The following is a 54,807-nucleotide window of genomic DNA, read 5'->3' on the forward strand; positions in this document are numbered from 1 at the left end:
CCTTGGTGTATTAGGGAACATGTATATATTACTGTCTTGGTTTGAAGAGACAGGTTTCTGCTAAGGAAGGCAGGAGCCTCCCCTGAAATGGAAAATGTAAACCCCCTCCCTCCAAATTATTATAATTTTGAATTAAAAGGCTCTCAGGTAAAGATATGGGAATAGGAATAACAGTTCTTCACTAGGAAAACTAAAACAAAAATTACAAATGTAATAGTACAAACAAAAAAAACCCCAAAAACCAGTGACAGAGTCAGAGCAGGCCCTGGCAGCCTGTGGGTCAGGGGGGTGGCAGCAGTCCCATCCCATGGTGGCTCAGCCCTCCTGCAGTGCCAGCTGTGCTTCTGCGGGAGCAGGGATCCTGCACAAGGGTGATGTGGCAGGCACATTCTTCTTTCTTTCAGGATTTTTTTCATAGAGAAGCACAGAGGAAAGAAAGAAAAAACAATTTCCATTTCTGCTCCTTGTTTTTCCCATGTGGAATGTGTTTGGAGAATTGTTTCCCTGGGGTGATTGCTTGGTTGGATTCTGGTGAGGATTGTTGGAGCTGATGGCCAATCCAACCCACCTGTGGCTGGACTCTCAGAGAGGGTCACGAGTTGTGAGTTAGGTATGGTAGTTAGAACAAGTAGGTTTGTAGTTTTAGTATCTCCTTTAAATAGTATATTAATGGATTATAGTATGGTTCATTCAGCCTTCTGAGCTGGAGTCAGACATCAGCATTGCTTCCCACTGGGTTCACCTGCATTTACAATAGGGTGGAGTTTTCCTCTGAAGCTCCAGGGCTGCTGGGGATGGGCCTGGGCTTCCTCTGGGAATGCAGTGGGGAAGAAAGCTGCTCCTCTGGGAATGCAGTGGGCAAAGGCTGCTGTGGTGTTCCCAAGGTCAGATTGTATCCAGGTAGGAATGCTTGGCTCCTCCTCTGGGCGGAGCATCTCCCCATGGATGATGGAATTTTCTCAGCCATGCAGGGACACTCACTGGCCATGAACAGCAGAGATCTCCTGGAGGGAGGATTGGCTGTGGGAGAGATGAAGAAAACTGCCCCATGAGCAGAAGATAAGTGCCCCAGCTGGTTCCAACACTGGCAGTAGAACACACACCCCCAGCCACATCTGGCACTGCACCCTAACACAGCTGGGTACTCTAAAGCTGCTTTTAGGCTGACATTCATGGTAACTGTTGTTTTAACTCCATCTCCATGTGCAAAACCTGGCAGGTCCATTTTGTGTTCACATCTCTTGCAGTGGAGCAGAAATTGTGAGCATTCAACTGCAAAAAGCCTCTTCATGTATCTGGTTTGAAGTGAGCACAAAGATAATACAAAACACTCAGATTCTCTTGTGTTCCTCTAATTTCAGTGCTCAGAGTCCCATAAATTATCTCTTGATGGGCCTTTAAGATTCTGCTTCAGTGGAATTTATTGGGCAATATCAAAAGCAAACAAGTGGAGAATGAAACCCAGCTTCCAATCTAAGGGTAGTGTTCCATGCTGAATTGTCCACAGAAACTGTAATTGCTTTCTAGCAGGAAGCAAAAGATGTTAAATCTCTTTTAGAAGTAGAAATTAGTCATGCACAGATCAAAATCTATTCATATGCAAAGACCACTCATCAATAAATTGCAGCTGCCTGAAAATAGCTGCGAGCCAGTGGAGAATATTCTGTGTATTTGTCAAGTTAATCACTTACACAAAATTGCATGTTGGATGACACTGATGAAGCTCATGATTTTCAAATATTTCCTTGGCCTACAGAGTGATTACTCAAAAAGTATTTCTTTAGAAAAAGAACTCATCAAGGATCTTTTTGACAAAATGCTTTTTCATTGAAAAACAAGATTCACACCCAGTTTTGCATGGAGAGTTCAAAGTTTTGCATGGAAACCAATTTATTTTGGTGAAGCTTTTGTAAGGGAAGGTCTCAGAGCTCTAATTTAATGTTTCTGGTTTAGATGAGGCGTCCCTTCATTCCAAATTATCACATAGTCTTGGCCAGTTGCTCTGAACAAAGAAGTTCCAGGATTTTTCTCCTATTTTTGTGTATTTGTACAAAGTAAATCAGTTCCATCAGGAAAGACTTAAAGGAAAAAAAAAAAAAAACCCCGAACAAAAAAAAAGCAAAGCAAAGCAAAACCAAACAAACCCCCCCAAAAAAAGAAAAAACACCAAACCCCCCCCAAAAAAACAACCAAAAAAACAACCAAAAAAAAAAAAAAAACAACAAAAGCAAACAAAAAAAAAAGGAAAAAAGAAAAAATTAAACCAGCCACCAGAGGTGTGGGGGCTGCCCTGAGCAGCTCTCCCAGAGCCCCCACACAAAGCCCAAAGCCAGGGACACGTGGCAAACTCCCAGCAGAACTGGAGGCTCCAGCTCAGCCTTTCTAGCGCAGTGTCACCACGTCCTGTGACTTCCTTGGCTCATGTGAGGATGGGCATGGCTCTTGTGAGGGTCTGAGAAGCTCCAGCTCCTCTGGGGATTTGAGCCCAGCTCAGGACAGGACAGGACCCCTGTGAATGCTGATTTCCTCTTGCTGCACACTGCAAGCAGCAGCAAGGCTGGGGCAGAAGAGAATAACCCAGAGTGAAATGTGGGGCACTGAAGGACTCTTGAATTTGACCTGAGAGTGGTGGTCATAATCTGAGATATCCCCTTATCTTCTGGTCACAGAGGGAGAACAACAAACAGGACTAAAGAGGGTTATCTATTTTTATTTTAGTGTGATCTCACAGCTCTGATTTGATGCTTTGGAAGCTCCAGGTGTACAAAACCAGATGATTCCTGTTTTTATTCCTTGCTACTTTACACTATTTCCCAACTGGTTCCCACTATCACTAACAAAGTCATTTCACCGTTCTTGGAAATCTCTTACTGCTTTTAACTTGATCTCAGAGCCAGGAAAACATTTAAGATCTGCTAATTTCAATTACTGCCTTGAGTGACTTGGCTAAGTAGTTTCTGGTGGAGCCACAATTTGAGCCCTTCACTGCTTTAAATCCAAAGCCTTTGTAGTTCTTGCTCATTATCATCTAAAATTTGCCATGATATTGTTGTGTATATTTTTATTGTGCATTCTGTCTTAAAACCACAATATTTCCTTATTAACACACAGCTCTATGAAGAGAATTAAGTGGCACAAAGCACCAGACTCCAATATTCAGGTAGTCTAGAAGGGAAACCTGGAACTGGTGGAGCTGGGTAATGAGAGTAACTTCATCAAGCAGGAGCTGTGACAGGCTCCAGCCACACGAGGCTGTTGCTGAACTCCTCACTGCTGTCATGATGTGGGAGAAATGCAGAATCAATTTTGGGGCTGATTTAAATTCAAGATCAGTTCTAAAAGATGGACCTGGCACGTCACGTGCCACAGCAGAGCCACTCTGTTGTTTTTTTCATAAAGGACATTTTAAAACTTTTTTTCCCCTTTTCTGGCCATATTCCATGCTGGAAGGAGAAATACTTCTCTCATGTGGTTAGAAATACCCACTTGGCCAATGATCTCATGCAGCAGGGCTATGGAATGATGTTCTCTGCTGCCATCAGTGATTAACACACTGCATCAGCCATTAATTATCTTTAACCAGCTCAGCACTCTGATCTTTTCCAGTATATTCTAATGGAAATCCCAAAAGTTGTTGTATTTTTTCTATTATATTTAACCAGTCACAGCTCAGCACTCTGGTCTTTTCCAGTGTATTCTAAATTATTTTTTTAATTATTTTTAACCAGTCACAGCTCAGCACTCTGGTCTTTTCCAGTGTATTCTAAATTATTTTTAAAATTATTTTTAACCAGTCACAGCTCAGCACTCTGGTCTTTTCCAATATATTCTAATGGAAGTATCAAAAGTGATTGTGTTTTCTTTCTGGCTCACTTAGAATTGGTTTAGGATTATATTTTTAATAAAGGCTCTTGGAAATACTTCAGATTTTGGAAAAGCTTGTCCTGGAGCAGGTTTCTGTGGGGTGCAGGCTGGCCAGGCTGAAATGCCCCCACTGCCCTGTGCTGCACCCTGATTTCCTGGGTACCTTTGTTTCCAGTGTAGGAGAGAAAATAAAAACTCCTTTGTTTTTGAGAAGCCATGGAGTGCCTTCCCGAGGGCAGGACCTCAGAGTGGGGCTGCTGGCCACTCCATATCCATTCTCTCCAGGAACAGCAGGAATCAAGAGGCTTTGTGGTGATGCATTTAATCAGAAATAAAGGTGTTCCCATCACTTCCATGCAGTGGTTTCTCTGTCCTGCCACAGGACACAGCTGCAGCATCAGGAGGGCACAGCTGAACTCCCTGACCTGGCCCACTGCCCTCTGTGCTGCTCTGTGCTTTTTCCTAGAGTTTGACTGAATATAAATTTTTCAGTTTAAAAAAAGCAAGGATTTATTCCACATTCACATGACATCACCCATGTGACTCCTTGGGGGGTTATTTTTGTAGCCTGTGGTGATATCACTGAGTTCCTAGAATCAGGCTGATAAATTTTAGCACTGAACATTTATTTAGTTGGGGAACTTCTGTATTTTTGTTTTAACTGCAGAGTTCCGTATTTTAGTTCTCTTTTAAGCCTGGTTTTCTGCAAACTGTCTGTTGGGTTGAGTGTGCTGTTCTCTCCAGAAAACCTGCAGGGGAAAATGTCATTTCTTTTTCCTTTCCCATCCTCCTCTCTTTTTATTTTCTTAATTTTATTTATTTGTGAGGAATCTGGGATGACAACCCTTTAAACTTGCTTCTTAAAAACATGTTGTACACTTTCATGGGGCTTTGTGTTGCCAAGCTCTATAGAAACAAAAACTTGGAGTTCAACATCTTTTCATATACTCTATCCACCTTTATTCCAGAATTAACACCCCAAATGTTTCTTTAGGATTTACCTGTCAAGGAGTTTCAAGTTTTTGTAGAATTTTTGTAAACACAGCACAGCTTTTTGACCCTTCCAATGAAACCATGTGGGTTTTCTGCTGTACTGTCAAAACAGTCCTAAATACTGATATGCCATACTGGTATTTTTTCTGTGTTGGAGAAACAGCTCTGTGTTTATCCTGCTTCATGAAACAAAGGTCAAGCATGACAAAATGTGCTCTCCAGGATTGTGGGAGGGAACAAGAGCATCACCAAAGCTGAGCCATAATTATTTGGAACATCCTAGGCTGTCCTGGCTTAGCAGATCCAGATTCCAACAGCTCTGGAACATTTGGAGAACTGATCTGCATCTAAATCTTGTGTCCTAAATACTTCTCAAATTAGGAGATGCACAAGTAATGTGTATTACTAATACATTACTTATTTTTCAAGAATACGTGATTGATTTTATCAGTCTCTGCATTTTGAAGTAACGGCTAAAAGGATAAAATTCTTGCAGGTTGTTCAAAGACTCAACACAATCTAGAGATTTTTATTTAAAAAATCTCTAAAAAACTAAAAGGATCTTTCCCTCCAAATCTAAACAGGATAAACAAAGAGCAAGATTAGCTGCCAAGAAGCAATTTGTCACAGTGTAAGTTGTTTCTAAATGACAATTTAAAAGCTCTTGGCTCTGGTATTTAAAATATAAAATCATAGCAAGCTGCACACAAATCCCAAATGGCAATTTAGAGAAATCATAAAAGAATTTCAAATGCCCAGAAATAGAAAATCAGCCTCCGATCCAGGAAAACCTTTCATGGATTGTGACAACACTGGAGGTCATAGGGAGAAAATAAAATTTTGTGTTTGCATGCAGCACCCTGCCTGATCCCTGACATTGGATTTGCCATGGTTTGATAGAGAATATCTACAAACACCCAGCACAGCCCCTGTTCTCTGAGTTTCTCCATTTCTTACTCAAATCTTCTCAGTCCTTATAGGATGAGGCATGTGAGAGGTGCTTGTGTTATGAAAATAACTTTTTTTTTCTCTCATCCTTTTCTCTCCCCAGCTGAAGAGTCCTAATGCCTTCAGTTGCTTCTCATGCTGATTTGTATCTCTCCAAATCCCTGGTGCTCTTTTCTGTTCCCCTGAATTTTGTTACATAGAAATGGCAGTGCAGGAACACCTTCATGCTGTGTTTGAAATGTGGGCACATCCTTCAATTCTGCAGTTTAAGTAAATCCTCTCTTCTGTTTTGTTGTCATCTCTCTCCCATCCTAAACTCCTGGCGTTGTTTCTTGTTTTAACCATTGCTGAGCACTCAGCTGGCATTCTTAGGCAGCTCTTCCCAGTAAATCCCACCTGTCTTTATCTGGCTGACAAGAGCTGAACCAGAACCCCTGACTGATAACACACACACAGAGTTTGATATAGGTTGTCTTTTCCCAGACTGTTGCTTTGCATCCACTTCCATAAGGTGCCGTCAACAATTTTGTCATCTAATATTGCACTTTTTCAATGTCTGTCTTTTAGTCTCAAGTATCTTGAAAATTTTGTTTATCAGCACACTTTCTTGCCTTACAACTCCTGTTGCTATTTTCTATAACGTTTTGAAGAAGTCACATGGGCTTTCTTCAAACCAGCTAATACCTGCGGCAGGTAAATTAATTACAATGTATGCGGAATTTAGAACAATAGATTAAAAAAATAATTAACGTCTTCAGCTCTGACTGCATCTAACGCTATTGCTGCTCATGTGAGTGTGATAAACAGCTGAGTAAGCAGGGCTGCCCTTTGAGATCGACTTTGCATATGCAAAAGCTGCTCTTTGTGGGATCGGTTTCCAGCTGCTCAGGCTGCAGGTTCCCAGCCAATAACTCGGCTCGTGGGCTGCTGCCAAATGGGGAGATTCCAGTCCCTGCACACCTCAGCCTGCCCTGGCCTTGCTCAAGGAGAGCTGGGCTGGTGTTAGTCAGGAAAAAGAAATAAAAAATAAAATCTGACTCAGTGTGCGTGCTGCTCCAGGGTGAGAGGGCTTCAAGGGGAAAAGGGGCTGTGCCTTTGGCACCCTTTGGATTTTACATCCTTGGCAAGTCTTCTTTTACAGAATGCTATCTTCGGTGTGTTCTTATTTTCTTGAAAGACTGCCCAGGTTTCTGCTGCAGCAGAACAATCCCATTTACTCAGGATATAATTACAGGTATGTGTACTGTTAATCTGCACCTCAGCCCTAAAGCACAGCACTGCTCCTACTTTTGATTCACAGAGGAAAAGATGAGGTTCAGAGAATTTAACCAAACCCTGATTTTCTCTTTTTTTGACCAAGTCTTGGCTTTCTCCCTGCTGCAGAGTGAAACTTGAGCCCTTGACAAAGCCATGAAGTGCTGGTCAGACCTGTGCCTTGCTGTAAGCACATCACCTGTGAGGAGGTTCCACTCATACTGCTCGTGCTTGTGCCTGGAAATGGAGCCAAAAAATTTAAAGTTCTGTAAGGGAACTCGAAGCCTGACTCAGTTAATCTGTCTGATCGTGTGAGTCCAGTAAGAACGTCTCACAGAACTTTTTTAGCCTAGTCCTGTGGGTCCCGTGCAGGGCAGCCCAGCCGGCAGTCCTGGTGGGAGCTCCTGGGTCCAGCAGCTCCTGCGGGCAGGTGAGGCAGCAGCTGGGGCACACACTGATCCCGGCTGCCTGATAACAGCAGGGATAGCAGCCAGCAAATCACAGCATCCAGTTCAGGGGAAGCTTCAAAACCCAGCAGCTGGGGCTGTTGGAAGGTAGATGTATGGCACAGCAGCAGCTGCTTCACTACGGAGTGAATTATGCTTCACACTGCCTTTCCTAATGACAGTGCTTAATTTGAAAATGCTAATGAAGAGCAGGGCTGTTATGCCTTGTAGTGAATAGTTGTGGTAAGAATGGTATTTATAGGGCTTACTGCTCTGAAAGTTTTCTGCTGCGTAAGTTGCTGTGAAAGGATAATTCCATATTCTTGCCTTCTGTGATAAAAGTTTTCTTGGAACTGCTGTTCCTTCAGTGAGGAACACGGTACTGAATGGAAAACTGCCAATTTTCATAAGAACAAAATTGTTAATTTCAGTAGCCTGCATAAAGGATTATTTACAATGCTGCTCAACTTCGGCTACCTAGGATTTTATATCCTTGTCAAGTCTTTTCCAAAATAGTATTTTCAATAATTCTTACTTTTTGAAAGCCTGCCCAGCTTTCTGCTGCAGCAGAACAATTCCAATTACTCTGGATTAGTGAATTCTACAATACCAGCTACTTCCAGAGCAAAAACTGCAAAGTAAAGGTAATTAGGACATTGTGGCTCCTTGCCAAATTCCAAAGCAGCCTTCCTTGGCAATTATCATCCCAGCTGTTTCATATGAGCTGCTCCACAGCAGTTCCACTTTCCTCTAGGAAGAAGGATTTTATAGAAAGGGAGTCTGAGCAATTCCTACCTCTTGCCTATTTTATTATTTCTTGTTCCATATCACTACACAGCAGTGGCATATTTTGTGTAAATTCTTTCCATTACTCACAAAGCCACACAAACAGCTCAGAGCTTTCCTCAGAGAATTCTTAACTTCCTGCAAAAACAAGAAACAAAAAGCTACCAGGAAAAGTAACCAAAGGCTTTTAATGACTTGAGTCTATTTCCTGTCCCTAAGAGAAACTAGGATTTTCCACCTGCTTAAGTCAAATACTCAAGTGAATTACATTATATTAAACTAAATAAATCCATGATATTTTATTGTGTCAGATAGGAGAATGGATCCTATTTCTTATCCTTACTCAAAGACTTCCAAGGATTGCTCCAGAAATGGCAATTCCTCTTGAGTATGTCTGCTTTATACAATCTCAATAATATACTTTGATAGCACTAAAAATATGAATTTGGGCATTTGGTTGTAATGGAAATATCCTGAACTCTCCTGAGCAGCAGAGGTGAATTTAAAAAATAATATATTTAATATATAAGAATGCATCTACTGTAAATTATATTTGAAATATTATTAAATTTGCATATAAATTATGCAATTTTTATTTTTAATAAAACTATGGCTATAACCATCAATATTTCTTTAAGAATAAGTGCAGTTGACTGTTATCAAAAGATAAATGAAGAGGGAGAGGGGGAAAAAAGAAGGCAAATAATTTTGCTTGCATTCTTGTCAGCCAAGAGCGTGATCCTACTTGAAAACTTGATACATCAAAATCCATTTATTGAGGAAATAATTTATTGCTTTGTACTGAACGTTTCACCCAAAAATTTAGTTTGAATAGGTAATTTTGAAGTCTGAAAGCTACAAGAAGTTAGATAATTTACCCAGAGAGTGCTGGGGCAAAGCATCTGAAGATTGCCTGCCCCAACATAAGATATTTTTAGTTCTGCTGTTCCTTATTTACAAGGATGAGGTTTTCACAAGAGGAGGAGAAAATCCACCTTGGTTTATTTTCAAAAGACAGCCTTGAAAGAGATGAATCTGTCAGGTGTGTCCTGGGGAGATGTCTCAGCACGGAACCTCCCAGATGGAAATAATGCCTCGGAGTTTCACCCTCCCTGCCTCAGGACAGCTTTGGCTTTCCTGCAACTCCAGAGCCAGCAGAGAGCCCCAGCGCCTGTGACCCTGCAGCAGCACTGCTCGGAATTCAGGTGATAGCATGGAATCCATGTAAGAACTGCCATGGGGGCATGCTGAAGTCATCAAACCCCAAGCAGGAATTATTAGTAAATACATTATTACATACTAGCAACAAACCACTGCTATTCCTTTCCATCATTCCACTTTGTATGTGATAAGTGGGGGAAAAAACCTCTTTTTTCATTTCCTGTCTAGAATTTAGTGTGTGAACATTGAAACAATTATTCCAAGTTACAAATACTTGCTGTATGAAAAGCAAAGGCTTTAGCTTGCTCTAGATTTTGCTTTTTGGGTATTTCTTTGGCCTCACTATCAAATCAAATGCATGTCTCAGCAATGATGTTCCAGCAGTTACTCAAGCCCTTGTGTCACTGTTGCATTTCTGTGGAGGGCAGAAGAAAGCCTTGCATAATTTGATGCAAAGCTTCTGTCTCCACCAGAAATAGGTTTGAAGGGGAGGAATGTCTGAATAAATGAATAAATGAATGTGAATACCTGTGAGTATTAGATGTGTCTCTCCAAAGTATTAAAAATACTCAGGTACAAGCAGGCATGTCCACACTCATTTCTGTGCAGTTGCTGAGAGATGGAACAAATCTCCTAACGCAGCACACTGGGCTCTGCTCTGAGCTCCAGCAGGAGACTTGTATGTTTGCATTCCTTTGGCCTGATGTCTTTGCTAATTACTGCTCAAGCAATTTACTTGTTTTGCTCATAGCATTGTTTTGGGTTTTTATTATCTTGCAAGAAGAAATTAAAAAAGAAGTTTTCTTCAAAAATAAGACCGAAGTCAACATCATCATTCATTTAATCAGAGTTGACTTTTCTATTGAAGCAGAAGTACATCCTGATATATATCATCAACCTGATTACCACCGGCCAGTCTAAGAAATGAATGTGCAACAGCAAAAAAGTCCTTAACAAATGAAACATCTGACAAAAACATCCCCCACCTTTACCATCAGACACCAAACGAGCCATGCACATATGGAAGGTTTTAAAAATTGCACAGCTACACAGGTGTGTCATGGTGGAGCTTCCCAGGGGGAATCTCCTGCTGCCTTGTGCTGTGACAGAGCAGTGCTGAGCCCTGTGCAGGATGTGTCCATCAGCCCAGAGTGAAATTTCCCCCCGTGCAGCTCTGGACTGCTCTGTGCTCTGGACAGGGCTGGTAAGAACTTCCCCTTGTACAGCCACCAACCCTCACCAGCTGCACAGCCAAAATCCTGCCCTGCTGGCACGTCTTCATGAGTGCTCTGCTGCTCAAGGTAGGTGCTTGCAACACGATTTTTAATTGTCCTGGCCCTCCAAGCACAAATTGCTCTGTAGGACATGGAGGACAAGAATCAAAGGCTGGCTACAACAGGGGGGTGTTGCCAAAAGTAACGCAGCCCTTTGATCACCTATCTTTGTTTATCCCAATGTTTGAGATGAACTTGAAAGACAATGGATAAATAGGCTGTAGCTGAAAGCCAGACAGCTTTTTTTTTCTTGTTTTATATTGCTTTTTGTACCAGAATCCAGTTAATGAGAGTTGCATTTCTCTCAGTGCAGGCATGCAGGCACATGGCTAAAATGGACTTTTGTCTTTGTGCTGCCTGCATGAACCTTTGAGTGATGCAGGTATTTATGACCTTATAGGCACATGTTAATTAGCTGTGTTATCTGGGAATAGCAGAGCTGCAGAGCAGTAGGATGGATTCACTGCCTGCACTGGGTTTCCTTGTCTCTGGAATCTGCCTTTGATGAAAGCCGAGAGTGACGTGAGCAGGGCAGGAGTGAGGCTTTCTGTACAAACACATCACAGTGAGAGCAGGCTTCTCACCAGAACTATAAAAAAACACCTGGGCTTTTTGATGAAGAAACAGAACAAAAATGATCAATGAAGAGATAAAGGAAGGTTTGTGTATTTTTCAGCTACAGTCTGATAGCAGCCTCCTATCCTACTCTGCCACTACTCATTCCTTACTCAGGATTCCTCGCAGGAAAATGAAATGTTGCTGTCATCCCCTGTGCTATTACAATGAGCAGCTGTGATTCTTCTGCTCGGAGAGAAACTACGTATTGAGCGGAGCTCAGTGGCCATGAGAAATTGTCAATGCACAGTTAATGTCACACTAAATCAGGTGATAAATCCTTTATGTAGCTCTCTATCAGGTGTAATTGCTCTGCTGAAGAAGAGTTTTCATTATATGTTCAGGCTGGCTTCTAAAAATGTTTGTCAGGAAAGAGCTATTTATGCTTTGTTATTTTTAAACTGTAGTACCTAGCTCTGAAGAGATTTTGTTGTGGTTAGACTTTTTCAGAAAGTCAAAATAAACCCAATAAACCAGTTTGGTTAGGTTTCAAAAATAGAATACACGTGTAAATCAAAGTGCTGTATTTATTGTCTCTGCAATAGGAATGACTGTTCAAATAGACACAAATTATAGCCTAGATTTTTAGTTTTTAAAAAATGTGTCCTCTTTTTGGAGCTCAAATAATGCTTATTCAGACTGAGGTTTTATTCCCTGTGCAGGTGACACTCATTGGTTTAACATCTCCACATTAAATTTATAAAACATTATTCTAAAATTATTTTCATGCTTTGATATTCTCAGTATCCAGTGCCACCCCAACTGGCCTGGTGCATTTGTCTTGTGCTCTTTGAAACTTTCTATGTTCTGAAAGGAGTTTTACCCAGGCTCTCAGTCCTTTCCAAAGTTATCTGAAATTTACCTGCTCTTCCTCCAACACATTTCCAGCTATGGGGAAAAACCAGTTATAGTCACCTGATAAAATAGATTTGTACCTGTCAGACACAACAGAGAGCACTTTGAAGCCACGTGCCTTTAGGGATATTTTCTATTTGCTTTTTTCTCAGTTATCTGTGCAAACAAATGGGCACCGAGGTGTGGAACAGCAGAGGACTCAGAGGACTGGCTGGGTGATGGGGAGAATTGTCTGTGAGCAGGACCTGCACTTGGCAGCTCAGGTTTCAAAGCTCTGAGCAGCACTCTTGCACGTCACAGCTTCTTGTCGCACCAGGAGAAAGTTAAATCTTGGGCAGAAGTGCTGCAAATGAGAATCTAAAATCCAGGAAAGCCACCGAGCTCAGCCTGTCTGGAGGAGAGTCTGAGAGAACTGGCTGGGGGAGTGCAGAGCCTCGAATTTTCCTAGAAGCAAATTGCATTGCCCTGGAATGGGAGAGGCAGCAGTGCTCTGCTGCCCTGCACAGAACCAGGCCAGAGACACTGCAGAGCTGCAGGGCCACAAACTGCCTTGCAGTTTTTACTCTGCAGCAAATAAACTGCTGCGGAGTTCCTTGAGAATTCTAAGAATCTTCTGTGTAAAATTATCAATGAGGAGGGGCTAATATAACTTTATTTTTTCAGTAGGAGATGGTTGTTTACTGTTTATAGAGCTGCACTCAGAATAATTTAATTACTGCAAGGCTTAATGAAAAGCTGTTTCAATTTATACTCTGAAGTGCTCCCACACAAACTAGTATTGAAAATCTATGTAATTGATATTTATTGCTAATTTTACAGGAAGACACCCAAGAACCATATAAGTACGAACACCTAATAGATTATAGTAAAGAGATTTTCATATGGAAGAGAGAGATTTGGCTCCCAAGATTTGGCTGAAAAGCTGCTGGACAGGGTGAGAAGGGCATGCACTGTAACCAGCCCAACAGCAACCACCTTTGGCTGGATATGAATAAAGTAAAAAACTGATGATTTGTTCAGGACAAAGCAACAAAAATAATTGTTTTCATTTCAGCAAAACAAGTTAACTCCACTGTTAACAGCCTCATATATAAGGTGCCCTGTTGTTGTAAGGTGATTTATGCAATTTAAATTCTCAGTGCATGAAAAACCCAAACTAAAAATTATATTTCCACTCCTTTGAACACTTTAGTGACACAGGGAAATAATAAAGCCTTTCAGCTGGATGATAAAATAGAAATAGTTTATGCATCATCGTACAAATAAGAGATGCCTTATTTGGCTTCTCTTTTCGGTTGCTAATGCTTGATTTGTTCAAGGCCACTTTCTTCATGGTCTCTGTATGCTGGACTTCTTTTGTATCTCACTTGACTTAAACTTTTTCCTAAGCAATGTTCTCTTATTAAAAAACAAACAAACAGACAAAACAACAACCAAAAACCAACAAAAAAAACTTATGGAAGAGTAAGTTTGCAGCCTAATCAAACCTTGCAGAAGGACAATGCTTGGACTGTGGCTGGATAAAATGGCAAAGTTTGTCTACAGCAAACCTTGGCTTGAGGAGGAAGGGAGGAAGATCTGATACACAAAATTCCATAATGAAGTGTGTATATGCATTTCTTCTTTTTCCCAGCCAGCATTCCACTCCTAATTCTTGCTGCTCATTCTTCTGAGGCTTAGGGGTATTAAGGATACAATTAAGGTTACGTGGTCGCACTTCAAACATTTGGATATTTTTGGAGAATCCCCAAGTAAAGACAGGGAACACAGGAATATTGCACACAGCAAACGGAATCACCACAAATAAGGAAAGGTTTCACTTTTCCGTGCTCCTTTCCAGCAGTCAGGGTGAAAACTCTTCTCAAAGATGGGGAGCATCCCTGCCATGAGGAAGCTGAGGTCCAGGAGGCTGAGGTGGCTTTGCCTGTGTGCCAAAGCCACTGGAGGAAAGGGAATTGATCCCCAGGCAGACTGGGCTCACAGCTCAGGATAACGGTGCTGTCACAGCCTAAAGCCCAGGGGTCTTCATTCTCCTCCTAATCACTGCTTTCCATACAGGTAGCAAACCCTCCAGATGGTGAAAATGCACGCCCTGATTGTATGCCTGGACAAATGAAAGTCGAATACCTGGACACTCACACTTCAAACATCTCACCACAAACGCAAACCAGATCGGCCTCGGGAAGAATGCTGATAATTTTCAGTTTATTTTGGAAAGTTTGTTCAGTTTTTGTTTCCCTTCTACTTCAGTGCTGTAATGTTTCAGTTTCCCTGTTTGCTTTTCTGTTTCTTTCTTGCAATTATTGTCTTCCTTTGCATGTGCTGCATTGTTTAACTCTGAAATATGGCTTGCTTTCCTTCAGATCTGTGTTTATTTGTTCCATGACTACACTCCTTCACTGTTCTGGTCTTTTAAAAGAAGTTTAAAACTTTATGAACAATCTTTGGCAAAACCTCCTCTTCTTGAGGCGGTTTTCCCCCTTTCCTTCCTTCTTTTCAAGCCCCTCATTGTGTTTATTTTTTATAATATAGTATTTGAAGATCCTTTTGCATATTTTGCTAAAATCTGTACTATTCTACCATATTACATGGATATGCTTAGTCTAAAGCCATGTGAATATTTATTGTGCACACTGCTTTGAGTGTATTTTTGTATTTTTTTTTTCTCCAGGGCTAAGTTTTGCAGTCAGATACATGGATAGGACTCCTGTTCAAGTTGTATAAATAAATTGGATCTGTGCATCATGGGACTTCTTCAGTTGAAATGTGACGTTGAGAAGTTACTCTATAAGAATTTGAAAAGAATGATTTAGATTTTAAATTTTGCCCTCGGCGGATACCACCTCGGTCTGGATTTGGTTTTCTGGTAGGTCTGAGCCCATGGCAATGGGAAAGAGGAAAATTAGAGAGAAAGGTCTTTTCTTAATAGCTGGGATCTCAGGGTGGTTTGTCTTGTAAAAGGGTGCTATAAAAGCTTAAATATTTCTTTTAGCAATGTCCTGTAAATTGAAGGCATTATTACACTGGAATCAGTGGTAGCTTTCAGAACAGACGGGAACCGCAGCATTTTAGAGACATGGAAACTTCTGTTTGAGCCCTGCAGAGCTCCTGGTTGCCATCCCCATTCCAATCCCCTATTACCTGGCAGCCACACCTCTTCCTGGGGGGCACCAGCACCTGAGGACTCTCTTGTGTTTTGGGTTTTTTTTCTTATTTGGTGCTTAGGAGAGGCAAACCCAAAAGTGCTGCTTTTTCCTTGTCCTTGCTATGCCTCTCTGAGGTCAATGTGACTTTAGCCAAACTCAGGTTTTGGTTTATATCAGAACTTTCTTCCGTAGAGAAATCCAAAATAAGACTGAGAATTTTGCTGGAGGCTCTTTTTTAGAGTAACGCTTATTTAATTAACAATTAACGTAACTTACATGACCGTAAATGCAAACGTGTAAAGCTCTTTAAAAACAGTTCTAGGAGAAATGTTTTCCTTTGCAATGGCTACCCCGAGCAGCTGTATTTTGGGGTGGTAATTTGTTTACTATTTTGATGTGTCGTTCTGCACGTTTTCAAAGCTAAAATAAGTGAGTTACCAGCGAGCGGAGCCCTTTGGTGTCCCTGCTTTCCATGGAGGCTGTGCGGAGTTACACGGGGATTGCTGCCGGACAGCCGGTCCCCGTCTCCTCCAGGAAAAGAGCCTGCACGCTATTTGTTTTCATTTATTTTTTTATTTCTCCCCAGATACCTTCCCCAGCAGCTCACACCCCACCCCTGAGCACGTACCGCCCCTTGGGAATTGCTGCCTGCTCCCTTCAGAGCCGGCCTTTGCCGTGCACAGGTAGGACAGGGCTCGCTTTGCCCAGGTAAGGCAGCGCTGCCTCGGCACGGCTCGGGGCTGCCGCCTCTGCTCCGGACCCACCGCAGCCGCCGTGCACACACCGGGGCTGCTTCATTTACTAATTCATTGCCAAACTACCGAGGGCTCAGCCGAGGCAGGGCTGCTGCGGGGCGGAGGTGCGGCCGGCTCCGGGAGCTGAGGGCGGGGGGTGCCCGTGAGGCGGCGGCGCTGCGCTTCCCGGAGGGGAGCCGGCTCCGCCGCCCTCCCAGGCCGGGTCGCGGGCAGGGCTGGAGGCGCGGCGGCGGCGGGATCCCTCGGGATCCCCTCCTTCCCTCCCTCCGCCGAGCCCCCGGCGCCTCAGCCGCTCCCAAATGGCGGCGGGGCGGAGCGGCCGATCCACAGCTCGGCGCTCCCGCGCCAGCCGGGGAGGCGGGAGCGGCCGGGCAGGCGGGCGCAGGGACGGCGTCGAACGCCGAGCGGGCGATGGGCGGGGATAAATGTCTGCCTGGGCGCGGGGCCGCCATTTTCTCTGAGGCGCGGAACGAGCGGCGCCGGGCGGGACCGGGGCGCGGGGGAGCCGCCGGGGGCCCGGGACACAGGTACGGGTGGCCGGGGAGCGCCAAGGGCGAGCGGGAGAACCGTTCCCCGTATTTCCTCTCTTTGCAGAGCTCCGTTCCGCGCTGGCGCCGCTCCGGGCTCGGCCCCGGGCGCGCTGACCCGGCCGCCGCCTCGGCCGCTCGGCCCCGGCGGACACTGGAGAAGGAGGAGGAGAAGCGGGCGGCTTCGGGCCCGCGGAGCTTCGCGGCCGCATTGCCCGGGCCGGGGGGGGTCGGTGCCGAGAGGGCCGGGGCGGGGCGAGGGTCGGGGGGAGCGGGGCTGGGTCGTGGCCACCGCCTGTCAGCGCCAGCGCGGAGCCGCGCGGGTGGGCCCGCAGCGCCCGGGTGAGCATCCCGCACGGCCGGAGCCGTGCCCCGTGCAGGGAGGGCGAACAGCGGGCATCCCGCACGGCCGGAGCCGTGCCCCGTGCAGGGAGGGCGAACAGCGGGCATCCCGCACGGCCGGAGCCGTGCCCCGTGCAGGGAGGGCGAACAGCGGGCATCCCGCACGGCCGGAGCCGTGCCCCGTGCAGGGAGGATGGCAGGGGGCATCCCGCACGGCCGGAGCCATGCCCTTTGCAGAGAGGATGGCAGTGGGATGAGCATCCCGCACAGCTGGAGCCATGCCCTGTGCAGGGAGGATGGCAGGGGGATGAGCATCCCACACAGCTGGAGCCATGCCCTGTGCAGGGAGGATGGCAGTGGGATGAGCATCCCGCACACCTGGAGCCGTGCTCTGTGCAAGGAGGATAGCAGTGGGATGAGCATCCCGCACATCTGGAGCCGTGCCCTTTGCAGGGAGGACAGCAGTGGGATGAGCATCCCACACAGCTGGAGCCATGCCCTGTGCAGTGAGGATAGCAGTGGCATGAGCATCCCGCACACCTGGAGCCGTGCCCCGTGCAGGAAGGGCGAACAGCAGGCAACCGCAGCCCTGGAGCCGTGCCCTTTGCAGGGAGGACAGCAGTGGGATGAGCATCCCGCGCACCCGGGGCTGTGCTGGCCCGCTCTCCTCGGGTCCCCGCTGTGATGCTGTAGCTTTGTCCCTCCTGTGCTTCCAGCGGGACTGCCTGACCCTCCTGTTACTGTCATCCGTAGTCTGCTGAACTGGGAGTAGAAAATGCCTTTAGGTGTTTCAGCACAACGGAATTCTTTCTGCTCGGGCATTCTTTGGTCTTAATTGCTTGCTTGATTATTTTTTGCAACTTAAAATCCATCAGGCATTGGCAGACAGGAGTAAGATTGTTCTGTGTCCTGAGTCCCTGTCAGCTGTTCAGCCCTGCCGTGTAGCAGTGCTGCTCCTGCAGAGCCCAGGCTCCAGCCCTGTCCTGTTTCTCCCTCTCTTTATCTCCAGCCTGACTGCACACACCAGTAACCCGCCTGTCCCGCTGCTGTCCGTTGTTCATCTCGCCTGTGACAGGCCAAATGACTTGTGCAGAATTGTTTTCCTTCTTAGCCTTGGAGTGACATCTATAAATGCAGGGATTTCAGCTGGGCCAGTGAGACTGCAGAACCAGTTGCAGTGGGATTGCTGCAGCACAGTTTGTGCTGCAGCTGCAGGTTGTAGGTGTGCAGAACCAGAAGGATCTACAGTGGTGTAAAACTCAGAATCTTTCCAAAGCTGAAGCCAGTTTAAAATATCTGAAGATGTTTTTTTATTTCAATGCTTCAGAAAAACTCAGCTGCAGCTGTTGCCTGAAGGATCACTGCATTGTGCCAAACTGGAATGGGCATGCTTATTCTTCAGGATGTGTCTGCAGTGTTGGTGCAGGAGAGATTGAGTTGATGAATGTGAGAGTTAATTCCAGGCAGTTCTCTTAAATCTCTTCTGGGGACACCCACTCAGAATGGAAGTGGCTTTAGTTTGGTTTGTCTTAATGAGAATTATCTGCAGGCAAACCCTGAGGCTGCAATTAATCATGAAAGATGTAGGGATCTCTGTGTGTGCTCATGAAATGAATATGGTGACTTATTAATGTAGTAAGCAATTTAATCTTAGATTATTAAATCAGAAGTGAAGTAGCATCGTTGGGGCCGTGTTGTTTTCAGAGTCCTGGAATACGTTTTTCATATGGTTTGTTGCTATTCTTAATATTTTCAGGACTGGACAACTTATTGTGCAACATTGCTGATTAACCTGCTTTGAAGGAAAAGCTGGAAGTGGCAGGAAAAAGGCCTATTTTTTTCCCAAAGAAGATCTAAACCTTATTTTTTTCAGTTTAATTCCTTTTCCATTTTTTATTCTTAGCCAACCGTGCATTCTGTTCAAATTACGTATGAAGTCACTGCTGTCTCAGGGCCTGAACTTGCTATATCTCATTAAAATAAGTCATTTTCTAAACCACAAACATGACCCACGGAAATCATTGGTCAGCACTTCTTGGTACGCTACATCAGCAGTAATTTCTTCTGGGACATCTCCTCCCCTCCTCCCTCCAGATTATTTATGTGGCTCTTTGTGCTGTTGGAAAACCAGGAGTTGAGAAGAAAGCCACGTTTTCCTTGTTGGAAAACATTAAATTCAGAGCTGTTGGTTTCCCGGCTCCTGTAGGAGATGGGAACCAAAACCAATCTTCAGTCAAGATCCAGTGCAGGAGTTGAATTGCTGTTGTGGATACAGGATGTTTAAATTGTTTTTAATTTGCTGATTAAGTTGGCAGAGCACGTGAACAGGGGCAGTTCGGTGCAGGTTGGTATTTGGTTCTCTCTGCACACAGCCTGTCCTTTCCCGTGCTGCCGGAGTCGTTCCCTTTGGCACACCTCTGTCGCACCTCCAGCACCCCTCTGCTGCTGCTTTCCTCCAGCAGCCGCAGAGGTTTTGCTCCTCCCCTTCCCGTGCTCTCACGGCTCTCGTCCTGCCTCCCTGGGCTGCCAGCTGGCCGGGAGGCAGGCAGGGATCTCCGTGGGCATGGGCTCCTGCTGGGCATGGGCTCCTGCTGGGCATGGGCTCCTGCTGGGCATGGGCTCCTCCTGGGCATGGGCTCCTCCTGGGCATGTGCTCCTGCTGGGCATGGGCTCCTGCTGGGCATGGGCTCCTGTTGGGCATGTGCTCCTGCTGTGATGCCCCCGCTGATGGAGAGCAGGGAATTCCCCCGTGCCTTGGCTTCCTATTTCTGTATCCTGTGGGAATGTCCTGTTCTTTGTGCCTCTGCCTGCTTTAAAAATGAGAAATGCCCAAGAATTGCTGGAGGAGAGGCCACCACCGGTTGCCCAGGGAATGAGGATAATGGGATTTGTGCAGCTATATTTCCAAAACTTTCATGGCGGTTCGGGAAACAAATGAGTGTTTGGCCACTGTGTGCAAATGAGTGGTTGAACAGGATGATTGTGTTGTAAAAAGTAAGTTCCTGGACCATCTTTTAAATTAGAAACACAGAAATCTGAAGAGTGTGGAATGAAAAATAGCATTTAGAGCTGTATTTATAGTAAAACCATCCAATTGCATAAGTTAAAGTGATCTTTATTTGGGGAAGCAATAAAAGTAATCAAAACAAGATGAAAACTTGCAAACAAACAAGATGAAAACTTACCAAGCAGTGTGATTGAAGCATGATTTCAGTAAGTTTCACATAAGTTTATTTTGTAAACAGACATGTTTACATCGTCACTGTAGCGATTTTGATCGACTTTATGTAATTGCTTATGCAAAACGCTTTGGTATTGTCTAGTATGAAATATATCCACCGTGTATTTAATAAGGTTGTGGAGACATTTGCTCAGCTTTACAAATTAATTGAAAGAGGAGTTGATGTAACAGCAGGGACTTGGCTAAAAATTCTAAATTTATGGCAAATTAAAAAGGTATTTTAACAAGAGCATGCATTAGCTCATGGCTATTGAGACAGCATGTAGTAGATACAATTTATTCTGTATGGGTAACCCATGTTTAGTGATGTTCTTATTTTTTGTGAAAAGAAAGTCTCTTTTGGCCCAAGTTCTGTGAAGAATTCTCCGAGCTCTGCTGGCTCTTGCTGCGTGCGCTGTTTTTTTGTAAACAGCGCTTTTGCTTTGAAAAGCAGCTGGCGCACGTTTATTCCTTTAGTGACTTGAATGTTGTGTTTGTACTATAAATGTCATCTGTTTTACACAAAGTTGATTTTATTGCAGCAGTGTGTACTGACCTTTTACGGTTTAATAGAATATGGTCATTTGTGTACTGAAATGCTGCAGTGCACGCAGCAGATGAGGATAAACAAAGTGGTGGTCTGGACTCCTTTGTAAATGAGGAAAGCATTTTCAGAGCTAGGAATTAGGACTGATCATTAATAATAGCTTGTTTACATAAGTGTCCTATCGTCAGGCTTTCGAGTGATGTGGCCCATGTGATTGGGAAGAGCTTTTAACAGCAGAGCTGCGGACCTGTGTGGCACAGCAGGGTGGCCGTGGCGGGCTTGGTGTGCAGGTGCAGATGTGCCAGCTCTGCCATTCCTCCTGTGCCGCTGCATGCCGGAGCAGAGCAGCGGCTCCGTCACATCCCAGCTGTCGCGCTTGAGGCAGAGGAGCCTTGCGGATCCCGAGTGCAGCCGTGAGCCTGTGCCGCGTTTTCGTCTGCCGATGTGCGGATGGGAGCTTGTCCCAGCCTCGGAGCCCCTCTGGTGCCCGCAGCTTGTGCCTCTGCCGCCGGTCGCGGGCGCTGCAGTTTGCCGGCGCTGCTTCTCGCCACGCTGAGCTCCGCTTCTGTACCTGCCGTGGGTTTGCCCCTCGCGGTGAGGAGCAGCTGGCGGCAGGGCGTTGATTCCCGGGGCATTCCGATGGAGCGACGTGGGATCGCCACGGCGCTCCAGCCACTGCTGTATTTTTAGCTCGCAGAGAGAGGGAGGTTGCTTCGCTGACTCGCAGCTGGGTGTGGTGTGGGGTTAACTCGATTAATTAAAGCTGGCTCCGAGGTTCAGGCGCTGAGAAATGGCTCTGAGCCCCCATTACAGTTTTCTCTTACATAAATTTTTTCAGTGTAGAACAAGGTGGAGTTCTGAAAGTGGGGATTTTTGGAACGCTGAGCTGGCAGATTACCAAGAGGGAGATGCAGGATAGTGCAGAACTAGAATAAAGATGTCTCGAATGCTTTTGCAGGGGAAAACATTTAAGTTATTATATTGAAATATTTTAACATATGACCAATTTTCCTTTTTCTCTAATATCTTTTAGTCTGCTTCCAGTGTATGTCCCTGTCAGCTATACCAGTAATTTGTGCTGGCTTTTGCATATTCCTCTTTCTTGTTCTCAGCCATTTAAGAGTGTTTGCTCAAAGTCTGGTCATACTTTCAGTATTTTATAGTGGTTTTTCAGTCTATTAGCACACCACAAAAGGCACTGTTCTCTTCACTCACTTGCTACCTGTGGCAGAGATGACTAAATTATCATTCTTTTTTCTTTATTCAGATTTTCTTTCTGTGTAAGAAATGTGAGATTTTACATGAGAGTTTTTGGTGTGAAATTGAAGGAGTGTGATGGGGCAGGTGAAGATGCATGTACTCCCTTTTGTTTGCATGGAATTGTTGCAGAAATGTAGGAGCACAGAGGGAGAATCCTGCGAAGCAGAGCAGTTCTAGGGGGGACCATTAGACTGGAAGTGTTGCTGGGAAAAAAATACTGGTTAATCACACTTTAATTTTTTTTTTTAATTCCTAATTTATTGCTACCCAAAAAATGGTATGTATATTGTTTCCAAATCATTACCACGGAAAGAACACTCTTACAAGTTTCTTGTAAAAGAGAAGGTAAAGTGGATTTTAATTCCACTTAATGTGGAGGTAAGAGTGCCTGTAATTACCTCTGCAGCTTTCTCTTGGAAAGGTGTATTTTGATACATGGGAACTTGGGGTTGTTTAAACTTTACTTTAGAAACTTTGTTCTAACATTTCTCTGGAAGTTGCTCATATTTATGGCACTGGATGTGACTCCACCTTCACAGGCAAGGAGACCTTTTTTTCAATTCCCAAAGTTCAGAACTTACCTAGTAATTGCTAATTCCAAGACTACTGTTGGGTTAATATTTTCCTTATTTTGATGACTTCTGATAGCAATTGAATTACTTCAGGTCTAATCTATTGCATAACCCCATTAAAATATTTTTTAAGTTCTTGTGTATTTGTGTTGTAATTTGATGTGTTTGGGTTTGTTGATTTTTTTTTTTTTGGTGAAACTTGCATTATAAAATTCACGCATTAAAAGCACAGCAGAAGTGTCTAAACTTTCTTTACTCTTGATTTTTCATGAGGCTGATGCATAGTTTTTAAAACAAGCATACAGTTCTGGTGCTACTGTGTGCAAATAACAAACATCTCTGATTATTCCAGGGTTTGCAGGTTTAGGGAGAGGTAAATATGTTGATGATCAGTCAGTTTGTCTTCGATTGAGGCAGAAAAGTGTGTGAGAGCACCTGTGCCAGCTCAGTGACTCCCTGCTTTTCCCAGGCTTTCTGCTCCCTCTCCATCTGCCTCCGATACCTTTGGGAAGCTGTGTGCAATCAATCCCGATGTGGAGGATGAGCAGGCAGGAACCTGTTTGTGGTGCTGATGGGAGGGTGCAGCTTTCCCTGGTGCCTAATTAGAAAGCTAAGCACTTTTGGTCACCTGCAAGTCAAGCTGCTGGCTATGGAGCAGAGTCTCTTCTGGTAAAACAGCATTTCTGCCTCTGTTTGATCACTGGGCTCACAAGCTTGGGGTGGTGTTATCTTTATGTGGAAACATGGCAAAAACCCGTTTAGAGTTCAGTGCTGGGGAGGGGCTGTTCCAGGCTGCTTGGCCTGCAGAAATGGGATAAAAGGAGTTCTTTAGGGGATGGGTCATGTGCCTGGCAGAGAGTGGAGCAAATTAAGGAGCTTCCAGCGTGCTGCAGCCAAAAGGAGCAGCAAAGTGTGCAAGGCTCTAATTTTATGCTGACATTTGACAAGAAATACACTAAATTCTGAATGACATCATCCCTATGCTGAAGCTTTGGAGCAGGTAGAAAGCTGACACAGGCAATAGCAGTGCTGCAGCAGAGCCTTGGGCTCACAGTGATGCAGGGGATTGATTTCAGCTCAGAAACAGGGCAGAGCTTGCTCTTGGATTTCTCCAGCCTTTTAAGTTGCCTGTGTAACTCGCTCACTGGCAATGGTGAGGTTATAAAAAGGAGCCAGCTGATGTTGCAATGTAAGCACTGCCCCTGTAGTGGAAAGACTGTCCTCTGGCATGCTCCCTGCTGCTATTTTTACCTATTCCAGTAAGATCTGCCCTTGTGATGTTGAATTACAGGACAGTACCTGGAATAATTTTCTGTTACAAAGTGCTGTATGTGCTGCTGCAGAAAATGTTCAATAAAATTGGGCAGATTGACAATGAGACTGTCTTACACTGAAAAATATTTTTTCTTCTGTCAGCACAGATAATACTGCAGCTGTGACTACAAGAGATTCTTTCACTTTTGTTTGCATATTTTATGTCTGGCAGAGTTTTTCTTTTTTCAGATTTTGGGTTCCTTTGTATATTGATTATTTGGTCTTTCTCAGTTTCTTTCAGAGACTTTAAATAGGCAGTGAGAGTTTTAAACATGGGGATTGACAGTGTAGTCCAGGAATCAGTGGAGTACAAGGTTTTGTCCTAATTTCTAAAAGGCCAGGTGGATGTTGACTAAATTTTATTTTGTATTCCTGCACACTATAGGAAATGAATATCTTATATGGGAGTAAATTAACAGCACTTCCAGTGACAAAATGCTGTATCCAAGTATTTGTAGTGGAAACTGGAGCAAACAGCAAGAATGCCGTGACAGTGAGACCAGGGGGTTCAGTGACACAGGTGTCACATAGAGGTGTGTGGCTGCTGAAATGTCTGACATTTGTGATCACCTTCTCTCACATACAAGGTGTATTTTCTAAAACCATCCATCCATCGTTCAGAAGTACTTGGCAGCACTGAAACCCAAACCTCAAGCTTTTGTGCTGGCTCTTTGTGCATTTAGCAGTAGGTTTGGGGTGGAATCTTTCCAAAGCAATGGTTTGATACTGAAGTGTGATGAGTGATGAATTTGTGTGCTTTCAGCATTCCCCTCACAGCTCCTCCTGCTCCTCAGAGCACCTCAGGTGGAAATCCTGCAGGCAGGGAACTTCCTCCAGGACACAGGGGTTTTCTTCTCCCTCTGCCCTGCCATTGTCTTACGTGAACAATTCCAGTCAGGTTTAATTGAACCTCACATCTGCAGTAAAGCTGGGCTTTTTGGCAGCTCTTATTCCTTAAACCCTCGCGTTTGCCAGTTCTGTTAGCAGATGTTCTTACTGATTTTTTTGTCATATGTCTCTTCATCTGTCAAGAAAAATATAATTTTTCCTGCCTTACAGCTATTGCTGTGGTGGCAGATAGAAATACTGCACCTGCTTCTTCAACCCATCACACTTGTTTTATGCTGTGCTATCTCTTCTTGATTTATGCATCAGATTTCTTTTTCTTCTTGCTGATTTTAATGTAAAAATGCTTTGGGTTTTCATTCTGTAAATGAAATTTCCCCATCAGTTTTCTCTCCTTTTTTTCATGTAGCATTATCCATCTTAGTGACTCACTGTCATCTCTTTTATTTGGTTTTAACTAAAGATCTCACCTTTTCCTCTGGTGTGAGAAAACCAGAATTCCTTCCTTCTCCCCAGTCTCCCTGCTTATCTTTTTCCATGATGGAAGGCATATTTACAGTATCTTATGTGCCACATTCCTTAATGTTTATTGGAGACAGGTGTGCTAGGTGTAAGCAGGGTAAATTCACAGGTCAGACTGTCAGTAGATTTTACTTTTAAAAGGACTGAAAATGGCTCAAAGCATTCATCTGGTTTCTTGTTAATTTTTGAGAGTTTGTTGGTTTGGTAAAATCACTGCAGCTTCTTTTTATTTATTCTTTTTATTTTTTCCCCATCTGCTCTGTCCAGAAGAGAGGATACCTCTAACCAGAAGTGAGCTGGCAACATAACATCTCTTCTTGATTTTTTTCTTGCATTTTTTAGAAAGACATGAGGAAGCTGAGACTTCTTGGTCAGGAGAAGAGAAAGCTTTGTGGGGGATGATCCCATCGAGATTTCTTCAGCTTCCCAAGGAATTCTTCCTCTTACAGTTGGTGCTTTTATGCAGGATACAGAGAGCCTTCAGAAGCTTGGCTGCTTGTTACTGTTTGTTTGTTTTGTCTCCAAGATTTGTCAACATTTGTGAGTCAGCAAGGTGTTTGAGTGAGGAACTCTTGTGTGAGAAGGGACTATTCAACTCCTATTTAATTTTTACTTCAATGAGTTTTTAGCTGTAAAAGATTTTTCTGATGTTTTGGAAGAAGAATGAAATGCTTTTGAGCTGGGTAACATTTGGTTGTCCTGCATTCTGTGTCTCCTTACACTGAAATGCTGCCTAAGATAATGAAAGGCTGCAAGACCCTGAAAACTCTGAAAGTAGAAGGATGATGATTTATCACTGATGTGCTTTTTTGGTTATTTATTTGATATGTAGCACATGCATATGTCTGTTAAAATGTAAATATCTTCTGGTTTTTTGTCTTCCACAGATGATGTGCTGCATCCTTTTGTCATAGGACTTCATTTGCTGAAAGGAAAACTGAAGGTATAAATAACTTTCTCTTGTTATCTTTCCCTTCCTCCTTCTCCTGCCCCATTCTTTCTTTGGAGATTCCTGGACCTTCCCTACAGGAAGGGAAACTCAGCTCAGCCCCTCTGTGCTTGTATTCTTGCACTGCTGCTAAAATCCACTTTTTGTTTTTTGAAAAATGCCACAGAATCAATCTGGAACTACAGTTGTTACAGCATTTGCTTTATCAGAAGTGTATATTTAACTTAAGCTCTTACTTGACTCAGTCTCCCTGGGTATTTACTTTGCAGGGGAAAAACCCTTCCTCAGTTTAGAGCTTCAGCTCTTGATATTTGCCTGTCTCCTCCAAACAGCATTTGCCTTTCCACACAACTGCAGGTCTGTTGGGATTAATCCAGACCTAATGTAAATCTGTCTGTGACATTATCTTCAAACTCTCTCTCTGAAACAAAAAGGCTGCCATGGCACTTTGTTAAGTAAATAAAAACCCACCCAAACCAGAACTGTAATTTCATGGGTGTATTTAATAAGATAATGTTAAAATGGAGCATAATTTCTTTTGGAGGCTCTCAGGACAGTAAATGTTTGACATAGTCTTAACTATTTTTTGTTGTATACAGTCTTAAATTTTTAAGTACATTCCGTTTTTATTTGCCATTTTATTCAGGTTTCTTGGCAAATACAGGTGCATACAAACCATGAAAATAAAGTTGTTACAGCTGTCCAGGAAGGATATATCCAGCTATTCCCAGGTGCATCTTGTTATAAAGTACAAGGGAGAATCCTTTGTTCTGTCTCCTCCTGAAGATCTCTCAAGGCTGTCGGTGCTGGTGTCGCTGTGCCCTGCCCTCTGCCCAGTTGGACGATGTTTCCAAGCTCTTGGAATCACATTATTGACCTCCACGTGGCACTGCAGGCCTGGCGCAGAGCCCACATTTCATCACATCCATTTATTGGCTGAAAGCTGCCCTGGGTGAAAGCAGGGAGCACCTAGCTCTGGGACAGCCTGGGGCAGTGCATCCTGTTGGAGGTACAGAAAATTCAGCATTCCTGGTGCTTTGCAGTGCTGGTTAGCAGCACCATGCAGGCTGTCTGTACAGTGAGGTGTGAGCACAGCTCCCAGCAGCTTCTTCAATAGTCCTCAGGCTGTTCCTCTCTCCAGGCTCTAAGTCTGGGGTGTTCTCAGTGCTGCTGCATTTCCTACACGTGGCTGAGGGAGGACAGAGCCAGGCATTCTTTGTGCTGAGGTTCTCAGTCACTTTTTTGTTTAATCCTTGAGAACTCGTGTGGGAAGGGCATTTGGTGGATTGCTGACATTTGAGTAACTTTTTTTCATCCTTGCTGTAAAGTGGATGAGTTCCAGGCAACTGCAAACACAGTTTGGGGCTTTCAGACTGGGAACAATTGGCATGAGCAAGTGCAGAATGCAAATAGGCACATGGCTGGGAAGGTATGTGCACTTGATTGAGAGATTTAGGGGAGAAAAAAGGCATGCCCAGTGTTTTGACCATGTAAAGAAAGACAAAACACTTGTAGTCCCACTTCTGTCTGCAGTGCAAGGCCCACATTAAAGAGATCTCTCTGTAAATCTCCCTTTGGGGGATTCTTCTGAGAAGAATTTAACATGGCACAGAAACAAGAAATCTGAGTGACAGGACTGTTGTATAATGTGATTCTGATACAATCAGCTATAAAAAGCAGTGCTCAGTGCTTTTTGTTTCTAGTAATGAGTTTGAGTTTACGGAATTAAAAAAGGAGCACGACTTAAATATCACTTTAGCTTTAATAGTCTTCATCATGTTAAGAGCACATTAATTTAAAAAATATGAAATAGTATAATAGAAAGAAAAGTGGAAATTTTATTCAATGACAGAGTTCTGGTGCTTTGTAAGCAAAACTTGTACAAAATGTATGAGCACTTTTCCTTGCTTGCTTTTTCCTTTCCTACTGTTTCAATAGCAATTCCATAAACTTCTTTGTGAATCTGTATAAACTCTGCAGCTGTACTTAAATCCAATTTAAAAACACTCTGATTAGAAAAACCTGCTGCATTTTTCTTTTTATCTGGGATTGGTTTTTTGCTTTGGGAAAGGCAAACCTTTGGATTCTGTATCCCTCTTTTAGATGCAGGGTCTTCAGTGCTCCTGTTTCTCTAATGAAGGAATTGTGGTTTTGTAGGGAAACTTAGAACTCCACATTTGAATTTCATAGAAATATGTGGAAAAAAATGGGTGACTGACAAGGGAATGATCTGTGTGGAAAGGACAAACCAGACAGATCTTCCTGGGATCTGGCTGGGAAAAGTAGCCCAGAGCTGTTACAGCCAACAGAGAGCAGGCACAGGGTGGCCAAAGGTGCAGATTGTTTTGGTGACAAATTCCTGCTAAGCAGAGCCCAAAGTACAGCCTGCTGCAGCCAGGGAGTCTGACTTGGTTTGTGCTTACTAGCCAGAGTTTTTATCTGACAGCAGCTTTTAAATACAAAAAGATACTAATCTTGAATGAATAATAAATGAATACGTCTAAAATGAGTAAGTCTGAAAGCAGATTGAGAGTTGAATTGCTTGTGTCCTCCTTACTGTAGGGCCCACTTATTGGAAAACCAATGTTATTTTTTCCCTGATGGCTGAAGTAGTGACTAAAACCAGAATACTACTGGTAAATAAAGAAAAAAAGCAGAAAAGATACTTCCAAGATCAGAACAGCAGAGGCAGAAATTGTATGTGTTTCTGTTGGTTTTTGTTCTGTTTGGTTTTTTTCCCTGAACACTGAGATTTCCTTCTGTTAATTTTTAATTTCTGTCAGTTGTCTAAGGGAGGAATTTGTTTTTTGGCATTGATCTCTTAAAATGAAGGACACATGAAGGAAAAGCACCAACCTTGTAGATGTAAGAGGGATCTGCCTGGGTTGTTACACTGATCCCAACTCATGCCCTGCATTCATATTTCCATAGATCACAGCTTTATTTATTTATATAGGAATGGGTCCATATTTATCCTCTAGTGCTCTGGAAAGCTACTTTTAAAAAATGCTGCTGTAGATCACAACAGAGATTTGTCTGGTTTGAATTTCTGGTTATCCCCCCAGATAATTGGTCACCCAAGCAATATTAGATCAATTAATTACTGTATGGGAGAAGAAAAGGCCACAGTTAAACAGATCATTAATCTTTTTGTGTCAGAGATGAAAACTTTGCTTCTAAGCAGCTTTTCAAGCTTATGTTTACTGACAAAAGTGTTCAGTTTGAAATGGATTCTGGACTTTGTTCTGTGCTCTTCTGAGTTTGTAGGTGTATTCCATGAAACATGACAGTCCATGAATTTGTGTGGATAAAAATGGCAGCACATGTGTGCTGGCAGGGGGAACTGTAATGAGATGTTTTTAAAAGCTTTTGATGTTTGTTCCAGAAAAAAGGAAGGACAAAGTACCTAAACTTTGGTGTGAGAGTTCAGCTTTGTAACATGTGAACTTTCAGCCTAACTCAGTGCCACTCTTGGCATTTTTTAGGGAGGGAGACTGAAATTTTTAACAGTTCAGACCAGCAATTTATCCTGCTCATGGGAGAAGTCAGAGTATCTTCCAATACCTTTTGAACTGGAATGAATGACATGAATGTATTGATTGCATTAGAGTGACTGATCTCCAGGAATTTGTTCCTGTCAGATGTGCACATTCCAGAGCTCTTCCATGCTCTTGGTTTAATACTTGTTCCAATGATTCATTAGCAGAATGTGTAATGTGTGCAAAAAGCGCTAATGAGAAGTGCAGTCTTGGTCAGAGCGTGCAGAACTCCTGGGGGACCTGCAGCAGTAAATGACATTATTTTTCTGCTTAGGCTGAACATTTAATATGAAACCAATCAGTATCAGTTTCCCAGCAGTCCTGGATCTACAAGGGGACTGATGTGCTTTAATATCTTGAAATATTCTTTGAATGCTTGTGTTGCAGTTTGCCAGTTGAAGAAAGGCTGTTTGAAGTCATTTTCATGAAAGTGATGAGCTACAGGAAGAAAAGATTTAAAGAAATTTTTTAGAAATATACATGCAAACATCCAGCTGGCAGTGGATTATTTGAGCATGGCATAAACATAAATCCGGTATCTGGTAATGATTATGTTTCAGAAATGTGCTTGTAATTAATTTAAAGAGAGAAAAGCAATTTTTTTCTGGAAGAGACAAACCTAACAAGAATATAGTTCTGAAGGCATCATTGTAAAATCTTTCTTCCTTTATTTTAAATTAAATTTCTCTTTAGAACAGAGTTTCAAGCATCTTTTCACTGGAGTGAATTGGTGTGGATGTTGGGGGAGCTGGAGTAAATGAGTGTAGTGAGTAAAAATACCTTTAATCAATGACTGCTCGGAGCAGAATACCCAAAGGGAGTGAAACTGCTGCCAGGGCCCAGGTTACAGGACCCTGCAGGGTGGGCTGTGCTCTGCACATTAATTACCTGTTCAGGTGGACTCAGACCTGTGGCCAGAGATGTTCTCCCCGCTCTGTTCTGCTGTTGTGCCCATTCAGGGTTCTGAGTGAGCCAGACGTGGTGTGTGGATGTGCAGTGTTAGGCTGTGTCATTAAATGTCACCTTCTGTCAGCCCTAAGCTGGTCACTTAAGGGCCATGTTAATTCTCTTCTCTCCTACCTGTGCATGCTGTGAGCTGCTGCAGTTCCAAGGGGATGGTTTTGTATAGATTTATAGAAATTTGAAGCCAGCTTTCTTTGCACTGGAGGGCAGGAGAAAGGTGTAAGTCATTCAGAATCACCTCCTAGGCAGCAGCTTTTCTGACTGTTCTTCCATGAGAATAATCTGCAATAAGGCTGGAGAAGTGAGCATGGCTGCCCATGCTCTGCCAGAGTTTGAGTGTTTTCAACCAGACTGTTCATGGCCCGGCTCAAGAGGTGTTTGTGGGGTCCTGGAACTTCTGGCACCCTCGGAGGGCTGTCTGAACAAGAGTCAGGACAGTTTGGGTTTCTTCAACAAGCTCCACCTTTCTAGCTGCCAGCCCTAGTGCAGTGGATGCCAGAGCAGGTTTAGCAACTTTCCAGCAGGGATTCCCTGTCTCTCCCCAGGAGACTGTGGAGATGTGTTAAACTTCCCTTTCTTCTCCCCTGCCCCTCCACCCTCAGGCCACTTGGCAGGTTTTTGCCAGCTCCAGGCCAGGTCTGACCTCCGTTCTCATCTTTTCCCTTCGGTGCTGGCTCCTCCCCGAGTGCCCGAGTAGCACCCAGAGCCCTGAGCTTCGGGAGGAGGAGAGCCGAGGATGGTGTGTGTGCTACATCCATTTTCTAGGGAAAGAACTCAACATCTGGGAGCAAACCCAGCCTGCCAGGGACTGCATCCTCAGCCAGAAGAGGTGGCAAAACCCCAGTGATGGCAGGAGAGAGCAGGGCATTGCTGGAAGGGAGGGCTGTGCCAGACGTGGCCGGTTCTGAGACTGTCCAGCACTTACTGAGGCAGAGATCCTGGGAGAGAAGGCTGCAAATGCCTAATTAAAGATAGAACTGACATTTGGATCTACAGAAGGCTGATGGCAGTTGCTGTCTGTGTTTTCCTGTGTGTGCAACAACCTTAAAATACATTGCAGTGATCTTCCCTGGTAGCTGTGCCTCCATGTGCAGGGTTTGGGGGAGAGAATACCCCGAGAGCAGGGAAGTCACTTTTTGGGTGTGAAGCTTCTGTCAAAATGCAAGTCTGAATTCTTTGTCATTTCCTGCTTTCTCTGGAAATTTTCAGGAAATGTTGGCAGCATATCAAAATATTAAATATAAGGGCTGTAATGTTGGGGTGTTGTCAACTTACATCAGCAGGGACAAGGAGGATTTGAGGGCTGTCCTGCTATTCCTTAGATCAGCAGAAAAATCAAGTCAAGCTCCTTTTTTTGTTTAGTCTCATCTGTTACCTGGAAGGGTGAAACAAAGGAGTTTCCCATAGGGGATAAGTTAAGAGAAGCTCTCTGGGTTTCATCTTTCCCCTCTTATCTAACAGTTTATCTCAGTTTTTATTGCTGCCATCTCAGTAGTTACTCTTTCAGCTGCCGTGTGCATTATGTGGGTGTTGTAACTGAACATAACTTGTTTTTCACCTTTCTGATGCCTAGGAATTATGAGATGTTGTAGGTGCTTATGTGTGGTGAACTTGGTTGTATCCCTCAATTTTTTACATCGAATATAAACCTCTTGTCATTTATGTGCCATGGATTTAAAAATCTAAAAAATCCAAGTATCTCAATCCTGTTAGATGATTGGGCAAATATAAAACCCTTGTCATTTATGTGCCATAGATTTAAAAATAAAAAAATCCAAGTATCTCAGGCCTGTTAGACGATTTGGCATGGAGTTTAAATCTTACTGACATTTAAACATTTTGAACCTTTGGACAACTGGACCTGCAGAGCTGATGGATTGAGGAGTGACAGGGATTGGCGGGGGGAAGGTGAGGCTGTGTTGGCAGTGGGTGCCTTGTCAGTGAAGGAGAGGCTCAGGAACTGACTGCAACTTCCCTTTGAGGCTGAGGGTTCTGCTGCTCTGGGCTTTGCATGTGGTGGTAATGACTTCACCTAAACCAAACCTTTCTCTGGAACTTTGTTGTTACATTTCCTTTCTGGCTGCTGGTCGGGCCTGGGTTGAGGTCTGGACCAAAGTTACTTGCAAATCTGCTGTGCCTTTTCAGAGCTGTGTTGTGAAGGAAAACGCTCTGAGATTCAGCTTATCTTTCTGGGCACCCCAGAACTGACACTTAACATTAGTGGAGATCTTTTTTATCCAAGAATTCTATTGTCTTAACTTTTCAACTGAAACAAACACTGTTGGCTTTTCTCTGACACAAACATGAGGAAATGTATTGGAGGGTTCGGATAATTTGCAACAAAGGAGATGCAGGACCACACATGAAATGAGACTTGAGCAGCTGCTGACAGGTGTTCAGTCAGTGTTGGGTGTTCTGAATTAGGCTGTTTGATTTCAGTACAGGCTTTGGTTTTGCCTGATTTTAAATAAGATGTTTTAGTATAGTTTGGAGTTCAAGCTGCATTGCAGTTGGGAAAAAATCCTGTGGTACCTTTATCTTTGTCCCTGCACGTGCAGAAACCATTGCTGGTTTGGAAGCATGCGGGGAGGGGGTTGTTGGTGTCCTTGCACTGGAAGAAGTTTGTAAAATCATGAAATGATTTGGGTTGAAAGGGACCTCAGAGCCCATCCAGTGCCACCCCTGCCGTGGGCAGGAACACCTTCCACTGTCCCAGGGTGCTCCCAGCCCCAGTGTCCAACCTGTCCTTGGGCACTGCCAGGGATCCAGGGGCAGCCCCAGCTGCTCTGGGCACCTGTGCCAGGGCCTGCCCACCTCACAGGAGAGGAATATTTCCCAGTATCCTATCCAAACCTGCTCCCTGTCAGTTTGAAGCTATTCCTTGTACCCTGTTAATTGTAAATAATCCCTCTCCATCTTTCTTCTTGGTTCCCTTCGGGTACTGGAGGGTTCGAGCTGGTCACCCTGGAGCCTTCTCTTTTCCAGGCTGAACAATCCCAGTTGTCCCAGGCTTTATTTATGCTGAAATGTACCTGAGCATAGCGGGTGTGAGGGTCGAGACAATTTTTTTGCTGTTTCACACTATGTAAATTGTGATAGTATAAAAAAAACCCAAGTAACCAAAGTCTCAAAATAACTCAAAATCATTTTTATCACAGTGATTAAAATAGATTCCTTAATTAATTCTTGGTATTGTAATTCCTGTTGAGTCTCTTTTCTTAACAGTCTGGGCTAATGCTTGTGTGACATATCTGATTACAGGGCTGTTGTGCTGGCCTCCTACAGGGCTCTTTATTCTTGTGACCAGGGAGGCTCAGGCTGGAGCTCAGGGAAAGGTTCTTCCCCAGAGGGTGCTGGGCACTGCCCAGGCTCCCCAAGGAATGGGCACAGCCCCCATGCTGCCAGAGCTCCAGGAGCTCCCAGGGATGCCCAGGGTGGGATTGTTGGGGTGGCTGTGCAGGGCCAGGGGTTGGACTGGGTGATCCTGTGGGTCCCTTCCAGTCCAGGATATTCTCTGATTCTGTAATCTGGCCACCTTTCTGAAAGCCCCTGAGACACTAATTAGTAGATTACCCTGCTGGTGAAGTGCTCCTGTGACCCTGAGGTGCAGTGCAGCAGAGGAGTTACACATCTATTCCTGCTCCGTGTGTAGAAAGTGAAATGCTTTCAGGAGCCAGGCTGATTGTCAGCTGTGCCCTGCATGTGTAGCTTGATCACCTCACAAGGCAGGGCAGCTTCAGATGCTCCCAGGAAAGGCTGAGGTTTGTTGTGTGACGAGGAGACAGCACCACTCCAGAGGGAAGGACGTGGCCATTTCCCTGACTCTCCCAATCTTCCTTAGGCCGCACCAATGGAGCACATCCAGGGAGCTTGGAAGACCATCAGCAATGGGTTTGGGCTGAAGGATTCTGTCTTTGATGGCCCCAACTGTATCTCACCAACCATCGTGCAGCAGTTTGGGTACCAGCGCCGGGCGTCGGACGATGGCAAAATCTCGGATACGTCCAAAACCAGCAACACCATCCGCGTCTTCCTGCCCAACAAGCAGCGCACTGTGGTGAGTCTGTGCTGCCTGCAGCTCACAAATACTGTCCTGGTCCCACTGCTGGCACGAGGGTGTGGATCTGGCACCAGAAATGCCTGCCTTCAAAAGGGTCTTGCTGGGATTGAGTGATGGTCAGCAGTTGGTTGGTTTTAGAGGGTGTATTTTACTTGAAACATGCGCTCTGTCTGTATTTTGAGAAGCTGTACTGCTCTCAATACAGTATTGAAAAGTCAGTGCTGTGGCTTTTCTAAAGCACATGAGCATATTCCACATTAAAATCATTGTTGTCTGACCTAAACAATGATGCCTGCCATGACACTTCTGTCATTTTCCTCACTTGGATCCCCACTATGAAGTGTGGGGGTTAAAGCAGAAGTGAAACTTGTTGAGGGAACACTTCTGTTCAGTTTCTTGGAGCTGAGTGTACCTAATAATAGTCTTACTCAAAGCTTCCTGAAATCTAAATTAAACTTTTTTCTGTACTTGAGGTAGCACAATTTGCCTGCATTTCTGTTCTTTCTCTAGGCTGCCTACTTGTGTAAAATCTTGTTTCATAGAAACTCAGTCATTGTGAGAAACTGAGAAATTATAAAATGGCTTCAGAACATCCTTCGCAGGAGTGCACTTTGTGCAGTTTTCCTGGAATTTCTTAAAATGGGAGAACGGTCTTCTACTCTTGGAAAAGCTTAAAGAAATTGTGCAGCAGTGTCTATAAGCTGAGTTGGTTTTTTCCCTTTGGTCACAGGTGAATGTGCGAAATGGGATGACCTTGCATGACTGTCTCATGAAGGCCCTGAAAGTCAGAGGTCTGCAGCCAGAATGCTGTGCAGTTTTTCGACTTCTTGCTGAACCAAAAGGGTGAGAGTGAAACTTCCTCCCAGAGAATGTAAAAATCTTGGGTTTGCAATAGCAGCAGTGTGTTTTCTTTCCCTCTGGCTAATTTCTTTTGAAAGCAGTTTGGTTGTGAACACTTTGTGTTGCTTTCTTTGCCTTCTTCTAGGGTAACTCTGTCAGCTTCCTGTGTATTGGCAATTTCATTTTTGTTTTAAAGCTAAATATTGAAAATACTTAAAGTGGAGGGGCTCGCTCAAGTGCTTACAGCCCCTCAGTGAGGGTTTTGCCATGCTCTAGATGAAGTGATGCCTTCCTTCATATTTGAGGTGCATTTCTGTGTTGCCTTTGTAGTTGATAAATTCAGTGTCAGTGATTCTTAGCCCACTTCCCTGAACAGTTCTATGTGCTCAGTTTTAAGGCTCTGCATTCCTCTACAGCTTCCCAATATTTGGATTTCAGTCTCACTTCAGATATTCCATATTTTTTGTAGGACTAGGGATGCTGCTATAATACCAAATGATTGTTGTAAAAGCTGAGGGAGTGAAGGTATCTCATGGAGTTAATGCACTTAACTTCACACCTCCTCAGGCTTGGGCTTAAAGCTCCCTGCAGCCTCAGGCATTTGAGGGGTTACATCTCTGAGCAACTGAGGGCATTCTGGGGTCAGCAGTCACTCCCCAAGCACCTAATAATGGATTTTGTGTCACTGAGGGTGCCACTCACGATTTCTGTTACATTTATAAGGGTATTTCTATGACTCCATTAATTTTCCAGGTGCTTTATGTCAAATATTTTATAAAGAAATAACGTGTTAAAAATGAGCAGAAAAAGAGGTGACTTACAATACAGTCCGACTTGCTTCTGACTTTTTGAATAAAAGACACTGAGATCTGTCTAGCTCACTGTAAGAGGTTAGCCATGCTTTTCTGGGTATTTGTTTCCGGTTTACTCAAGAAAACTCACAAAACGTAATTGTTGATGAGGTCAGACTTGTCTCCAAAGTGATCTTTGCTGTCCCCATTTTCTCCTTCAGAAAGAAGGTGCGTTTGGATTGGAACACAGATGCTGCCTCCCTGATTGGAGAGGAGCTGCGAGTGGACTTCCTTGACCATGTCCCACTCACCACACACAATTTTGTAAGCTTTTCCTGCTCTGTATTCTGCTGGGAATTTTATCAGCTGAGCCACAGATTTGGCCAAAGGATGTTTTGGGCATTAGACAGCTTTTGGCTTTCTAGACACAGGGATTTTCAGAAGTTGTGGTTGATTCCTTCACCCCTGTTCCCCACAAATTACATTCCCTGAATATCAGTTTGCAGTGAAATGCCAGAATTGTGTTTATTACACTGGTGATCCCCGGGTGTCACAGACTGTCCAAGCTCACATTGTGCATATTCTCCACAGGTCTGATGAGTGCCATTTTTATTTTACATAAATAACCTGTGTCTGGAACTGTTGTGGTAGGATACCCATGTCTTTAAAGTCCAGAAAAGGGAGAAAATTTCCATTTCCAGTCTCTAGCTCTTCAGTCAAAAAAGGCTGGATAAGTTCAGCAGCTTTATTGGACTCATGGTCCAGTATTTATTATTTGTACTGGATATTCAGGGGTGCTGTTAATTCTGCAGGTCATGACATTATTTTGTGAGCTAATGCTGCCTTGTAATTTGATAGTGTGTTCTATGGGGGAATGAAAGGCTTTACTTTGTAGTTCCTTCTCCAAAATGGATTATTTGTTCCACACAAAAGAAATTAGTAGAAGGTGGTTTTGTGCTTTGTGGGTTTTTTTAATTTTTAAGGGTTTTTTTTTTTTTACAAAGAGATAATGCCCAACTCTCTAGCAGTTTTACCTTGCATTATTGTCTTCTCCGTGGGAAGGAACACTGTTCCCATATTTTAGCTTTTTTCTTGTTTTGTTCTAGAAATACATTGTGGTAATTCTAAATCCTAAAGGATTGTAATTTACATCCATTAGAAAGGTTAGGGTTGATTTGCAAAACCTGAAAGTCACTTTACTTCTGCATTTTAAAAAAACGACAGAAAATATCATCTGCAGTTGGTCAGCAGAAAATGAATATTTTAATCCAGGTCTGGAAGAAGCTGAAATTTGGAGCCTTCCTCTCCAGTAGGTTCTGGAGGAAGAAACCCCTTGGTTCATTTTAGTATCTTTTCATACTTCAGAAGCTTTTAAAAAAAAACAAAGTAGGCTGCCATTTAAAGAAGTACAAATTCCCTAGATTATTTTGATTACTAAGAAATACATTTCTCATGCAAGTCATAAACACCAAGAGTTTTGACTAATAAAAAAAATGAGGTGGGCCTTCCAGTCTGAGCCTCTTTCACCTCTTTGGTGCTACTGGAAACAAACAAAAACTCCAGCTCTTGGCTCACACACTCACACAGCTCTATCACCTTGCTGAGCAAAAAAATTGCTTTTGCATTTGACAGAAAGAACACTTGTCCTTTTTTTTTTACTCCCTTGTTTGGTGGGTTTTTTTTGGTTTTTTTTTTTTTTTTTTTTTTTTTTTGGGCAAATAAAGCCATTAGTGTTTCTAAACTTTCCATTTTTCCAACCAAATTGGAAATCTGTGCTGGAATATCTGAGTGTGGTTTTAAGCTTAGTAGCAACCTGGGGGCTGTGACAGCATTTTAGCATGGTTTTTTATTTCTGTCGGGCTCTGAAGATCCAAGTCTCAGTTCATGAAGAGATAATTAGCTCGGGTTCATCACTGGCTGTGTTTTCCAGGCTCGGAAGACATTTCTGAAGCTTGCCTTCTGTGACATCTGCCAGAAGTTCCTGCTCAATGGCTTTCGGTGTCAGACGTGTGGCTACAAATTCCACGAGCACTGCAGCACCAAGGTGCCAACCATGTGTGTGGACTGGAGCAACATCAGGCAGCTCTTGTAAGGACTGCTCCTTTCTAATGGCAGCAGCAATTCTGGCTGACAGTTGCTTTTGTACCTCTGGTCACAGAGATCCTTTTGGGTCCTTGGGAAGGCAGTCCCTGTGATCAGTGTGCAGAATTGTGGATTGAGCTCATGAAACAGCCAGCAATGAGTGTCTGTTCCCAGGGAAAAAGGCCGTGCACATCAGCTGCATTTTGTTCTTGCTCTGGATTTTAATATTCTGGGACAAGCAAACAAACACCTTGCATGACCAGGCAGTTGCTCCAGTGCCCTGTGTTTGAACAGGGGGATAGCAGTTCCTCTCACACAACACATTTTAGGAATAAACCAGGCCATGATTCAGCTGGATTTTAGCTGTTGGAAACTTTGGTGTTCACCTGTTCTACACTTCAGCTTCTGACACTGGTGAAAATGGTGAATGGTGAGAAAGTGGATGGAGGGATAATACTTTCCTAATACCAGTTACAAAAAGTTGAAAATTACTATGTTAGAAGTCCTTTTATGCAAAAGTGTTAAAGCCTGTAATTGTTTTTATGTGTCTTAGTGGTTGTAATTTTTTATAACTAAACTTGCTCACGTGGTTCTGCGTTTTCTCATACTAAGAGAGTGCAGGATGACTTGTGCCACTTGGTGCTACCTGGCTTTAATAGAGCTTAATTGTGTCAGGTACCCTTTCAGGAAAAGCTGAAGTCTGATATAAAAAGATTTTGTCTCTCAAGTTTGGAAAGAACACGTGGAACTTTTCTTTGGGAGTCTGAAGGCAGAGATTTTAGTTGTACACAGAGGAAAAACACAATGTAAAGATAGGAATGTGTTCATGAAGTTAATCATGCTGCAAAGAAACAGCCCTTTAAAATTTCAGCTTTCAAGAGCATTGTACAGGAGGTAGTGTAGCAGTTGAAGTTGTAATTGTTTTTGTTGATATTTCAGATTGTTCCCAAATTCAAATGTCAGTGACAGTGGTGTCCCTGCACTACCTCCCTTGACAATGAGACGGATGCGGGAGTCTGTCTCCCGGATACCTGTTAGGTAAGCTTGTATTTCCTGTCATTTCTCTTTTGGGAAATACACTTCTTTCAAAACAATCAATCCAAAGCAACCAAAGACCCCCAGCTCCTCCAAAGCAGAGCAATCTGATAGAAGGTTGGGATGAATGTGCAAGGCAGCAACACCACTTCATCACAGACAATTCTTTCTTGTTCTTAGATCCACCAAAGCATTGATTTGAGATGTCATCTTTTCAATTTTTAGCCTTAACATTTTAAGGTAGAGTATTAAAGGCATTTTGGAGACCTTTGTTTTCCTGCCTATGAAAATCCAAGGCTCCCTTTTGGTATTTTTGTGAATTGATTTTATTTTATCTGATCAGGTAGTGTGCATTGAGAGTTTGTGTCTCATGGTGAATGAGTCACATCCATAACTAAAACAATGCTCTGATACTATGATGGCAAACAGGAGTTCAAGGAGAGAAGAGTGGGAACTGAAATTATGCTCCTTTAAAGAAAATTCTGATACCTAAAAAGAACATGCCTGTAGTTTTAAGTGCTGAAATGAAAGTTGTGTCCCTTTCCAAGGGGCCTGTCCCCTGACCCTAACACGTGCCTGTATTCTTTCCCTTGAAGTTCTAGAGGCTGAAGAGAGCAGGCCAGCTTTTGTTTTTTCTGCACCCATTTGAAAAATCTGGTCAGGAATGAGGCACAGAGCACGTAGCTGACTTGTGAATGTCTTTATTTCTTTATTTTAATGGGAACTGCATCAGGAATTGATCTTTGCTATCTTACTCTTATTTCCAGTGTTGTTGAACAGTGACTTATTAACTTTATAGAGCTTTTGAAGGGTTTTGTGAAGGCTGGCCCGTTTCAGTCGAGATACATTTGTGTTTTGGGATCCTTATGGTCTGAGTGGCCTTAGCTGTGATTTATAACTCTTTGTTGAGCTGGATTTTAGTCTTGGCCTCCTTTTAACCGGTGTTGGGTTTCATGACTTCCTTGCTGGCTGTTCTGTGCAAACCATTGAACAGTCTTGCAAAGCTTTACAAATTCAGGGCTTAACTCTTAAGCTGTGCATTTAACAGGCTTGAAATGAGCAGTTTGTTTAGTTTCACAGTCCTGAATTCATCTCTCAGAGCCAGTATTTTGTCAGTGTATGAAATGTGATTTGATGGGGATTGAGGTGAACTGTGGCAAAATTCCTAACAGCAAAAACAGACCTCAGCTAAACACACTAATTAAATATGTGAGCTGACAAGATCTTCAAGTTTTTCAAATTTATTTCTTAAATTAAACTGGGAATGATTCAGCTGACCAAGAGTTTAGTTGATGTGTAAATCCCAGCTTTTTCTCTGCTTGGAATTGTGTGTATGTTGCTTTTGGACAGGTTACATTGAACAGTGTTTTTCACTTGCCAGAGGGGAAAAAAATAACCACAACTCTCCCTTTGTCTCTCTTTCCTTCTCAGCTCCCAGCACAGGTATTCTACACCTCATGCCTTCACTTTCAACCCATCCAACCCTTCCTCTGAGGGCTCTCTGTCCCAAAGGCAGCGCTCCACATCCACCCCAAACGTGCACATGGTCAGCACCACGATGCCTGTGGACAGCCGGATCATCGAGGTAACGCTGGGGCACAGAGCACAGGGCTCAGCTGGAGCTGCCACTGCCCATCCACAGGCACTGGCTGCTTTGCCTTCCTGCCTTCCTCTCCTCTGCTCACTGTTTGCCTCAGCTGGCTGAGTGCTGAAGAGTTTAGGAGACACATTTGCATAGGAAGTTAATAATTAATTCTTGCAGTCTATCAACTTTGCTGGAGTAATTGGTAAATTCTAGGGGTGTATAGAGATGCTTAACAATTAAACTCAGTTTTGTGAAGAAATGCTTTTTAAACATGTCTAAAACTGTTATTCCAAATTTAAAAGTCTGGGATTGTGGGGGTACTGGTGTTAAATTTAAATCAGACTAAAGGTGCCCTAAGTCTGGGTGTAGTTGGACTTGGACTTGGACTTGGAATGCTCAGGTCAGAGCTTCCCTGGGGATCTGTTTTGTGTAACACCTGTATGGAATTAATGACAATTCTGGGCCTGTGGGCTGGAGCCAGCTCTGAGACTATTTCTGCTGTTCTTGCCTTCAAGCACCTTTTTCTTGTGCTTTCCTACCTTAGACTGACAGTGAGGGACAACTCTTGGAAATCAGGCCTGAAGGGGTTGGGTTTCTTTAATTTTGATTTGTGATAACCTTAACAAACTGGTATGCAGGAAAGGCTGGCAGAGGAGAGTGCTGAACTGCAGGACTTGGAAGAGAGAGCAAGCACTGTTTGTTGCTTTTGCCTTGGGAATAGTTTAAAAACTCTGGAGGTCAAGCAAGAGCCTTTCACTGCTGAGCTCACCTGCGTCTTCAGCTGGTGATTTATGGACTTCTGTGCAATGTGAAGATCCTCTGAAGGGAGTTAGAGAATTCCTCTGGACCTTGGCAGCAGAACAAAAGTGCCCTGCAGCCCCAGGAAGCGTTTTTGGTCAGAGGCTTTGTGTCAGCTGGCTTTATGGGGGAAGGTTCCTCCCTTTCTCTTTGGGTTTCTTTGGCTCCCAGCCCTTTTTGCTGGTTCAGAGGCTGGGCTGACCATCTCTGATGGCACAAACCACAGTGAAGCACTCAAGAAAATCTGAATTATTGACCTTGGTAGAGTGATGAGTCTTTAAGGAGACATTGCTTTCTTTATTCTTTATGCAGAGAAGTAAAGCCAGAATTCTGGATCTTCACATTACCGTAAAAATAGTTATGTCCTGAAGGCTTTTAAAAGGCCCCAAAGCAATGCAGAAAGAAAGTAGCAGAGACTTTCTAGTACACCAGGAGAAAAACCATCATAAAAAAGTGCTTTACCCAAGGATAGATCCTAGTGAACCTCTGGGTTTGAGCAGGAATACTTAAAAATTTTACTGCACTTAATTATCATTTATCAAGCAAATTAGGTTACTTTTTCTTTCATTTAGCCTAACATTTAATTTTTAGAAATATTTTTTTTATACTTCCTCTGTTCTTTTCTTTTATCTCTTACTGTGTTGGCCTAGAATAACAGCCTGAATGCTTCTCCCAGCTCCTGGTGCAGACGCTTTTGTTTGAGGGGAAGAGTAGGTATTTCCTCGGTGCCTTTTGTTTTCTTGTGATTAACAGGATTGCTATAACTTGTAAGCCATGGCAGTGTCCACGTGAAGTGTTTAATCTGGACCTGATTTGATGAGAATCTTTCCAGCATGTTTATACTCAAATATTGAGGCTGTTAATTGGAAGAGGCAAATTGATAAAGAGCTTCATGTTTAGTTTTTCTGGCTGAATTCATCCTCCTCTGAGTGTGAACAGGCTTGGATTAGAATGCATTGGGTCTCACAGCCTTTAAAGCAAAACCTTCTCAAAACACATCCATTGTATGGCGTTTTCCCTCAGAAAATGGTCTTTATTGACTGTACCATCCAAAGCCCTGAGATTAAGAGCAAGTTGCACTGCTTTTATTTCCCATCAAAGTAAAGTTGACAGACTACAGCACTGGGGATGGTGTTACTTGTGTTGTAAGAACAGCTCTAAAGAGCAGGGGGTTTGGTTTGTTTGCTGTTGAATTCAGAAGCAAATGAGCAAATATTCACATCAGGATTGAAGCTCAGAAATATTTTTTTGAAATAAGAGCTCCACATAGATAAGTATGAGAAACAATTTGAAAACTTTAGTTATCCTTTGCCAGCTTCCTTGAAAGCAGTTACATTCTCAGGCTGATGTACAGAACCAATCACTTGTTATTCAGGTTCCAAAAGGTTGTTATTATCCTTAAACTGAGCAAAATTAGTAAATTGAGTTCTTCACTGGTTGTTCATGCAGATTTTAATCCACTCAGGTGTGGAGCAGTGACAATCTGCAAGAATGCTGTACTTAGTCCAGCCTGGGTGAATGCAGCTAATTAGCTAAAACAGTGTATTTCATAACTGAATCTTTGCTAAGGATAATCTTAATTTGAAACTGTGGAGTGCAATGTGGGCTTGTTCTGTCCTCCTATGAGATCTTACATTTATTTTTCTACTAATTAGCTAGAGAATTTGCATTGACTTGTGTTAACTTTGACAGTGTTTAACCTCTCTGTAGTGCATGTTCTTGCTTTGTACTTACACAGTCCCTGGATATTTTCCCTTTCCTGTTTGTACTTTGGGATAATACAAAAGGCAGGTGAGAAAAGCTGTGCAGTGCTGTTTGTCAGAGCTTAGTTCTCTCTTGTGCATGGCTGTAGAGTTGTGTTGTGCCCGTGGCATGAGGTGACACTTGTGGCACTGTCCTGGTGACCTGTGGGAAAACACTGCTCAAATGCCAAATTCCCTGTGGGAATGTGCTTGGAAGAGGAGAGGGGTTTGTGTAGGGGCACTTGATGTAGCCTTTTTTGGGGATGGAAGTAGTATGTTGAGTTATTTCACAATGGACATTGAGGTGGAATGTTTGGGGGGTTTTAGAAGTCCTGCTTTAACCCAAAAGCTGTTTGGGAGTTGTCCCCTGGGGCAGAGGCCATCCCAGGAGCTCTGTCCACACCTGGAACACGAGCATGAAGTGCAGGGGGAATGCAGTCAGTATTGCTGCTGGTTCTTCTTGTTTTGTGCCTTTTTCTTTCCTTTTTGGTAGCAGTCCTTTCAATATGCTGTGAACCTCTTCCCTGTGTTGTCAGAACTCACAAGTTGCATGGGTTTCCTGCAGGATTGGTGTGATGAGCAGATCCCCAGTGCTGGAGCTGCTGGCCAGTACTGCATTGCACTTGACCAAAACTGGCCCAGCAATTTCCACACCAGCCCTGCTTGTTCCTTTGTGTGCTCTCTTACATTTATTAACTTTGTGACCCGTCTTCTCTGTTGCAGGATGCAATTCGAAGCCATAGTGAATCAGGTATGGTTTCAAAAAGTAACCATTTTCTGATATGATTTGATTTGGTTGTTTTCTTGTTCATCAACTCTTTTCTTGTGTTTCTGTGTTAAAGCCTCACCCTCTGCTCTGTCTGGAAGTCCTAACAATATGAGCCCAACTGGCTGGTCTCAGCCTAAAACCCCAGTCCCAGCCCAAAGAGAGAGAGCCCCTGGATCTAACACACAAGAAAAAAACAAAATTGTAAGTATAGTGATTGTTTTAATTAAAAAAGAGTTAAACTGTGCTGGGAGGAATGGTGTGTTGGGATAAATTTCTACAGTAAAAGGTGCAGGTAATGTTGGATTGCTCTGCACTGTGTATGCAGGAGCAATTTAGTTGTAATTAATTTGGGAATGATGGCACTGTTGCCTTGGGTTATAAATACTCAGAACAAAGTGTTCTGGGCTGCAAATGAATTTCAGGCAGTGGTGTGACATTGTCGGTGCAGGTCCAAGAATTACCTTTTGAATCCTTAGAGGCTGCATCCTTTTGATGCAGTTTGAATATATTTAAAATTGGCTTTATTAGCACTGTTTGAACTGTGTTGTTTCCATAGAAAGTGGATATTGACAATGCCTTCATTTCCATTGGAGAGCCAAATGTCTCAGGGAAAAACAGGTTTTACAAAATGCAACTTTTCCCTCAAAGGTTTGATTTAAACTTGAGGGGGGGGGAGAGAGAGAGTTAGAACAATAATTGATAGTATCTTGACATTTTTGAAGGCTTCTAAGCTTTCACAATGAAAACACAGTTGCTTAGTGGGATTCCCAGTTTTTGCTCACTTAGACATTTGAGAATTTTGCTCTCATCTGTGTAGCTTATTCCATTTATATATGAAAGAGTTCCAGAATTTTAGCATTGTGCTTTTGAAGAAACGACTTTCTTAAATATTTCAGATGTTTTTAAATAATTGATCAAAAATATATGTTCCTTTTAGCATCTCAGATTAGGGTTTAATTTTCTGGTGCAGGCCATCATGATAAACAGTTCAAGACATCCAATAAAATGGGGTGATTTTTTTTTTTTTGTTTTTTTGCTAAAAACCCCCACCACCCCTCCCAAACTGAGGAGAAAAACAAAAATCCAGACTGCAGGACAAACCCTTCAAGGTTCCAGGTCAACTTGAACTTGTGTGAAGGAAGTTACTAAATTTTTTTGTGTGTATAATGCAGGTGATTAAAAATGAAATCCCTGTGAATTGTTGTTGCAGAGGCCACGTGGACAGAGAGACTCCAGTTATTACTGGGAGATAGAAGCCAGTGAAGTGATGCTCTCCACCAGGATAGGCTCAGGCTCTTTTGGGACAGTTTACAAGGGCAAGTGGCACGGTGAGTCTTGATCTGGGGGGACAGCAACCCAGGCAAAATGGATCTTGGGGTGCTGGGTGCTCATCTGCCACCAAAGGGAGAATGGATTTATTGCTGCTGGGTGCTCATCCTTCACCAGAGGCACAGGCAGAATGGATTTAGGGGTGCTGGGTGCTCATCCTTCACCAGAGGCACAGGCAGAGTGGATTTAGGGGTGCTGAGTGCTCATCCTTCACCAGAGGCACAGGCAGAATGGATTTAGGGGTGCTGGGTGCTCATCCTTCACCAGAGGCACAGGCAGAGTGGATTTAGGGGTGCTGAGTGCTCATCCTTCACCAGAGGCACAGGCAGAATGGATTTAGGGGTGCTGGGTGCTCATCCTTCACCAGAGGCACAGGCAGAATGGATTTATTGCTGCTGGGTGCTCATCCTTCACCAGAGGCACAGGCAGCAACAGGAACTGCTGTGTAAGAGCAGCACTGGGATTAAAGCAAAGCACAGACACCAAAACCTGAATCTCACAACTGCATCTCCATTTTCACTCCACTGATCTCTTCACTCCCATGATCCACACCAGCCTGCTTTCTGAAAAGGGTTTATTTTCTATTAGCTGGGAAATTCCACAGCCTGCTGTTAAATTATATTTAGCTTTTCTGAAAACCTTGGTGATTTAATTAGCATGCTTCATTTCAAGGGGGGATGGAAAGGCAATCTGCATAAATTGTGGAGTTTTTTCAATGAAAAAATGATTAATGTGAGAGTTTGATCTGTAGGTAGTGGGAATATTTTGAAAACAGGCACTCTGCGAAGCTGCAGAATTTGTTTCCAAATTCCTGGCTTGTGATTTTGAAAAGAAACATGCAGATACACCTCCAGGCCCTAATTTAAATAGCAGTATTGTCAGAAAAAAAAGACAAAACTAATCTGGAAACTTACCTGCTGCCCTCTATTTTTAATAAGTCAATACTTGCATGTCTCAAAGCCCAAATGCTGTCAGCAGCAAGGGAAACACTATTGTTACACTGAAAATAATGAGCAGTTTCTCATTTTCATTATGAAACTGAAATGGGACAGAGAAATCAAGAGGAAAAATTAGTTCAGTAAGATTTAGTAAGAAAAACTAAATTCATATTAAGATTTATTTTAATAGAACATTCACACCTCTTCAAGTATCTAGAATCAAATAATTAAAGAAGCTCTGCATGAAGGAGAGCTGTTGGGTTTTCTAATGTGCTCAAATGAAGTTTTTACAGAAAACACTTCAGTATTTAAATTTGATAATAAAACCACAAAGGTGTGTGTACATATGTCCTGCAAAAAGCATTCTAGCCAAGCATAGCCCTTAAAAATACAAGGGAGGTGTGGGAGTAATGAATTAATTACTTTTTCCATTAGACTGAAATTCAGCTAAATTAATTGCTTGATACCACAGAAATTTGTCTGCAGGGAAATCCTGGCCCTTTAGTAGAGGTGTGCTGTGCACAAATGAGGTATTTTAATTACATTGTTTATTAATGTTATTTTGAAGGGGAAAGGGAAGCTGCATTTTCAGTAATTTGTGGTAATTGTATTTCCAGGGGATGTAGCAGTGAAGATCCTAAAGGTTGTAGACCCAACCCCAGAGCAGTTCCAGGCTTTCAGGAATGAAGTGGCTGTGCTGAGGTGAGTTGGTGTTCCACTGCTAAATTCTGATATTCCAGGTGCTGCATTTGCCTCCCAGCCCTCCCCGGAGCCTTCTGGCCCAATATTCTGTGTGTGATAGGCACAAAAAGCAGATTTCCAGAGAAGAATAAAGAAGTCATAGTTCAGAGTCTTTTTGTGGTCTCTGAACACCCACATTGTTCAGAGCACACTGGGCAGTAAAGGTGGGGATTAATAAATTCTGCCCCAATCCTCACCACCAGACAGCACTTGAACTGTTCCTCTTCAAATTGCAGCATAATAATTTTTTTTCCTTAAACACATACTCTGATCAGTGTAACTGTTCTCTGCTTTCAGATCCTGAGGTTTTTTAGTGTCTAATGAGATGCCTGTGATGCTAGTCCTGAAAGTGAGCCAAGGATATACATAAAAAACCATCTCCTCATCTAATAATTCCTTTAGGGTTTATAGCTGTCCTTCGGTTTCCTCTTGGGATTGGGTCTTCCACCTAAAGCTGGCACTTTTTTCCAGCTTCCAGGGTGATTTCTGTCATTCCAGTAACTTCTAACAGCACTTGCAAATGTGACTGTTGCTTGTTGATGTCAAACCATTTGAATTTTTAGACATCCTTTTCTAAAATGTTGATTTTTAAATAACTAAAAGGAAGTGTTGTAACTAAAAAGCAAAAGACCAGCTGAAAACCAGAAAATGGCAACTGTGGTACATTTTAATGATTTGTAAGCCCAAACCTCACTCACACATTGACCTAGGATTCCAAAGATGAAATCCATTCAGCCAGGAGTGCATTTGGAGCAGCCTTGGGAAGCACTTTTGGTGCAGCCACTGATTTCTCTTGGTGCTCCTCTGTCAGGAAGACCCGGCACGTGAACATCCTGCTCTTCATGGGCTACATGACCAAGGACAACCTGGCCATTGTCACACAGTGGTGTGAGGGCAGCAGCCTCTACAAACACCTGCACGTGCAGGAGACCAAGTTCCAGATGTTCCAGCTCATCGACATCGCCCGCCAGACCGCGCAGGGCATGGAGTGAGTCCCCTTCCCCTTCCCCTTCCCCTTCCCCTTCCCCTTCCCCTTCCCCTTCCCCTTCCCCTTCCCCTTCCCCTTCCCCTTCCCCTTCCCCTTCCCCTTCCCCTTCCCCTTCCCCTTCCCCTTCCCCTTCCCCTTCCCCTTCCCCTTCCCCTTCCCCTTCCCCTCCCCTCTTTTCTCTGCTCTTACAGCCTGAGGTCCTGCTGTAGTGCAGCAGATGAAATCTGTTGTAAATTCAGAATGAGGGGGCTTTCCCTCCCCTGTGTTAGTGTAACACTGCAGTGTTTGACACACACTGGTTGCTGCTCCGTGGGATGAGGGGTGGCTGCTCTGCTCCACAGGACGCCCCCAGATGTTTCTGGAAGCATTTCCACCTGTCTGCTTTCAGCCCTTGTTCTGATGTTGGGAGCACAGGAGCAGCTGCTGCTGCCACAGCTCATTCATGTGGTAGCTCAGGGCCCAGGTTTGCAGTCAGACACCAGAAACTGAGCACGATGAAATGAGGCCACTTTGGAAGAGTCAGCTTCAGCACAGGGCACACGTCTCATGGCTGAGAGGACAGCCCCATTTTCCAGGGTTAATGGAACTTGTGCCACTCCTCCCTGGCATTTCCTTACTGCAGTGAGCACAGCTCCATTTCTTTGTTCCCAAAGTAGACTCATGGAAAGCCAGAAGGGGTTGGGTGTGTAATAAACTGTCTGGGGGGAATGAAAATGCTCTTTGTGAGCAGCCCTGCTAACGGCTCTTCTGCTTTTCCCTTCACAGCTATTTACATGCAAAGAACATCATCCACAGAGACATGAAATCCAATAGTATCCTTCCTGAGTCTTGATTCTCTGCAGGGAGGGAGGGATTTATTGGGAATGTGGAGCTTGCTTTCTGTGGGGGTTGCAATAGCTATTTAAGATATATTTATATATAACTAATAATGGGCAATCTCTATTGATGAGCTAGCAAGGACTTCCACGGAACAGCTGTGCTTGTTTACCACACTTGGGATAAAGGTGTGCAACAGCTGTGCTCCAGAAGGCTCTTATTTTACTGAAATGGGGTTTATTCAGTCCTCTGGTACCCAAATGCTGCTCTCCTCACTGATGGGAGCTGTGTGTGCCTGTTCATCTGTGTGCACACGTGGGTTTGTTTCTGTTTCTTGTGTATTTTTAATATATTTGGAACTCCTCACATAACTGGCAGAAATGAAGCCAGAAGTCTTATTTAAACTCACGAAAAGGCAGCCTTTTACCATTATATTTTGTGCAAAAATATATATTTAGTAACGTGTCTGGAGTGATAATGTTGTGAGCTGATTTCTTTCACCTTTGAAATGCCTGCTGTGGAATTGCCAGAACATCCCTGGAGCTACCAGCAGGAACTGGGGTTTCCTTTCATCAGATGTGACCAGGATGTTTTGGCAAATGTCATCATAAGAAAATCTGCCAAGTTCAGTAGTTCCAGAATGTCAACGGTTTCCATTTTCAGTTAAACAAAAACCCCAATTATTTTACTGTATAGGAGGCCAGAAATTTGTGATTCCTAGTAATGATGATCATTTTTGTGAAATAAGTTAGCTCTGCTCCTGACATAGAAATGAGAGTCAGTCATGTTTATATTTCTGAATTACCTTTCTGAACTTGCAGCATTCCTAAGTGAAATCACTAAGTGATAGCTTCTTAAAGTAACCCCAGCAAAGAAGGTGCTGCTATCTGTAACACACAGACCCATGAAGGAGATAGTTATACATAGGGTGGGTATCTTTCCAGTTAAAATCATAGTTAAACCTCAGGAGATCTGCCAGAGAACTTTATGGAAATAGATTTTATTTTGATACTTACTTCTCCTTGTAATTGTTTTTTTCTTACTTTCCTGAGTTGTGAGACCTCTGAGCTGTTTCCCTTCCTCCGTTATTTAAGGAGCTGCCAGCATGGGTGGTAATGAACTGTTGATCTCTGTCCTAGCTGACCATAAAAATACATCTACAAATGCTGCTGGAACATCTGCTCTGGTTTAGTGTTAAATGTTAGTTTAAAATCCCTTTTCCCTTGTTTCACATACTTTCACATCAGGTTTCAGTAAAATAAGCAGCACTTGCAAGTCAGGTCAGAAAATACAGAACTGTTGACTCGATTTTGTGCAGTTTCTTTAACAAACCCACAGATATATTTCTTCATGAAGGCCTCACAGTGAAAATAGGAGACTTTGGTCTGGCAACTGTAAAATCCAGGTGGAGTGGATCCCAGCAGGTGGAGCAGCCCACGGGCTCCATCCTGTGGATGGTGAGCACAACATTCCCTGCTTTTAAATATTCCCCTCTATACCTGTCCCCTGAACACTGCCCTGAGCATTCAGGTCTGTCAGTCCCGTGTGGATTTTTGTTCCAGCTGTAGGACAAGCTAAAATGGAAGTGCTGGAGGGATTAATTGTGCAAAGTAGGCACCAGGCACCCATGGATTCTCCACTGGGGCTTGTGAGTTATTTTAAATATTTAGGGCTGCCAGTATATCTGGAAATGTGCATTAAAAATGTCAGGATGCTTGGCTAAGACTGTTTTGTGCTCTGTAAAATACACACATCACTTGAAACAAAGTTTCAGAAGCAGAAATGTTTTTTTCTTTAAAAAAAATGTACAAAAAGCCAAATATTTAAAAAACTTTCCATAAAAGGATTTAAAACTAATTTACCCAATGGCATGCAATGTGTTTGTGTACATGAAACAGACCTTGAGGGAAAAAACCCTGCATATTTGCTCATTGGAGGCTTTTAAAAATGTATTTATTTTAGTCATAGCCCATCTTTGCTGAGCTGTCATGGAAGGGCAGGTTGTTTCTGTCTCCTTGGAAGTTCCTGTGATTCCCTATCATGGTTTTTATGCTGTTGTACTTTAGTGCTTTGCTTAATAATTCTGAGGGAATTCTTTAGGGGGGAAAAAAAATCTTAGCCAATGGGAATGTTCTTCTAATGGTTCACACCTTGTTCTGTTCAGTCATCTGGCATTGTTTATTTTAAGAAGTTTCATAATTTGCAAATATGTTAAAATGTCCCTGCATTTCTTCCCTGATCTGTTCAATATGTGCTATTTCACATTTCCTGACCATGTTTTGGTATCGATTTACAACAGATTAGAATTTTGTATTTACAAGAGATGAGAATTTTGTATTTTTCCCTTTTAACCTTGATGCCAGTTTAAGAACTGATGCTGAAACTTGGGCTCAGTTCTGTGTAAGGTGTAACAGAAGTCACTAAATGTTGCAAATACAAGTAGTAATATTTTTTCTAATGGCAAAATGCTTGTTCAGTTAAAGCAGCATTGATTTTTTTTTTTGTGTGCTGTATTGATATTTTTAATAAGATGTGGAGTAGCCCTGCCTGAACTTCTCCAGAGCCTTTGGTAACCTCCTCAAAGCTTTGGGGATACCCTTTGCCCACTCATTTCCAGCTGAGCTCACTGTCTCTGCTTCCCAGATCCTTTCCCTCCTCTCGTGCTTGCTGGTTTTGTTCATGATTTGTTTTCCCCTGGCAGGCCCCCGAGGTGATCCGGATGCAGGACAGCAACCCCTTCAGCTTCCAGTCAGATGTCTACTCCTATGGAATAGTGTTATATGAGCTGATGACAGGAGAGCTGCCCTACTCCCACATCAACAACAGAGATCAGGTGAGAACCCTCCGGGAGCACTCCAGTTTGTGTCTGCCCATGGCACATCCCCGTGGCCTTGAGAAATGCAGCATAAATACAAATGCAAACCAGCTGCAGTGCTGTTGACAAGCTGCTTGGTTTCAGCAGTAAACGTGTAACTGAGTGTTCACCTCAGCATTGACAGTACTCAAAGGAAAAATCTCCTTGTTTATAAACATGTGAAGTGCCCTGGTAATTTATTCCCAGCTGACAGCTTTTGCTGCACAGTAAAATACTGGTTTATACATTTGCAGTTCCGGGAAATTCCCACGTTGGTGTTAAATATGCTGCTGCTACATCAGGAAGATTGGATGTGGTGCTTTTTACTAAGGGGAAAAGCCCAGTAACTCGTCCAGCCTTGGAATACTGAGTATTTGTGTTTGGCCTTTGCTAAGCTGTGCTGTTAGCCAGCCCAGCCTGCAGGGCTGTGTTGGTGCCCTGTAGGACTGGGTTTCATCACCTGGGGGGCACTAAAGCTGCCCAGCAGTGAGGCCCCGTGTGTAACCTGGTTTCTGTGCTGTGGGTTGTTGTTTGCAGATCATTTTCATGGTTGGCAGGGGCTATGCTTCCCCAGACCTCAGCAAGCTGTACAAGAACTGCCCCAAGGCCATGAAGAGGCTGGTAGCAGATTGTTTGAAGAAGGTTAGGGAAGAACGGCCCCTGTTCCCACAGGTGAGTGGGGTGTCCTGCACAGGAGCCTGAGGGGTTTATGATTAGCACACACAGGAGTCTGCTCACACAGAAATTTTGGTTATTAGGAAGTGCAGCCTGTGTCCTGCTTGTGTCTTTATTCATAATGCAGCTCTTGGCAGTTTGTGTGAAGTCCAGGAAGCACAACCTGCAGCTTGTGTGGGCTGAGGCTGTGCTGGGCTAACACCAGAGCAGGCTTTCAACACCTGGCGCACCCGGAGAGCAGCCAAACCCCACCCTCACACCCTAACAGCGAAATCTATCTCTGGATAGCCGTGCTGTTTTGGGTAGGCTTGCGGGAAATGAGAGGCCACTGCTCCTTTCCTTCCCCACTACTCTGAACAAGGAAACAAAATCCACCGGGGGATGTAAATTCACGGAGCAATTTTTGGTATTTTTACAAGGGATGCTTTACCTTTTCCTGTCACTATGGGGATGGGGAAGGTACTTTCTTATACTCATTAATTATGAGTAATTAATTAATTAAACACCAGCAATTTTGGAAAAAAATAACTTCTTGCTGTTGCAGTCAAGCATTGTTTAGAAAGTTCTTTTTAAATGTCAGTCAGAAGATGCAGTTCCTTCCCTGTTACTCTGCTGGAGGGTAGTTTGGATGCTTATTAATTGCTCCTAATGTCTGTGAACTGATGAAAAGCACCCTCCCACCCTCTGAAACTCCCTGAGGCCCTCACAGCACCGACAGTGGAGGGCAGAGTTGGGTTCAGTGCATTAATACAGAACTGAAAGCCGTAATTGAATGGGTAAGAATTGAGTGAGTGAATGAACGAACGTTTAAAGGGAAGCAGAGGGAGCTGCAGGCCCCAGAAGCCTCTCTGAGCGGCTGTTTCCCCCAGATCCTGTCGTCCATCGAGCTGCTGCAGCACTCTCTGCCCAAGATCAACCGCAGCGCCTCGGAGCCGTCCCTGCACCGCGCCGCCCACACCGAGGACATCAACGCGTGCACGCTGACCTCCACCAGGCTGCCCGTGTTCTGAGCTGGGTCCTGGGCTGTGTCCTGAGCTGCTCCTGCCCTGCTCCCCGGCTGCAGCAGCAGGAGGAACACGAGTTGTGCCTCCCCGCCTCGGTGGCCAGGCTCCTCCGGCAGGGCCCCCCGCGTCCCATCGTACAAAGAAGCTGCTACGGATTCGTGCAGTTCTCAGCCTGCAGGGACACAGCTCCTCATTGCCTTTGCTACCATCTCTTGTTCTGGGAGAGGTAACAGACTACAAATCAAGAGATCTATTACTATTTTTTTAATAGATGCACTTGAGCCTTATTTTCCCCTTCCCAGAAGCGATGGCTGTTTCTTTGGCAGTGGTTCTGGCTGGGTTTGCTCTGTGCTCAGTGAGGTGGCTCTGAGGACAGGTGAGGTTCTGGTGCACTGACTGCCCCATGCCAAGTGTCACCTCACCCTGGGGAGTTGTGCCTGGAGTGGGAAGAGGAAATAACTCTGGAAATCAGCTCCTGCCTAAGAGCTTCACCAAGCCAATGAAATAAGTTCAAATGCTAATTCAACACAAAATAGTTTTGCAATAGTTTTGCACATAGAAGAAAAACTCTTGCAAAAGGATGGAATCTGTTGTGAATTGTCCTGCTCAGAGAAGGAGGTGAGCCAGTCCCGCTTTGGTCACCTTGAGAAGCCTCCCAGCTCCTTTGGTACTATGGACCTGTTTGTGCAGCCCAGGCAGGGTGGGTGAGGAGTGCTGGGCTGGGGCTGAAGAGGCTGAGGCTGTTCCCACCTCCTGCAGAGGCTGCATCCCAGCGGAAGCTGTCGTCCAAGAGATGCACTAGCAAGAGGAAACTGAGCATATACAGTTTTTCTTGTTGATTTGGGTTTTAATTTTGTTTTTATTGCTCCTGAGAAAATGCATTTATTGTAAGCCAAGGTTCCTCTGATTATCTTATTTTAATAAAATAAATTAAATTTTAGGTTTAAGATTCAATGTCATCATTTTAATGTAGTCATCCACAGTTCTGAGTGGGACACCTGCATTTGGAAAACTCAAGAAATGACATTCTGAATAATTTTTTAAAGTAACTGATAAATAATA

At 43.6% G+C, this 54,807-nt stretch overlaps 1 protein-coding gene across 5 annotated transcripts; it reads left to right on the forward strand.

Annotated features, from left to right (window-relative positions):
* Nucleotides 1-16,491: 16,491 nt before the first annotated feature.
* On the forward strand, nt 16,492-53,764 carry RAF1 (Raf-1 proto-oncogene, serine/threonine kinase). Of its 5 annotated transcripts, none has more exons than XM_068201494.1 (19): nt 16,492-16,624; nt 26,135-26,190; nt 34,540-34,755; nt 35,489-35,601; nt 36,611-36,713; nt 38,320-38,477; nt 39,411-39,509; nt 40,938-41,091; nt 42,540-42,599; nt 44,355-44,382; nt 44,474-44,601; nt 45,611-45,728; nt 47,285-47,369; nt 48,220-48,396; nt 49,162-49,208; nt 50,551-50,669; nt 51,914-52,045; nt 52,604-52,738; nt 53,611-53,764. In XM_068201494.1, the coding sequence occupies exons 3-19, from the start codon at nt 34,549-34,551 to the stop codon at nt 53,749-53,751; spliced, it is 2,004 nt and encodes a 667-aa protein (XP_068057595.1). In that variant the 5' UTR covers nt 16,492-16,624; nt 26,135-26,190; nt 34,540-34,548; the 3' UTR covers nt 53,752-53,764. The 5 variants fall into 5 exon arrangements, with proteins under 5 accessions (XP_068057595.1, XP_068057599.1, XP_068057597.1 ...); XM_068201495.1 differs by lacking the exon at nt 16,492-16,624 and adding an exon at nt 23,210-23,234; XM_068201498.1 differs by lacking the exon at nt 39,411-39,509.
* Nucleotides 53,765-54,807: the final 1,043 nt, after the last annotated feature.

Source organism: Anomalospiza imberbis, chromosome 11 (assembly GCF_031753505.1).
Source record: "Anomalospiza imberbis isolate Cuckoo-Finch-1a 21T00152 chromosome 11, ASM3175350v1, whole genome shotgun sequence".
Classification (NCBI taxonomy): Eukaryota; Metazoa; Chordata; class Aves; order Passeriformes; family Viduidae; genus Anomalospiza; species Anomalospiza imberbis.

Excerpts from the sequence above, each read along its gene's own strand:
- RAF1 (XM_068201494.1), top strand. The coding sequence starts at position 34,549 with ATGGAGCACATCCAGGGAGCTTGGAAGACCATCAGCAATGGGTTTGGG. Across the intron at positions 41,092-42,539 it reads TGGACAGCCGGATCATCGAG|AATAACAGCCTGAATGCTTC; the intron begins GTAACGCTGGGG and ends GTGTTGGCCTAG. Across the intron at positions 42,600-44,354 it reads GCTTTTGTTTGAGGGGAAGA|GATGCAATTCGAAGCCATAG; the intron begins GTAGGTATTTCC and ends TCTCTGTTGCAG.